The following is a 72089-nucleotide window of genomic DNA, read 5'->3' as shown; positions in this document are numbered from 1 at the left end:
CATGAAAAATAACAAATGAAGTCAGAAAGGGTTGTAAATTGATGATGTGGCTTTGAATGGTGCATTTTGAACACATAAAAACAAGGAGGTTCAAATAAGTTCAAAAAAATTGAAATCCCTTTGTAACACACGAGTTTCCGTATGAAACCCTCATACTTCGAAGGAGATTTTCCGTTTGGTACACGAAGTGCATCCAGTTTTTGCCGTAAGCCTCTCTACTTTCTTGCACATGCTATGTGGGTGAAATGATGATACCATGCCAACTTGGAACCTTTTCAGAGTTCATTTCAAATGCTTTACAATTTCATGATCTTATAGCTGAAAATAATAAGTGAATGCATGAAAAATAACAAATGAAGTGAGAAAGGGTTGTAAATTGATGATGTGGCTTTGAATGGTGCATTTTGAACACAGAAAAACAAGGGGGTTCAAATAAGTTCAAGAAAATTGAAATCCCTTTGTAACACACGAGTTTCCGTATGAAACCGTGATACTTCGAATGAGATTGTCCGTTTTGTACATGAAGTGCATCCAGTTTTTGCGGTAAGCCTCTCTACTTTCTTGCACATGCTATGTGGGTGAAATGATGATACAATGCCAACTTGGAACCTTTTCACAGTTCATTTCAAATGCTTTTCAATTTCATGGTCTTATAGCTGAAAATAATCAGTAAATGCATGAAAAATAACAAATGAAGTCAGAAAGGGTTGTTAATTGACGATGTGGCTTTGAATGTTTCATTTTGAACACAAAAAAACAAGGGGGTTCAAATAAGTTCAAAAAAATTGAAATCCCTTTGTAACAGACGAGTTTCCGTATGAAACCGTGATACTTTGAAGGAGATTGTCCGTTTTGTACAAGAAGTGCATTCAGTTTTTGCCGTAAGCCTCTCTACTTTCTTGCACATGCTATGTGGGTGAAATGATGATACCATGCCAACTTGGAACCTTTTCAGAGTTCATTTCAAATGCTTTTCAATTTCATAGTCTTATAGCTGAAAATAATCAGTAAATGCATGAAAAATAACAAATGAAGTCAGAAAGTGTTGTAAATTGATGATGTGGCTTTGAATGGTGCATTTTGAACACATAAAAACAAGGGGGTTCAAATAAGTTCAAAAAAATTGAAATCCCTTTGTAACAGACGAGTTTCCGTATGAAACCGTGATACTTTGAAGGAGATTGTCCGTTTTGTACAGGAAGTGCATGCAGTTTTTGCCGTAAGCCTCTCTACTTTCTTGCACATGCTATGTGGGTGAAATGATGATACCATGCCAACTTGGAACCTTTTCAGAGTTCATTTCAAATGCTTTTCAATTTCATAGTCTTATAGCTGAAAATAATCAGTAAATGCATGAAAAATAACAAATGAAGTCAGAAAGTGTTGTAAATTGATGATGTGGCTTTGAATGGTGCATTTTGAACACATAAAAACAAGGGGGTTCAAATAAGTTCAAAAAAATTGAAATCCCTTTGTAACAGACGAGTTTCCGTATGAAACCGTGATACTTTGAAGGAGATTGTCCGTTTTGTACACGAAGTGCATTCAGTTTTTGCCGTAAGCCTCTCTACTTTCTTGCACATGCTATGTGGGTGAAATGATGATACCATGCCAACTTGGAACCTTTTCAGAGTTCATTTCAAATGCTTTTCAATTTCTTAGTCTTATAGCTGAAAATAATCAGTAAATGCATGAAAAATAACAAATGAAGTCAGAAAGTGTTGTAAATTGATGATGTGGCTTTGAATGGTGCATTTTGAACACATAAAAACAAGGGGGTTCAAATAAGTTCAAAAAAATTGAAATCCCTTTGTAACACACGAGTTTCCGTATGAAACCGTGATACTTTGAAGGAGATTGTCCGTTTTGTACACGAAGTGCATTCAGTTTTTGCCGTAAGCCTCTCTACTTTCTTGCACATGCTATGTGGGTGAAATGATGATACCATGCCAACTTGGAACCTTTTCAGAGTTCATTTCAAATGCTTTTCAATTTCATGGTCTTATAGCTGAAAATAATCAGTAAATGCATGAAAAATAACAAATGAAGTCAGAAAGGGTTGTAAATTGATGATGTGTCTTTGAATGGTGCATTTTGAACAAAGAAAAAGAAGGGGGTTCAAATAAGTTCAAAAAATTGAAATCCCTTTGTAACAGACGAGTTTCCGTATGAAACCGTGATACTTCGAAGGAGATTGTCTGTTTTGTACACGAAGTGCATCCAGTTTTTGTCGTAAGCCTCTCTACTTTCTTGCACATGCTATGTGGGTGAAATTATGATACCATGCCAACTTGGAACCTTTTCAGAGTTCATTTCAAATGCTTTACAATTTCATGGTCTTATGCTGAAAATAATTAGTAAATGCATGAAAAATAACAAAGGAAGTTAGAAAGGGTTGTAAATTGATAATGTGGCTTTGAACGGTGCATTTTGAACACAGAAAAACAAGGGGGTTCAAATAAGTCCAAAAAAATTGAAATCCCTTTGTAACAGACGAGTTTCCGTATGAAACCTTGATACTTCGAAGGAGATTGTTCGTTTTCTACACGAAGTGCACCTAGGTTTTGCCGTAAGCCTCTCTACTTGCTTTCACATGCTATGTGGGTGAAATGATGATACCATGCCAATTTGGAACCTTTTCAGAGTTCATTTCAAATGCTTTTCAATTTCATTGTCTTATAGGTGAAAATGATCAGTAAATGCATGAAAAATAACAAATGAAGTCAGAAAGGGTTGTAAATTGATGATGTGGCTTTGAATGGTGCATTTTGAACACATAAAAACAAGGAGGTTCAAATAAGTTCAAAAAAATTGAAATCCCTTTGTAACACACGAGTTTCCGTATGAAACCCTCATACTTCGAAGGAGATTTTCCGTTTTGTACACGAAGTGCTTCCAGTTTTTGCCGTAAGCCTCTCTACTTTCTTGCACATGCTATGTGGGTGAAATGATGATACCATGCCAACTTGGAACCTTTTCAGAGTTCATTTCAAATGCTTTACAATTTCATGATCTTATAGCTGAAAATAATAAGTAAATGCATGAAAAATAACAAATGAAGTGAGAAAGGGTTGTAAATTGATGATGTGGCTTTGAATGGTGCATTTTGGACACAGAAAAACAAGGGGGTTCAAATAAGTTCAAAAAAATTGAAATCCCTTTGTAACAGACGAGTTTCATTATGAAACCGTGATACTTCGAATGAGATTGTCCGTTTTGTACATGAAGTGCATCCAGTTTTTGCGGTAAGCCTCTCTACTTTCTTGCACATGCTATGTGGGTGAAATGATGATACAATGCCAACTTGGAACCTTTTCACAGTTCATTTCAAATGCTTTACAATTTCATGGTCTTATAGCTGAAAATAATCAGTAAATGCATGAAAAATAACAAATGAAGTGAGAAAGGGTTGTAAATTGATGATGTGGCTTTGAATGGTGCATTTTGAACACAGAAAAACAAGGGGGTTCAAATAAGTTCAAAAAAATTGAAATCCCTTTGTAAGAGACTAGTTTCCGTATGAAACCCTGATACTTCGAAGGAGATTGTCCGTTTTGTACCCGAAGTGCATCCAGTTTTTGCCGCAAACCTCTCTACTTTCTTGCACATGCTATGTGGGTGATATGATGATACCATGCCAACTTGGAACCTTTTCAGAGTTCATTTCAAATGCTTTACAATTTCATGGTCTTATAGCTGAAAATAATTAGTAAATGCATGAAAAATAACAAATGAAGTTAGAAAGGGTTGTAAATTGATGATGTGGCTTTGAACGGTGCATTTTGAACCCAGAAAAACAAGGGGGTTCAAATAAGTTCAAAAAAATTGAAATCCCTTTGTAACAGACGAGTTTCCGTATGAAACCGTGATACTTCGAAGGAGATTGTTTGTTTTCTACACGAAGTGCATCCAGTTTTTGCCGTAAGCCTCTCTACTTTCTTGCACATGCTATGTGGGTGAAATGATGATACCATGCCAACTTGGAACCTTTTCAGAGTTCATTTCAAATGCTTTACAATTTCATGATCTTATAGCTGAAAATAATCAGTAAATGCATGAAAAATAACAAATGAAGTCAGAAAGGGTTGTAAATTGATGATGTGGCTTTGAATGGTGCATGTTGAACACAGAAAAACAAGGGGGTTCAAATAAGTTCAAAAAAATTGAAATCCCTTTGTAACACACGAGTTTCCGTATGAAACCGTGATACTTCGAATGAGATTGTCCGTTTTGTACATGAAGTGCATCTAGTTTTTGCGGTAAGCCTCTCTACTTTCTTGCACATGCTATGTGGGTGAAATGATGATACAATGCCAACTTGGAACCTTTTCACAGTTCATTTCAAATGCTTTTCAATTTCATGGTCTTATAGCTGAAAATAATCAGTAAATGCATGAAAAATAACAAATGAAGTCAGAAAGGGTTGTTAATTGACGATGTGGCTTTGAATGGTGCATTTTGAACACAGAAAAACAAGGGGGTTCAAATAAGTTCAAAAAAATTGAAATCCCTTTGTAACAGACGAGTTTCCGTATGAAACCGTGATACTTTGAAGGAGATTGTCCGTTTTGTACAGGAAGAGCATCCAGTTTTTGCCGTAAGCCTCTCTACTTTCTTGCACATGCTATGTGGGTGAAATGATGATACCATGCCAACTTGGAACCTTTTCGGAGTTCATTTCAAATGCTTTTCAATTTCATGGTCTAATAGCTGAAAATAATCAGTAAATGCATGAAAAATAACAAATGAAGTCAGAAAGTGTTGTAAATTGATGATGTCGCTTTGAATGGTGCATTTTGAACACAGAAAAACAAGGGGGTTCAAATAAGTTCAAAAAAATTGAAATCCCTTTGTAACAGACGAGTTTCCATATGAAACCCTCATACTTCGAAGGAGATTGTCCGTTTTGTACACGAAGTGCATCCAGTTTTTGCCGTAACCCTCTCTACTTTCTTGCACATGCTATTTGGGTGAAATGATGATACCATGCCAACTTGGAACCTTTTCAGAGTTCATTTCAAAAGCTTTTCAATTTTATGGTCTTATAGCTGAGAATAATTAGTAAATGCATGAAAAATAACAAATTAACTCAGAAAGGGTTGTAAATTGATGATGTGGCTTTGAATGGTGCATTTTGAACACAGAAAAACAAGGGGGTTCAAATAAGTTCAAAAAAATTGAAATCCCTTTGTAAGAGACTAGTTTCCGTATGAAACCGTGATACTTCGAAGGAGATTGTCCGTTTTGTACCCGAAGTGCATCCAGTTTTTGCCGTAAACCTCTCTACTTTCTTGCACATGCTATGTGGGTGATATGATGATACCATGACAACTTGGAACCTTTTCAGAGTTCATTTCAAATGCTTTACAATTTCATGGTCTTATAGCTGAAAATAATCAGTAAATGCATGAAAAATAACAAATGAAGTTAGAAAGGGTTGTAAATTGATGATGTGGCTTCGAACTGTGCATTTCGAACACAGAAAAACAAGGGGCGTTCAAGTAAGTTCGAAAAAATTGAAATCCCTTTGAAGCAGACGAGTTTTCGTATGAAACCCTGATACTTCGAAGGAGATTGTCCGTTTTGTACACGAAGTGCATCCAGTTTTTGCGGTAAGCCTCTCTACTTTCTTTCACATGCTATGTGGGTGAAGTGATGATACCATGCCAACTTGGAATCTTTTCAGAGTTCAGTTCAAATGCTTTTCAATTTCATGGTCTTATAGCTGAAAATGATCAGTAAATGCATGAAAAATAACAAATGAAGTCAGAAAGGGTTGTAAATTGATGATGTGGCTTTGAATGGTGCATTTTGAACACAGAAAAACAAGGGGGTTCAAATAAGTTCAAAAAAATTGAAACACCTTTGTAACACACGAGTTTCCGTATGAAACCATGATACTTCGAAGGAGATTGTTCGTTTTGTACACGAAGTGCATTCAGTTTTGGCCGTAAGCCTCTCTACTTTCTTGCACATGCTATGTGGGTGAAATGATGATACCATGCCAACTTGGAACCTTTTCGGAGTTCATTTCAAATGCTTTTCAAATTCATGGTCTTATAGCTGAAAATAATCAGTAAATGCATGAAAAATAACAAATGAAGTCAGAAAGGGTTGTAAATTGATGATGTGGCTTTGAATGGTACATTTTGAACATAGAAAAACAAGGGGGTTCAAAAAAATTAAAATCCCTTTGTAACACACGAGTTTCCGTATGAAACCTTGATACTTCGAAGGAGATTGTCCGTTTTGTACACGAAGTGCATCCAGTTCTTGCCGTAAGCCTGTCTACTTTTTGCACATGCTATGTGGGTGAAATGATGATACCATGCCAACTTGGAACCTTTTCGGAGTTCATTTCAAATGCTTTACAATTTCATGGTCTTATAGCTGAAAATAATCAGTAAATGCATGAAAAGTAACAAACGAAGTCAGAAAGGGTTGTAAATTGATGATGTGTCTTTGAATGGTACATTTTGAACAAAGAAAAACAAGGGGGTTCAAATAAGTTCGAAAAATTGAAATCCCTTTGTAACAGACGAGTTTCCGTATGAAACCGTGATACTTCGAAGGAGATTGTCTGTTTTGTACACGAAGTGCATCCAGTTTTTGCCGTAAGCCTCTTTACTTTCTTGCACATGCTATGTGGGTGAAATTATGATACCATGCCAACTTGGAACCTTTTCAGAGTTCATTTCAAATGCTTTACAATTTCATGGTCTTATAGCTGAAAATAATTAGTAAATGCATGAAAAATAACAAAGGAAGTTAGAAAGGGTTGTAAATTGATCATGTGGCTTTGAACGGTGCATTTTGAACCCAGAAAAACAAGGGGGTTCAAATAAGTTCAAAAAAATTGAAATCCCTTTGTAAGAGACGAGTTTCCGTATGAAACCATGATACTTCGAAGGAGATTGTTCGTTTTCTACACGAAGTGCATCCAGTTTTTGCCATAAGCCTCTCTACTTTCTTTCACATGCTATGTGGGTGAAATGATGATACCATGCCAACTTGGAACCTTTTCAGAGGTCATTTCAAATGCTTTTCAATTTCATTGTCTTATAGCTGAAAATGATCAGTAAATGCATGAAAAATAACAAATGAAGTCAGAAAGGGTTGTAAATTGATGATGTGGCTTTGAATGGTGCATTTTGAACACATAAAAACAAGGAGGTTCAAATAAGTTCAAAAAAATTGAAATCCATTTGTAACACACGAGTTTCCGTATGAAACCCTCATACTTCGAAGGAGATTTTCCGTTTTGTACACGAAGTGCATCCAGTTTTTGCCGTAAGCCTTTCTACTTTCTTGCACATGCTATGTGGGTGAAATGATGATACCATGCCAACTTGGAACCTTTTCAGAGTTCATTTCAAATGCTTTACGATTTCATGATCTTATAGCTGAAAATAATCAGTAAATGCATGAAAAATAACAAATGAAGTCAGAAAGGGTTGTAAATTGATGATGTGGCTTTGAATGGTACATTTTGAACACAGAAAAACAAGGGGGTTCAAAAAAATTGAAATCCCTTTGTAACACACGAGTTTCCGTATAAAACCATGATACTTCGAAGGAGATTGTCCGTTTTGTACACGAAGTGTATCCAGTTTTTGCCGTAAGCCTCTCTACTTTCTTGCACATGCTATGTGGGTGAAATGATGATACCATGCCAACTTGGAACCTTTTCAGAGTTCATTTCAAATGCTGTACGATTTCATGATCTTATAGCTGAAAATAATCAGTAAATGCATGAAAAATAACAGATGAAGTCAGAAAGGGTTGTAAATTGATGATGTGGCTTTGAATGGTGCATTTTGAACACAGAAAAACAAGGGGGTTCTAAGTTCAAAAAAATTGAAATCCCTTTGTAACACATGAGTTTCCGTATGAAACCGTGATACTTCGAAGGAGATTGTCCGTTTTGTACACGAAGTGCATCCAGTTTTTGCCGTAAGCCTCTCTACTTTCTTGCACATGCTATGTGGGTGAAATGATGATACCATGGCAACTTGGAACCTTTTCAGAGTTCATTTCAAATGCTTTTCAATTTCATGGTCTTATAGCTGAAAATAATCAGTAAATGCACGAAAAATAACAAATGAAGTCAGACAGGATTGTAAATTGATGATGTGGCTTTGAATGGTGCATTTTGAACACAGAAAAACAAGGGGGTTCAAATAAGTTAATTTTTTTTTGAAATCCCTTTGTAAGAGACGAGTTTTCGTATGAAACCCTCATACTTCGAAGGAGATTGTCCGTTTTCTACACGAAGTGCATCCAGTGTTTGCCGTAAGCCTCTCTACTTTGTTTCACATGCTATGTGGGTGAAATGATGATACCATGCCAACTTGGAACCTTTTCAGAGGTCATTTCAAATGCTTTTCAATTTCATTGTCTTATGGCTGAAAATAATCAGTAAATGCATGAAAATAACAAATGAAGTCAGAAAGGGTTGTAAATTGATGATGTGGCTTTGAATGGTGCATTTTGAACACGTAAAAACAAGGAGGTTCAAATAAGTTCAAAAAAATTGAAATCCCTTTGTAACACACGAGTTTCCGTATGAAACCCTGATACTTCGAAGGAGATTTTCCTTTTTGTACACGAAGTGCATCCAGTTTTTGCCGTAAGCCTCTCTACTTTCTTGCACATGCTATGTGGGTGAAATGATGATAGCATGCCAACTTGGAACCTTTTCAGAGTTCATTTCAAATGTTTTTCAATTTCATGGTCTTATAGCTGAAAATAATCAGTAAATGCATGAAAAATAACAAATGAAGTCAGAAACAAAATAAAATAAAATAAATAAGTAATTTGAAACAAAATAATACAAACTTTAATAAAATAGATAAGCAGAAACAAAAAAAACTTTAATAACATAAATAAAATTTGTGAAACTAAAATTATCAAAGTGTTTTCTATTCAAAACATTATAAGCAACTTTTAGTATTATTGAAACTAAAATTATATAAAATTCATGCAACTTAAATTATCAAAGTATTTTCTGTTCAAAATCATTAAAAGCAAAAAGAATTTTCATAAAGAACTTTTTTTGTTAGAAACTTTAATAGCAAAAAAGAATTATCATAAAATAAAATTAATAAGTAATTATAAACAAAATAAAATAAAATAAATAAGTATTTTGTTGTAGGTTGAAACAAAACAAGATGAATAAAGCAAAAAAGAAAACAAAAAAAACTGGGAAAAAATAAAAAATTTGCCACCAATAGGCCACCACGGCGTGAATACGACTAGAAACCCATCCATGGGCCAGGATTCAGGCCCGCAGTAGACCCATAAGGCCCATCAGGCAAAGCAGTAGCAAGTAGGCCCGTAAGCCTGCAGTGGAGAGGAGCTCGAGAGGGGTGCGGCAGCGGGGCTTATAAACCACTGCGCGCCCCTCTCAACTAGCGAGGTGGGACTAAACTTTGGTCGCGACGTGGGCAGCCTTTGGTCCCGCTTGGTGGCACCAACCGGGACTAAAGGGGTGTATTGGTACCGGTTCGTGGCACCAACCGAGACCAAAGGCCGCCGCTTCTCGCCCGCTGGGCTGCTGAAAAGTGACCTTTGGTCCCGGTTGGTGGCACCAACCGGGACTAAAGGGGGCATTGGTACCGGTTGGTGCCACGAACCGGTACCAATGGCTTTGCTATATTAGCCAGCAGTTGTGAAAATTTCGTCAGTTTCTTCGATTCCTCCGACGACGCCGCCAGGCTGCCCGAGCTCGTCGTCGTCGCCCCTGCCCCCGACCACGCCGCCGTTGCCCGACCCGACCACGCCGCGTGCCCTCGCCGTGCCTCTAAAGCGCCCTTCCCCGCCCCGTCGACGCCGTCGCCGCCCTTTGCCCCGTCGATCACCATCGCCCGTGCCCCGACCACGCCGCCGTTGCCCCTGCCCCGACCACGCCGCCGTCGCCGCCCTCTACACCGACGCCGGCGCCGTGCCTCTCCTTGGTCAGGCCGGCGCCGCCCACCTTGTCCTATCCTTTGTTCATATAAATGATGATTTGTTTTTTGCATTTTTATAAAAATGTATATATGTATGTATGTTCTCTGTGCATATAAAAGTTAGATTTTTAATACATTTGGGTACATTTTAGGTTAGTTTTATCTATATATGTTCTCTGATTTAGTACATTTTAGGTTAGTTTCATTTTTAGAAAAGTTTTATATATTTAGGAAAACAAGGAAGAGAAGGAAGAAGGAAGAAGAAGAAAAAGTTTTATATATGCAGAAGTTACATTTTTAGAAAAGTATTATATATTGCTAGGAAGATAACGAAGAAGAAGAAAAAGAATGAGAGGAGAAAAAGGAAAATAAGAAGAGGAAGAAAGGAGAAGAAGAGGAGAGGAAGAAGAGGAGAAATAAATAAGAAGAGGAAAAATAAGAAAAAGAAGAGGAGAAGAAGAAAGGAATAGAGGAGAAAGAAGAAAAAAAAATAGAAAATTATTTTCTATTTTTTTCTTCTTTCTCCTCTATTCCTTTCTTTTTCTCCTTTTTTTCTTCTTTTTTTTCTTCGATTGCTTCTCTTCTATTCCTTTCTTCTTCTCCTCTTTTTATTTCTTCTTTTGTCTTCTTATTTTTTATCGGGTATGTCATTGTCGATATACCCCCTCCCAATCGAACTTCAACACGAGGGGGGGGGTACCGATATACCCCCTCCCCGACAACATTATTTTCCCATGTATATGTATGTCGCATCGTTGTCGATATAACCCCCTCCCGGATAACTTTGACATGAGGGGCGGTCGATATATATACCCACTCTCGACCGTGATAACTTATACCACGGGAACACCCCCCTCGGCCCTCTCGCTCGACCAAAACTCTCGAGGACACCCAAACCCTAGAGAAGAAACGATGTTGGTCTCCTACCCCCTCCCTCCGCGCCCCTACCTGTGACGCCCTCGATTTAATCGTACGCTAACCATACACGTAAATGCGTACGATCAAACCCAAGGACTCACGGGAAGATATCACAACACAACTCTAGACACAAATAAAATAACATCAGCTTCATATTACAAGCCAGGGGCCTTGAGGGCTAGAATACGAAAGCTCGATAAACACACGAGTCAGCGGAAGCAACAAATATCTGAGTACAGACATAAAACATGGGGTGCCTTAGAGAAGGCTAGCACAAAAGATACAACGATCGAACGAGGCGAGGCCTCCTGCCTGGGAACCTCCTAACTACTCCTGATCATCAGCGGCCTCCACGAAGTAGTAGGCACCGTCGGGGTAGCACTCGTCGGCGCCGGGGACCTCCATCTCCTGGGCTCCATCATCTGGTCGCAGCAACGGATCAAGGGGACAAGGGGGGAGCAAAGCAGCGGTGAGTACTCATCCAAAGTACTCGCGAGTCTTACATCAGAACTATTCTAATATATGCATCAGTATCAAAGAAGGGGGTTATTTGTGGACTGACTGCAGCAATGCGAGAATAGAGAGAGAAGGTCTAGTCCTATCGAAGACTAGCATCTTCAGGGTCTTGCAGCAATACACGAGAGTAGAACACGGGTAACACGTTAATAATCATATTGTTGCAGCAATATTAAAGTGAGGTCGCGCCTAAAGATCCTCCCTCGACTCCCTGCGAGGAAGCAATCCCGAGGCAAACTAATTCCAGTTAAGTAACAATTGTAGTTGTAAAAGATCGGGGCACAACTCCAAGTCGTCCTGTAACCGTGGACACGGCTATCCGAATAGTTAATTTTCATCCCTGCAGGGGTGCACCACATGTCCCGTCACGCTCGATAACACTCTGGCCGGACATACTTTTCTGGGTCCTGCCCGGCCTCGGAATATCGACACGTCGCAGCCCCACCTAAGACTAATCAGAGAGGCCAGCCCGCCGGTCTAACTCCTAAGCACAAAGGGTTCGTGGGCCCAGTTCCCCTTCACGCTCCTGCACGTGGCGTGGGCGGCCGACGTCAGTCCTAGCATCCCTTAATCACAAGCGCGATGCATCTCGGGACCACTCGGGCGCGCGCCGCTACAATGCTGGCATCTGAAAAGCTTCGGCTGATACCGCGACGCCGAGTACCCATAATTCTTCCCGCGTAGCCGGTTAGTGCGAAAAGGTCTCCAACCAACCCAGATCAAATACCCAAATCCATTAACATTTTAATTAGGCCAACAACACAGTCTCACAGGTATCCACCCGTCTTACAACTAATCACCAATGATCCTAGTAACATGGTCGAGTAACTGTGTGGTTGTAACATCGGGGGGGGGGGGGATCCGAGGTATCACCCTCGTTGGACTCCGAACGATGTACCCGTCAAGGTGGGCTTGGAGGAATCACCCTCGGGGGTCCCACACTAGAGGGGTTGCACGACAGAGGCATCATCGGGAATGGTGAAAGAGGAATCACCCTCGATAACCACGACCGACTAGCTATACTACAGAGATATCATCAGGAGTACTTAGTGAGGTGTCACCCTCGGTACCCGATAGTATCTCTGTAGCGTCGTACAACGAAGGGGGGGGGGGTGAATGTGTTGTGCCGGGTCTGGCTCGTCGATCAGAGATCGAGATTTGAAAACAAGCGGGGCAACTGAACTACGGGGTCAGAGGGGATGACTGCTCCACCTATACTAAGCAGATTAAAGGTACAGGACTGAAAGTAGCAGTTCATCAAAAATAGGCTATGCATCAGATATAGGAGCTAACTACAACAGTAGCAAAATACTAATGCAAGCAGTAGGAAGAAAGACATAGGCGATATAGGAATGATCAAGGGGGGTTTGCTTGCCTTGCTGCTCTGCGGCAAAGGACTAATCGGCAGGGTCCTAGATGTACCCGGCAGCAGTGTCAGTCTCGGGGTCTACCGGTAAGAAGAGGGGGAAGAAACAATAAATAATAGCACCGATGCAACACAAGGCATGACATGGCAAGATGCAGGCTAGACATGAGCTAACGCGGCAACATCCGTCATAGACGGGTCGGAAGAATATCTGACGATATTTTCTGGGTCTCGGGCTACTACCGGTTATGCTGGAAATGATGGAAAAGTTCCAAGTTTGCTATGCTAGGGACGCGTGACACACGAACGGGCCGTGTATCCGGGTTCGTCTCATTCTGCTGATCAACTTTCATGTTGAAATTATTTTGATCTGACTTATAGATTATTTAATATTAATTTTTAAAGTTTTATTCAATAATTAGGAATTAAAAACAGATTTGAATAATTTTAATAAAATCCCATTATGACATCATCACGATGTCATGCTGACATCAACATTTGACTGGTCAACTAACCTGCGGGTCCCGAACGTCATATGCACAAGTTTTATTTAAGATTAAATATTAATTAATCAGATTAATTTAGTGGGGGACCCACGTGTCATACTCTAATTATTCTAATTAATTAATTTAACTAATATATCTATTTATTTATAATAAAAACATTATTTTTATTTTTATTTTAACTATCGCGTGGGGCCTCCCTGTCATAGACAGCGGGTGCGTTGGCCCCACCAGTAAGTGACCTAAGGCTATTTACTCATTTTTTTACAGATACATAACCGTGCAAATATCGTATTCCTACAAATATCCATGTACGCAAATACATACATCGCATCTCATACATACATACATTCATACGCATCTAATACATCATTTATTTTATTTTCTTTTAACTCAACAACACTCTCATCTCTGTGTTAATAGAGAGACATAGAACACAACTCTCTCCTAACTCAACATAGGAGAACACGTTCTTCAAATCCTCCTACCGGTCACTACCGTCGACGGATCGGGGTCCCGTTTGCCGAAACGGAACCGGGACGGTGAGGGGAACGCGACGGTGGGAGGAGCCCGAGGAGGGGCTCACCAACAGTGATGGGACGGCCCGATGAAGCCGGAGTTCGCGGGAAGCGGAGGTGACGGTGGTGATGGCGCGGTGGTGGTGATGCCGGTGAGGACGGTCGCCGGAGAAGCCTCCCGGAGGTGGCCAACCGGCGCGACGAGGAGGAGGAGTCTCCCTGCCCGGTCCCTCTTGGATCGAGCGGGAGGAAGGACCGACGGGGGGTTGGGGCCGGCCGGCGGGGTGGGGGCGCCGGAGCTTGGCCGGCCGGGGAAGGTGGGGTGGCTCGGTGGGGGTGGTGGTGAGGCTAGGAGGAGCGGGGCCGCGGGGTGGTGGCCGGCTCTAGGGGAGAGGCGAGGTGGCCGGTCGGGGTGGGGATGGGAGGCCGGCGAGGAGGGAGACCGGTGGAGTGGGGAGGGGCTTCGGGTGGAGGAGCCGGTGGAGGGAGGCCGTGGGGGGGGCTCGCCGGCGGGAGGAGGAGGCCGGGGTGGGGAGGTGCTGGCCGGTGGGAGGAGGGAGAGGGGATCTGGGGGGGCTCGGTCTCGGTTGGGACCGAGAGCGAGGGGAGGGAGAGGGATACGAGAGAGAGAGAGATTCGGTGGGGGGTGGGGGGTTACGAGAGAGGTGGGAGGTGGGGCCAGCGGGAGGGGTGCTGGTGGCGGCGTGGGAGGCGAGCGGGAGGGAGGCGAGCGAGGCAGGGGGGTCGCTAGGGTTTCCCTGCGGGGGGGGGGGGGGTGTGGCCTGGCCGGCTGGGCCTCTAGGCCCAGTTGGGCCAGGTGGGTGGGGATGGTTTCTTTTCCTTTTGTTGTTGTTGTTGTTGTTGTTGTTGTTGTTGTTGTTGTTGTTGTTGTTGTTGTTTTGTTTTGTTTTATTTTGCCTTTTCCTTTTCTATTATTTCTTTCTTTCTAATTTCTTTTCTTTCTTTTATAATTTACTATATATACTTTTAATTCTTTCTTTTATATATTTATTTTCATTTACTATCTTTCTTTTATTTATTTGATTTAAAGCTCCACTTTCAAATATATTGGGATTATCAATAATTCTAAAAGTGCCCGATTTGATATTATAATCCGTTAGGGAATTTTTCATAACTCCCCGACGTTTTTATTTCAACAACACAAAATATTTTCTCGTCTGACTTTATTTTAAAGCTTCGAATTTGATACGGTTTCAACCAACACGAGATCATTGATATTACTTGCGATGATGTGGCATCATTAGCGCGGGATCAGTGTCGCTTAATTACAATCATTACTGTAGCAAAGTCGAGGATGTCACATTACCCGACAAACTCTCTCGAGGCCACCCAAATTTACCAAGTTAAAAGAGCGTAGTCGTCGAGGCCAGCCCAAACCCTTGAAGCATTGTGTCGAGGCCACCCCAAACCCTTGAAGCGTTGTCTAGGCCACCCCAAACCCTAGAGAAGCAGCGTCGAGGCCACTAACATGATTCCTTATTGTGATTAGCTAGCTAGTTCTACGTTTGCCACTAATATATATCCATCTGTACCATGTTTGAATAATAATTGACATGTTGTAAATATTTGCGGAAACTATGGATCCCTCCCGAGACGAAGCATCAGAGGCGATGTTGGGGGAGATAATCGCACAAGGAAGTGATGTCATTGCATCGTTTCTCTACGACACCGATGGTCAGGAAGGACCGGGTGAAGAAGAGGGCTATGTTCATGATGGCTCCGGTGATCCATTAATGCCGATACAAGAAGAGGGCTATGTTCATGATGGCTCCGGTGACCCAATGGAGGTACAAGAAGTGGACCGTGATGACGGCCCCGGTGACCGAACCGAGTCTGACCAAGTATATATATATATTAGTTAAGCCCGTGCTGACTAGTTAATTGATGCATTCATTGTTTTCGTATGTACACATATTAATTAACTCTCGTCTTTCTTGTTTTTTCTCTAGCCCTCTGGATCGAGCTCAACTTCGGTAAAGAAACGAGGCCCGAAGAAAAAGTTGCGCTCGGATGAAAGGTTTGAGATCACAGCAATCACGCCCGATGGCAAGCCGATTGAACCCATCCGGACAAGGGTTGCATTTCGTGCTCAGTGCGGGGTTCTTGTTAGGGAGAAGATCCCGATCAGTATCCAGCAATGGTTAAAGCCAAAGAAGGAAGACCCTGAGGTGCCGACGTCTTATGTCTCCGATATGCAGAAAGAAGATCTTTGGACAACGCTTAAGGCAAATTTCACCCTACCACCAGAGGAGGATCCGGAGAAGCCAGTTATAGAGCAATTGATCAAGTCTCATGCTCTTAAGAAGATGGCAGAACTATTCAGGAGGTGGAAGAATGAGCTGAAAACGTTTATCGACAAAGAAGAGACACCAGAATTCACCGGCCGGTTTGAGAAGATCAGAGATCAATGGCCCACATTTGTGGCCCACAAGACATCGGAAAAGAGTAAGAAGATGTCAGCGACAAACAAGAAAAATGCTGCGAAGAAGAAGCATCACCATCGCATGGGGTCAGGTGGTTACCTCAAAGCCCGACCTTTGTGGGAGAAGGCTGAGAATGACCTGATTGCTAAAGGGGTCGAACCAGAGACATTGAGATGGCCAGACCGTTGCCGGACTTGGTTCTTCGGGGTTGGCGGAACCTTGGACCATGTATCAGGGACGTGCGTTTGGACGGAAGAGCAACTGCGAATACCCGTCATGAAGCTTCAGCACTATATCGCCGCAACAAGGAAGGGACGTTTGTTCCAGATAGAGAGAAGGACGAGCTCACAATGGCCCTCGGGAATCCTGAGCACCCTGGACGGACACGAGGCACGCCAGGCTCCCTTCCGTGGAACGCTGGGTTTCCGGACGCAGGGGGTTACAAAACCCAGGAGAGGAGGAAGAAAGTGGAGCATAGCCAACTGCAGGCGCTGCACGAAAGAGTACAAGGGCTAGAGGAACGAGAAGCAGATCGTAGCAAACGACCTGCCGAAGCTTCCCCTGAAGCTACCCCGCCATCTCAGCGGAGAAGCAGCGTGGCTTCCACCGAGCAGACTCAGCAGCTGGAGCCTGTCTTCACAGGCTACCCCGTGGATGCTATCAAAGAGTCTCAACATTGCCACCTTATGACGCGATGGATGGCATTTAAAGTCAAGGCGGCTGTTGGCTTTGTTTTACCTAATGAACCTGACTCAACCTACCACGGCCAGCCGATTCCAGAAGGATATGCTAGGGTGATGGTGGATCCAATAACGGACGGATTTCAGGACCTTGAGCTTGACCACCCTACGGGTGAAGGGGAGATTCGGCTGGGTTCTTCTCTGAAGACTACATGCCTATGGCGGAAGGAGCTCATCAACCTTCCGAACTGGACGCCTCCTCCTCCTCCTCCGGCGAGTCAGGGCACTCCGCCTCCTCCTCCGCCTCCTCAAGCGAGTGATTAGGGCACTCAGCTTCCTTCTCCGGCGCGTGGCGGCACTTCGCCTCCTTCTCCGCCTGCGCCGGCACGCCCGAGCCGCCAGCTGCCTCCTCCTTCTCCGCCTCGTCAACAAGGGCGGAAGAGACCCGCCGCCGCTCCGGCTCCTCCGGCGCGTCGTCCTTCTGCTTCGCCTCGTAAGAAAGGAAAGACAGCCGCAGCCGCTCCGTCTGCTCCGGCGTCTAGCACTACAGCCAGAGGCAGGCAATACAGATACGGTCCTTCTCTGAAGACTCAAGAGAAGTTACCATACGATAGGAGCCAGGAGGAAATCACGAAGATCGTGGAAGCCGAAGTGAAGAACTTCTTTGAAGGGGTGAAAGCAAAAAACATCCACCTCTGGAGGAGAAGATAGACCCGGTAAAAGCAAAGCGTACTCTGGCTGTCCTGAAGAAACCACCAAAGTCTCCGACGAAAGGCAACTATGAGCGCATTATTATAAAGTCATTTATCGAAGCGCAGCGGTCGGGTAGTACTGTCAGTGATCAAAGGTTAGCAGAACGACGAGATGGGAAAAAAGTTGCCCAGCTCGGCGAACAAGCGAACCAATCGTTCCCCCCGCTCAAGGTGTCTAGCGATATCGTCGCTAATCATCCGGGGATCTTGTTGCCCGGTACCAATCCTACAGATTACCTGCCCGAGGATGCACATTTTGATTTATTGGAGGTGGACGAACACAGATACGTGTACGGGAAGCCTCTCGTCAAAGATGAAAGATCTCTAACAACGACGATGCGAAGATTCCATGATTGGTACATGAAAACTTGCAAAGAGTCGGGGGGGGAGTAATATTTTGACGCTGGGAGTTAGAAAGGAGCATGACCTCGTTGGACTTGAACTGTTGATGGTTCCATTTGAGGAGTTCTTCCCTTTTTCAATCTAAAGGCCCTCGATAAATTAATGATCACTTGCTACTGCCTGTAAGTAGTACTACATCTGTCATTAAGTCTCTATATATAGGTCAGCTCTTTCATTGCATGTATTTTTAATTATCCTCACTATATTATATGCAGATTGAAGATCGTCGAATTGAAGAAAAGACAAATCGGTGATATTGGGTTCATTAACACAAATCTCGTAGATGCATTTATGATTAAATCTCAGGCCAAAGATACCGAGGCCAACCTACTACAATCATTTGTATTGAATCAAAACAAAGCTATAATACTCTTCCCTTACGAATTCCAGTGAGTGTTACTGTCTTCTGCATATTCGGTTTCCCTTATTAGTCAAGGTTATAGTAATGTAATTGATGAGTTATGCATGCGTGCGCAGCTTTCACTATATTCTCCTAGATATTAAGCTTGAGCAGGGACTAGTAACCGTCTTAGACTCGAGATGAAAAGATCCCAACGAGTATGCGGACATGACAGAAATTCTAGAGAAGTAAGTTAAATCGATCATTATCGCACCATATCGGCAACTTTGTTCATTTCCTGATATCAAGTAATTGTTTTCTTTGTCTCACAGCGTTTGGAAAAAATTCACCGCAAAAACTCTGGGACTGCCGAAGAAGCTGCAATTTAGACATCCGAAAGTAAGTACTATAGTAGCATGTTCCACGCATCTCCTAGTGATTCAAGCGCTAGTTTCATCAATACCATTTAGCATGCTTGCTAACTATCAGTTTGATTGACCTCTATTTCTTGTAAAGTGGTTGTGGCAGGAACCAGGGAATGATTACTGTGGATACTACATTTGCGAGTCCATCCGCCACGTGACCTGTGAGCGGGGCTACTCTGACAAACAATATGATGTGCGTAAATAATAATATTCACAATTTTATTTTATTACCATCATTTGTGTTCAGTTTCATTTATTCATATATATGTATTGACCCCATTCTTAAAATTAGATATATCGGATGCGGAATGAACTCCTACCAGCAGATCGTATGCGAGGAATTCAAGAGGAATTGGCGGCATTCTTTCTTGACCACGTGATCGCTAAAGACGGAGAATACCATGTGAACCCTAACGAGTTGAATTTTAATTAGGAGATTATATTGCAAGAGATAATTATATTGTATATATGTAGCCAATAGCGTCGGATAGATATACGAGAACTTGTTGTTCGACCAATCTCTCAGAGAAGGAGAGGTGGTCGATATCACTTCTCTTTGTATGCATATGTTCATGACGATCTTCTGTTTCCTTCATTTGCTTACTAGCTAGCGTGTCTAGTCCTCTCTATACGTATAGTATGCAGGGTCGACCAAGCACGGAGATAAGAGAGGACACTTCTCTCTATTCATTAGCTAGCTAACACAATATATGAAACACCTAAATTAACCCCCCAAAACCCCCTAACCCCCCCCCTTTCAAAAAAAACCCGTCACCTGAAATGCTGACGCGTGGATGCCTTTTGGTCCCGTTTGGTGTCACCAACCGGGACTAAAGCCCCCCTGCCCGGGCTCGCCGCACCGACCACGTGGAGGCCCATATGTCTCGGTTCGTGTAAGAACCGGGACTGAAGACCAAGGGCATTAGTAACGACCTTTTAGTCCCGGTTCCGAAACCGGGACAGAAGGCCCAACCGGGACAAAAGGCCTTTTTTCTACTAGTGTCTTCTATAAATTTGTGGCAGAAAACACTAATTTTGGGCTTAATAATTTACAGAAACCACTGACCCATGTGTTTGGCTATTTTAAGCTTGATTATGACAGGTGTGTTAGTGGTTTCTCCAAATGATTAAGCCCAAAATAAGTGTTTTCTGCAAATGGTTAAGCACAAAATAGGGGCCATGTGTCATAATCGAGCTTAAAATGGTCAAACAAATGGGTCAGAGGTTTTTGCAAATGATTAAGCCCAAAATCAGTGTTTTCTGCTACAAAATTGTAGAAGAGTGTTTTCTGCAACCCTATGCTTCAATGGGATGGTTTTTTGCAATTCACTCGATAACGGGCCTCCATGTCTACATGCGTTTTCTTTTTTATTTGCATCACTTCATCAGTGCCTATTAAGGACAGTAAAACCGAACCCTTTCCGAGCTCTCTTAGCGATTAGCGTTTTTCAGTCGTCCGTTTTGGCGATCCCGCATGGGCTACTCCTGGGCCGACTATCCTTGGGCAGCTACTCTGGAGGCAGAATCGAAAGCATGTGGATCATTGCTATGGGTTACCGTCGGATCTTCTACGAACGATCTCAATTTTACTCTGTGTCCACCACATAGCCCCAATCAATCCCCTCTCGACCCCTCCCGACGTTGGCCTAGGGCGAGACCCCACTCCTGTGAGGGCGCGAGATCTCTCTCCCTCACCACGTCGTCTCCCCTCAGATCCACCTCGCCAACACCGCCTGCCCGCTGCGCCACCGCCGCCGCCATGTCACATAACTACGGGGACACGATCCCGCTCCACCCGTCGTCGGCGCAGTCCGACATGGACGAGACCGAGAGCCTCATGTACGACACGCCCTCTGCCACCGCCCTCCCCGCGCGGCCGCCCTCCCCGCGCGGCCGCCCTCCCCGCCGCGCGCCTCCATCCCCATCTCCACCTCGCCTCCCCCTCCGTCCTCCAAGCCGCCCCTCCCCGCCTCCTCCGTCCCAATCTTCATGCCCCAGGGGCCGACCCCCGCCAGCCCGCCCACGTCCGTCTCCGTCGCCATCGCCTCCGACAGCTTCGGGACCCCGCCCAACACGCTCACCGAGCCCGTCTGGGACACCGTCAAGCGCGACCTCGCCCGCATCATCAACAACCTAAAGCTCGTCGTCTTCCCCAACCCCAACCGCGTGGACCCTGGCAAGGCGCTCAGGGACTGGGACCTGTGGGGCCCCTCGTCTTCCTCGGCCTCACATTGTCCTGGTCCGCCTCTGTTAAGAAGGTACCTGCTACCCCTTCCACAACCAGATCTCGTGGTAGCTTTTGCATCAATTTGTGAGATTTAGCTCTTTATTAGTCCATGCTCGACTTCGTGATATCACTAATCCTCTATGAGGTGTAGGTCAGATTGTACATTATAGAATTGTATGGCGCGACTCGTGGTTAATACTTGGTGGCAAGCGTGAAGCGGACAGTAAAACTGAACCATTTCCGAATCATCTCAGGCCATGTGCCTTTTTGTCCTTTGGATCGCATGAGCTGATGGTCCTTGGCCGTCCGAATGCTAATTTACTAGTTGTCTTTAAGGGAAGCTATTCCCAAAGAAAAATCTGAGCATTCTGGTTAATCGGGCCTGGCACCGGGATGCAGCCCATGTAGCATTCTTTTAGGAAACACGATCCAATCATACAACCCTAGGCCCTAGGGCTGCACCAGAGCTCCTTCCCCTCCTAATGTGAGCATGGGTAAACTAGGTGCGCCGCAATCGAGACTCGAGAGAGAGTGCACAACCATCTCCTTGATCCTTCCCAATGGCCTTGCCTCCACGCCGCTACCACCTTATCATCAAAGGGAGAGCAACACAAGAGATGAGAACCGAAGGATGAGGGATGGCGAGTGGAGCTGGAACAAGGCGCCCCGGATCCGGACGTCGGCTGCCCCTCGATTTTGAGATCTCGATCTTTCTCCCTCTCCTGCTTCCTCCTTTTCTCATTCTGTCTTTGATTAGGACGAGGTTACACACCCTGCATGATCGAGCTGGAATTGGGTGTGTCTGTGTGTGTCCACATCAGCGGTGGTCATGTGCAATCAGGCTGTAGGTTTGGAGTGGTCGGATCATAGATGCCATTTTATCCCAGCTCGAATGTGAGGTTTGATTCTTAATGGAGGCAGATGAGCTAGAACGCAGGTACCTTTTCTCAAACCTTCAGAGTTAAAAAAATAATATCTAAGATGACCCCAGAGATCAATGGTTGCTTTAATGTGAGAAGTGGTTGTATGTAAAAATGATCTTAATTCTTTGTGTTCTCAGACATGGTTGTGAAACAGTCCTGAACAATACTACATACTTCAATATCGAGAATATTTGTATGTTGTAAGTGATGTGTTTTTTTACTGTAAGTTTTTGGTCATGTGGGACGTGGCAGATATCTGAACACATTAATTGCGAATTTTTTTGGTTGTTATGAGGGATGAACAATTATATGGAATATCTGAAATTTTGATGGCAAAGTGGCACCAAAGTTACTTGTTTCTGCACCTTTACAAGGAATATCGTGACACAAAAAATCTAACTGGACAAGTTTGCATACTCAAACAACTTTTGTGGAACGAAAATGAAAATCAAGCAAGCGAGGTAATGGAAATTGTAAGAGAAAAAACAGAAATAAAAGGCAGCAAGAGGAACATCAACAAATGCCAAAAGCTAGAGTGACAACAATCAAGTCACGAGATATGATAGTGGCCTTTTTCAAACAAAATTGCATGTAGTGATGTTGTGTTTGCCCCCTCCCCCTGACCCCAGCAGGGGTGCCCACCACAACTCATCGGCTCGCTCCGCAGACTGGGTGTTCTAAGGAGCGATGGCCACCACTCCTCTGCCCCACATCCACGACGCTATGCGTTCCCCTGCGTATGTGAGGTGAAGCAAGCAAGACGACAATGAGTAGCATTCTTCTATCATGTACGTCTTGTTCACTGTAATGGAGGCAGTACCACGTTCGTAGGTTGACGGTATAGTTTCCTTGTATCAGCTCTTAATTTCTTTCTACCCATAAGACTGAATTCAGAAATAATCAAGTGTTGGTCCCTTACTAAATATATGTTTTACATGTTAAAGCTTCATTATCTGAAGCCATGTGGTGCATGGTAATTCATTTTTACATCCCTATACAAAGTACTCAATCAAAAAAATAAAAAATAAAAGAATATGTCTAAGATGTGTGGCCGTCCTTGCATCTCCTATGTTTAGGAGGCTTTCACCTCATCCAAGGATGATGGCACTCCGCGTATATGTGTGTGTTACTTTAGTTCTAATATTGCAGCTGCATGATGCTCATATATCGAGGCTATCATTTCTCATTGAGGCAAAAAAAATGATTTTACGGATTATTTATTTATCCATGTTACTATCTGGAATTTTATCTTTTTATAATATTTTTTCATTGATTTATTTCTTGCTACTTCCACGTGAGCAAGGAGAAGCTATTCCAGTTTCATGGTTCAAAGGACTGATGTTTTCACTTTGTTGTTGCGCAAATGGTCTATCTCTTATAAAGTGAAAGCAAATTTAGGTCCAAGAACCAAGCTTATTTTGTAGCTACACTCAATCAACTCAGCAGACTAGGAGGTATGCCCTTATCACCTGTGTGGATGCAAGGAATTCCATAATGATATTCCCTATTCCACCAGAAGAGTACTTCAAGAAAACGACATTTCCGTTCTTGGAGTTTTGTGCATAACAGAAGTTGCTTGCATTACAATGTTATAAATTTCTGTTGTGTCTATTTTTTGGATGACCTCTTCTCGTGAATGGGGATTGATGCCACAACGATATTCTTCACTATTTGTGTTCTAGAAGCATTCCTCCTATTGTGTAGTAGTGTTATTATTTCAGAGTCTGCCATCTATGTGCTGCATTTTCAATCACCAGTAGTATTTTAACCTTCTACCTTTGTGAAATGAGTTCATGATTGGGGATTTAAGCCACAACGACATTCTTCACTATTTATGTCCTATTGTGTAACAGTGCTATTATTTCATAGTCTTCCATCTATGAGGTGCATCCTCAATCACCAGTACTATTCTTATTCGTGTACCTTTCTGAAATGAGTTATATCATCTCACACGATGTTTATTCGTACCCTTTGTGGTACATGTTGTGCCCGCCCAACACGCTCACCGAGCCCGTCTGGGACACCGTCAAGCGCGACCTCGCCCGCATCGTCAGCAACCTATAGGTCGTCGTCTTCCCCAACCCCAACCGCGAGGACGCTGGCAAGGCGCTCATGGACTGGGACCTGTGGGGCCCCTCGTCTTCCTCGGCCTCACACTGTCCTAGTCCGCCTCTGTTAAGAAGGTACCTGCTACCCCTTCCACAACCAGATCTCGTGGTAGCTTTTGCATCAATTTGTGAGATTTAGCTCTTTATTAGTTCATGCTCGACTTCGTGATATCACTAATCCTCTATGAGGTGTAGGTTAGATTGTACATTATTGAATTGTATGGCGCGATTCGTGGTTAATACTTGGTGGCAAGCGTGAAGCGGACACTAAAACTGAACCATTTCCGAATCATCTCAGGCCATGTGCCTTTTTGTCCGTTGGATCGCATGAGCTGATGGTCCTTGGCTGTCCGAATGCTAATTGACTAGCTGTCTTTAAGGGAAGCTATTCCCAAAGAAAAATCTGAGCATTCTGGTTAATCGGGCCTGGCACCGGGATGCAGCCCATGTAGCATTCTTTTAGGAAACACGATCCAATCGTACAACCCTAGGCCCTAGGGCTGCACCAGAGCTCCTTCCCCTCCTAATGTGAGCATGGGTAAACTAGGTGCGCCGCAATCGAGACTCGAGAGAGAGTGCACAACCATCTCCTTGATCCTTCCCAATGGCCTTGCCTCCACGCCGCTACCACCTTATCATCAAAGGGAGAGCAACACAAGAGATGAGAACCGAAGGATGAGGGATGGCGAGTGGAGCTGGAACAAGGCGCCCCGGATCCGGCCGTCGGCTGCCCCTCGACTTCGAGATCTCGATCTTTCTCCCTCTCCCGCTTCCTCCTTTTCTCATTCCGTCTCTGATTAGGATGAGGTTACGCACCCTGCATGATCGAGCGGGAATTGGGTGTGTCTGTGTGTGTCCACATCAGCGGTGGTTATGTGCAATAAGGCTGCAGGTTTGGAGTGGTCGGATCATAGATGCCATTTTATCCCAGCTCGAATGTGAGGTTTGATTCTTAATGGAGGCAGATGAGCTACAACGCAGGTACCTTTTCTCAAACCTTCAGAGTTAAAAATTATAATATCTAAGATGACCCCACAGATCAATGGTTGCTTTAATGTGAGAAGTGGTTGTATGTAAAATTGATCTTAATTCTTTGTGTTCTGAGACATGGTTGTGAAACAGTCCTGAACAATACTACATACTTCAATATCAAGAATATTTGTATGTTGTAAGTGATGTGTTTTTTTACTGTAGGTTTTTGGTCATGTGGGACGTGGCAGATATCTGAACACATTAATTGCAAAAAAAATTGGTTTTTATGAGGGATGAACAATTATATGGAATATCTGAAATTTTGATGGCAAAGTGGCACCAAAGTTACTTGTTTCTGCACCTTTACGAGGAATATCGTGACACAAAAAATCTAACTGGACAAGTTTGCATACTCAAACAACTTTTGTGGAACGAAAATGAAAATCAAGCAAGCGAGGTAATGGAAATTGTAAGAGAAAAAACAAAAATAAAAGGCAGCAAGAGGAACATCAGCAAATGCCAAAAGCCGCAGTGACAACAATCAAGTCACGAGATATGATAGTGGCCTTTTTCAAAGAAAATTGCATGTAGTGATGTTGTGTTTTCCCCCTCCCCCCTGACCCCAGCAGGGGTGCCCACCACAACTCATCGGCTAGCTCCGCAGACTGGGTGTTCTAAGGAGCGATGGCCACCACTCCTCTGCCCCACATCCACGACGCTATGCGTTCCCCTGCGTATGTGAGGTGAAGCAAGCAAGACGACAATGAGTAGCATTCTTCTATCATGTACGTCTTGTTCACTGTAATGGAGGCAGTACCACGTTCGTAGGTTGACGGTATAGTTTCCTTGTATCAGCTCTTAATTTCTTTCTACCCATAAGACTGAATTCAGAAATAATCAAGTGTTGGTCCCTTACTAAATTTATGTTTTACATGTTAAAGCTTCATTATCTGAAGCCATGCGGTGCATGGTAATTCATTTTTACAAGTTCCCTATACAAAGTACTCAATCGAAAAAATAAAAAATAAAAGAATATGTCTAAGATGTGTGGCCGTCCTTGCATCTCCTATGTTTAGGAGGCTTTCACCTCATCCAAGGATGATGGCACTCCGCGTATATGTGTGTGTTACTTTAGTTGCAGCTGCATGATGCTCATATATCAAGGCTATCATTTCTCGTTGAGGCAAAAAAATGATTTTACGGATTATTTGTTTATCCATGTTACTATGTGGAATTTTATCTTTTTATAATATTTTTTCATTGATTTATTTCTTGCTACTTCCAGGTGAGCAGGAAGAAGGTATTCTAGTTTCATGGTTCAAAGGACTGATGTTTTCACTTTGTTGTTGCGCAAATGGTCTATCTCTTATAAAGTGAAAGCAAATTTAGGTCCAAGAACCAAGCTTATTTTGTAGCTACACTCAATCAACTGAGCAGACTAGGAGGTATGCCCTTATCACCTGTGTGGATGCAAGGAATTCCATAATGATATTCCATATTCCACCAGAAGAGTACTTCAAGAAAACGACATTTCCGTTCTTGGAGTTTTGTGCATAACAAAAGTTGCTTGCATTACAATGTTATAAATTTCTGTTGTGTCTATTTTTCGGATGACCTCTTCTCGTGAATGGGGATTGATGCCACAACGATATTCTTCACTATTTGTGTTCTAGAAGCATTCCTCCTATTGTGTAGTATTGCTATTATTTCAGAGTCCGCCATCTATGTGCTGCATTTTCAATCACCAATAGTATTTTAACCTTCTACCTTTCTGAAATGAGTTCATGGGATTTATGCCACAACGACATTCTTCACTATTTATGTCCTATTGTGTAACAGTGCTATTATTTCATTGTCTTCCATCTATGAGGTGCATCCTCAATCACCAGTACTATTCTTATCCGTGTACCTTTCTGAAATGAGTTATATCATCTCACACGATGTTTATTCGTACCCTTTGTGGTACATGTTGTGCCTTCTTCGTCTGGCAATACAATCCTAGTATCTATGCTTATCCATGAGGTTGCCTTTTCATCTTCAAATTTGCATAGATTTTCCTTCGCTACAATTCTATTGTCTTGTGGTGAGAAGCTCTTGGGTATTTGCTTTGTTCGTAACTTAGTGTTTGTAATCGGTTCCAGCTCATGTTGATGACGATTGCCTGAATTAATTTGTTGTAGATACAATTGGCAAGTCCTAGGGAAGGAGAAAGGGTTATCGACCATCTGCTGCATCCACACTATGCTTGATTATGGGTCTATTACAAATATGGATAATTTTCAAAGAATCGATATGTGAATTCGAAGTTATGTAGTTAGGCTTACGGTCTTCCTTTTAGATTAGGCTTTTGTGTATATATTTACTACACACGCGGATGGAAAAAAAGCACCATAGTAGAGATCATAATGTAGTTTTCCGTAGTTACCTCGGATCGGTTCATGTACTTTATGCTGTTGTTGATACATGGCATGTTAGACTAGGGTATTATTACTTAGTGTTTCTATATGTAATGTACTATCCAAAATTTGATGTATGATGTCAGATCTTAACGTTATTTCTCCAGTTTTGTGCATTAATTAGTATCATTGTGTAGTGCCATACTTTATAACTTGTTTGTACAATTTAAATTTTAATCAAAAAATCAAACCTGTCTTTCAACACTTTATTTATGCACAATATTTATGAAAAATACTATTATTCTATCGCAAAAATGGACGGGCGCGGCAACACGCGCCATCAACGATCTAGTTTATGTACAGGTTGCATCACTAGGTTGGCCCCCCTACTTTGGCTAGGCCCTGGGCTGTCGCCCCTGCTGCCCTGGCCCAGGCCCGGCCCTGGTCCTACGACTAGCAACGACCGAACACATTCCTCTCTGCTTTCTTTCTCCCTCATTGCAAGGCCATGCCTGGTGGTTGCGAGGGCACCCTCCGGCAAGCTCCAAGGGGGACAAGGGTACCGTGATGCCGAGGTCATGCCCACATGCAGCTCTTGGATGCTTGCAAGGCCGAGTGCGTGTTTCCCTCCGTGTTGCAAGCCAAGGGATGCGGATTGTTGTGAGCCGCATCGATGAGCAGGGGGTGATGTTGCATGTGCACGTCGATGTTCCTACCAGCAACGACGGCGCATGCTGACATCAGCGACGGAGAATGCTACGTGCAGCCACACGGGTTGTTGCGACGACATTGGCACCTACAAGATGTTGCGATTAGCTGTTGGCGATGCTACAACCATGCATGTTGGAGCAGCGTCTGGCATCGCCAGCATCGGTGAATGGTACAACCACGCACGGCAGGAGCTAAAACCATGTGTGCCAAAGTTGTGACCCGTCGTCGATGATGCTACAATTTCGTCGACGATGAGGTCGCAAGCATTAGCATGCGAAGTTGCACCCAGGTGCGGTGAATGCTAGGACTGGCGATGGTGTATGTTGGGATCGGCAATGGTGTTTGCTGCAAGAAACCATACATGTCCTGTGTTGCAGCGTGCGACAGTGTATACTGGGGCCAGCAGCGGTGTGCGCTTCAACGATGAGTGGCGAGGCTGCGACCTGCGGCAAACGGGAGTCCGCTAGAGAGAGAGCGTCCGTGGTGATCCGTGATAGCGCGGATGGTGGTGCAGCAAGCCATGGCAATAGCGCTATGGGCCTCGAGGCGACGGGGGTTGCCCGGGGCATGCTTGCTACTATAGAAGTTAATCATGTTGTTTCTTTAGGATTAGGAAAGAAAGCCAAACCGAGTCCTAGTAGTATTAGGATTCCTAGTCCTAGTCTATTGTCATAGTCCCTTGTGGACGTGTATAAAAGACACCCTAGGGATGTTGATTGTAACACCAGAAAAACGAAAAGCAATACAAAGCAAAGGCTCAACACGGGCCTTTAGCCATCAAATCCATCGATCAGTTTTATTCGTGTCGCTAGTTACGCAAGTTCCGTCAAGTAGCCGGTCGAAGCAAGAATCGCGTAGGCACGCCTGTACAGCTGCATACGCACGTTCAAAAGCCAACAATTGGTATCTAGAGCCTCGACGATCTACGATCTACGATGACGGACAGCGACGTTGAGTCGGTCAAGTCTGGCAAGGGCGGTGCCAAGGCGAACAAGAACGGCGACAAGGTGAAGAAGGGCGTCAAGTCAGCAACCAGTGGTGGAGGAACGAGCGGCGCCAACGTCCAGGCGCATCGCAACATCCCCATCCAGTACCCGATGCTCACCGACGCCAACTATAGCGTGTGGGCGGTGAAGATGAAAATTATTCTCCGAACCCTTCGAGTGTGGCAGGCAATCACGGACGACGACGTCGATGACGAGTCCGACGAAGGTGCCATGGCCGCCATAGCCCAGTCCTTGCTGGATTCCGTGCTAATGACATTGGTGGAGTTTGAGATGGCAAGAGAGGCGTGGAACGCACTCAAGGAGATGAGGATCGGAGAAGATCGCGTCACCAAGGCTCGGGCACAAGTGCTGAAGCGCCAATTTCACAAGTTGCACATGGAGGAAACTGAATCGATGAACGACTATGCCACGCGTCTTACTACTTTGGTGGGAGAGATCCGCGCGCTTGGTGCAAAGCTCAATGAGACCGAGATTGTGGAGAAATTTTTCAGTTCGGTGACTGATAAATTCACGTACATCATCGGCACGCTCGAGTAGCTTTACGACATCGATGACATGACCATAACGGAGGCAATCAAACGCTTGTGGACATGGGAAGAGAATGCTCGTGGCTGTCGGAAAGGCAAAGGAGGAGGTAGCGACCAACTCATGTACTCGCGCGCAGATTGGGAGACCTCAAGTAGCAAAGGAAGGCGTGATGGTGGCGAAGGCTCAAGCAACGTGAAGCGCGACGGACAAACCGGAAAAGGCAAAGGAAAAGGCAAGCCACAAGGTCGTGGTAAGGCGGACCAATCTAAAGGGCGGAAGCCACAGAACTTGGATTTATCCGAGGTTAAGTGCTATAACTGCAACGAGATGGGTCACTTTGCAAAGGATTGTCCGAAGCCTAACAAGCGGGAGATCAAGGCAAATTTGGCAAAGCAGGAAGACGAAGGTCCAGGTCTTCTGATGGCCGAAGTTTGTGATCTCGCTGAAACGGTGGTTGTGAAACCAACCCGGAAGGTGCTATCTCATGAGAAGAATGTGACACCTAAGTTATCCGGGGATCACAATGTGTCGTGGTATCTCAACACGGGTGCCAGTAACCACATGACGGGATGCAAGGAGAAATTTCTCGAGCTGGAATATGATGTTCAAGGCTCGGTCAAGTTCGGTGATGGTTCAGCTGTGGAGATTTGCGGGCAAGGATCTGTCCTCTTCGAGGGTCTCACACGCGAACATCGCATACTTACCGGAGTGTACTACATCCCACGGCTTCGCAACAACATTATCTCTATTGGGAAGCTTGACGAGAATGGATGCAAGGTGAATATTGAGAACGGAGTGATGACGATCTTCGACAACCTCCGAAACGTGCTAGATCGTGTTAATCGCACACGGAATAGGCTCTATATCCTCAACCTTGATCAATCTCAACCGGAGTGTTGGCTCGCCAAGAGTGATGATGATTCGTGGTTATGGCATGCTAGATTTGGACACGTTAACTTCTACGCCTTGAAGAAGATGTCAAAGATGGAGATGGTATCCGGGATGCCATTTATCGACCATGTTGATCGAGTATGTGACGGGTGCTTGGTTGGAAAACAGCACCGCAGGCCGTTCCCTGCTCAGTCTACCTATCGTGCAAGTGATGCACTCGAGCTGCTCCATGGTGATCTATGTGGCCCTATCACCCCATCAACTCACGCGGGAAAGAAGTATTTCTTCCTCGTGGTAGACGACTACTCGAGATATATGTGGGTCGTTCTCCTACGATCTAAAGATGAGGCATTTGAAGCGTTCAAGAAGCTGAAGGCTGCAACGGAGATGGAACACAAGTTGAAGGTTCACGCTCTACGGACAGATCGCGGCGGAGAATTTACGTCGAACGAATTCAACGATTACTGCGAGAAGATTGGCATAAAAAGGTTCCTCATGGCACCTTACACGCCGCAGCAGAACGAGGTCGTTGAAAGGCGCAATCGAACCCTCGTTGACATGGCAAGGAGTTTACTCAAGAGCAAGAACCTGCCGGGGACTTTTTGGGGAGAAGCTGTTTCGACGGCGGTCTATCTTCTCAACCGGGCTCCAACGAAGGCGGTGGTCGGCAAGACTCCATATGAAGCAATTTACGGACGTAAGCCGAATGTGTCTCATCTACGGACATTCGGGTGTGTGGCACATGTGAAGACGGCGGAGCCGCATCTCTCAAAGCTTGCCGATCGTAGCACCAAGATGGTGTTCATCGGATACGAGAGGAGTTCCGGCACCAAAGCATACCGCTTCTACGATCCACAAACCAAGCGTCTATGGATTTCACGCCACGTCGTGTTTGAAGAAAACCAAGTGTGGAATTGGAGCGCCGCAGCCGACAATGCTCCAAACAGTAACATATTCACGGTTGAATTTCCAACTCATGATGATGCAGGGGAGGATGTCCAAGTGGTTGATAAGACGCCCAACCAAGGTGACCACAATGGTAGTGATCATCATGGTGCCGACACCGACGACGACGTGCATAGGTCGCAAGGAGATAGCGACAACGAAGCGCACGACACGGGTGGAGATCTCGACGACAACATCGACAACGAGGCGCATAGTGACGATGACAATCAAGATGATGATCATGATCACGACGACTACGCCGACGACGCGGATGTCGATGACACGCCCGAGACTCAGCCATCTTCCTCAAGTGCATCAACATCGACACAATTTGTGCCACCTCCTTCGCAAGCCACAACGGATTCCTCAGGGCCTTATCGCTACAAGACCCTCAAGAAAGTCTACAAGTACACAAAGCCAGTTACGCTCGAATACTCCGGACTATGTCTTTTCGGAGTTGAGGAGCCGGCGAACTTCGTAGAGGCGAGCAAAAGTCCTAGTTGGACGCACGCCATGGATGAGGAGATGAAGGTAATTGAGAGCAATGGCACGTGGACCTTGGTAACCCATCCTCCAAACCAAAAGGCGATAGGTTTGAAGTGGGTTTACAAGTTAAAGAAGGATGCACAAGGTGCCATTGTGAAGTACAAGGCAAGACTCGTTGCAAAGGGCTACGTACAACGTCAAGGAGTTGACTATGATGAGGTGTTTGCACCGGTTGCTTGAATCGAGACGGTGAGAGTGCTCCTAGATTTGGCAGCACAAGAGGATTGGAAGGTTCATCATATGGATGTTAAATCCGCTTTCCTCAACGGCGATCTCACAGAAGAAGTGTACGTGTAACAACCCCTCGGCTACGAGAAGAAAGGTGAAGAAGGGAAAGTTTACAAGCTCAAGAAGGCACTTTACGGGTTGAAGCAAGCGCCAAGAGCTTGGAACTCAAAGTTAGACCGGAGTTTGGTCTCGCTCGGGTTCAAGAGATGTCCCCTCGAGCACGCACTCTATACAAAGAACTCCAAAGGCTCAAACCTGCTAGTTGGAGTTTATGTCGACGATCTGATTATCACCGGAGATAGCATACAAGAAATTGAACGCTTCAAGGCGCAAATGAAGAACAAGTTTAGCATGAGCGATCTGGGATTACTCAACTATTACTTGGGCATCGAAGTGAAGCAAAGCTCCGGAGAGATTTCCCTATGTCAATCGGCTTATGCGATCAAGTTATTGGAAAAGTGTGGCATGTCAGATTGCTACGAGACACAAGTTCCAATGGACCAACGTCACAAGTTGAGCAAGCGTAGCTCAAATCCGCCGGTGGACACCACAATGTATCGAAGCGTTGTGGGCAGCCTAAGATATTTGGTGCATACCCGACCTGACTTGGCTTATTCAGTCGGGATCGTGAGTCGTTTCATGGAGAATCCGACAACCGAGCACATGAGCGCGGTCAATCAAATCTTGCGCTATGTGAAAGGCACCATTAATCTTGGTTGCACGTACAGAAAGGGAAAGGAAGGATTGATCCTTCGTGGATATTCAGATAGTGACATGGCAGGTGATGTTGATGACCGAAAGAGCACAACGGGCATGGTTTTCTACCTTGGCCCGAATCCGATTAGCTGGAATTCTCAGAAGCAAAAGGTGGTGGCACTGTCTTCATGCGAGGCAGAATACATAGCGGCAAGCACGACGGCTTGTCAAGCAGCGTGGCTGAGAAGACTCCTATCTATTCTTGCAAAGCGGGAGGTGCAGAAGGTGTCACTGAAGATCGATAACCAAGCTGCAATCTCGTTGTGCAAAAATCCGGTTCATCACGAAAGGAGCAAGCACATAGATACCTGGTTCCACCATATCCGGGAGTGCATTGAAGAAGGGTTGATCGAGGTTCAACATGTGAACACGAAAGACCAACTTGCCGATATTTTCACCAAGTCCCTCGGTCGACAGAAGTTCATCGAGATGAGGAGGAAAGTGGGAATGCAAGAAGTGAAGTCAAGCAACAAGATTAAGGAGGTGAATGTAGAAGTTAATCATGTTGTTTCTTTAGGATTAGGAAAGAAAGCCAAACCGAGTCCTAGTAGTATTAGGATTCCTAGTCCTAGTCTATTTCCATAGTCCCTTGTGGACGTGTATAAAAGACACCCTAGGGATGTTGATTGTAACACCAGAAAAACGAAAAGCAATACAAAGCAAAGGCTCGACACAGGCCTTTAGCCATCAAATCCATCGATCAGTTTTATTCGTGTCGCTAGTTACGCAAGTTCCGTCAAGTAGCCGGCCGAAGCAAGAATCGCATAGGCACGCCTGTACAGCTGCATACGCATGTTCAAAAGCCAACAGCTACAAGCGTGCGTGCAGGAGAATGAAGGGGCTAGTGTTGTTGCTGCGAGAGGAATGAAGCTGCACGAGGTAGGGGTGCGGGGCAATTTTTTCCCTGTTGCGAGGCGGTGCTGGACGAGAGAAGACAACCAAATCAACGCTAGAGAAGATCGTGGACGCAGGTGCCCATGGATCCCATGGCCCACCTGCCAGACGCTGCGCTGGTCGGGGGGCACCTAGCAGCGCCCATTTAGTGCCTTTTTGCTTCAGATATTTCTAAAACATTCGTCGTCAACCCCGCCATGCCTATCAGATGCACTCGGGTAGACCTCCAGGAGGTGCTGCAGCCGGTTTCCATCCTTGTGGTGCAGTTCCCCTCCAGCTATCCGGGGATGCCTCTTTCCCTACGGTCCCTGCGAAGGTGAGACTTTCACAAATTTGTTGCATCATTTGATGGAAAGCTGGTCGGTTGGATCGGCAAATTACTGTCCAAAGATGATCGGCTTGCTTTAGCCCGCTGCGTCCTTACTGCCATCCCGGTTTACATGATTTCGATTCATCCATTCCCCAAATGGCTGCTGCAATGGATCGATAGGCGTACAAGGGCCTGGGTTTGGCGGGGCACGGACACGTGCAACGGTGGCCACTGCCGGGTAAACTGGTTGCAGGTCCGTAAGCCACTGCACCTAGGAGGATTGGGTCTACATAACATACAGTTGTTTGGGTTGGCACTACGGCTACGTTGGCTCTAGTCTCACTAGGACAATCCTACAAGGATGTGCTATGGGCTGCCGATACCCTGTTCTGACGGAGAATTCTCCATGTTTGCTTCAGCAACCAAGGTCACCATTAGAGATGGCAAAACGATGTTTTTTTTTGGTTTGACTCCTGGTTAGATGGCACGACACCGAGAGACCTGGCACCAGGCCTATTCGCGGCGTCAGCCAGGAAAAGGAGGACTGTTGCTGGGGCGATGGCGAACATGGCATGGCTTTCGGGCCTCGCCGTCGGTTTTAGAGATGAGATGCTTGAAGAGCTGATCGAGCTGTCCACGAGGCTGCAGCACATTGTTCTCAGGGAAGGCATCAAAGACGACATCGTTTGGAAGCTCTCGACCGATGGAAAATACTTGGCAAGGTCAGCGTATCAAATGATGTTCTCAGCGCACGTCGCCACATCGTACCTAAGTCTGATTTGGCGAGTACGAGCACCTTTGAAGTGCAAATTCTTCGTCCGGACGACAATGCAAAACCGTGTGTTGACTGTTGACGTTCTCATGCTAAGAGGATGGGATAATGACTATTTCTGCCCCTGTGTAGAAGGAATTTGGAGACCGTCAGCCATCTGCTCAGGGAGTGCCCGTGGTCCAAGAATCTTTGGGAGCTAGTCTCTTCCAGTCGTTTCGGCTGATGGTTTGGAACGACAATGCTTCATTGCCCAAATTGCTGGATGAGCTCTCCTGCAGGATGCCGAAACACACAAGACCTGCACCAAAGTCCGCGGCCATGTTGACCTGCTGGACTATATGGCGGGAACGCAACAAGAGGATCTTTGAGAAGAAAGAAAGGACGGTCGCGACTATGATGGTGTTGCTCAGAGACAAAGCCTCCATTTGGAAGTTGGTTGGGTACCCGATCACTTATGACCCGGGCTGACTAGGTGCAATTCAATAGGGACGGTCGCGGCTATGATGGTGTTGCTCAGAGACGAAGCCTCCATTTGGAAGTTCGTTGGGTGCCCGATCACTTTTGACCCGGGCTGACTAGGTGCAATTCAATAGGGCCGGTTGGAGCAAAGCTTAAACCGGGTAGCTTCCCTTGGCTAGCTCGTTGCAGGCTTAGCTGAGGGGCGACTGTCTCTATTCTCTTCTTCCTTCCTTCACCGTGTAATTCTGTTGTTGCCTATGTCATCCCTTCTGCAATAGAATCTTAGCAGCTCACCTGTTAATTTTTTAAAAAAGGATTTCTAAAACATAGGAATATGAAAAACACAGAAATTGAGTGGCATGCCATGTTTAGGATTAATGTGGATGTTTGATTGCAAGGATCCTTCATATGAGGTTGGATTGTATGAAAAATTCCTATGGATTGCAATCCTATGAATCAAACAGACTATGTAGGAAAAAAAATCCTAAGGATTATAATTCTTCAAAAATCCTTTAGGAATCCTTTTAAAATAAAAGGGGCCCTTATCTATACGTCTCTCCCTAGTCAAGAAGTTTGTTGCATCAAAGATTACTTGGAGCATCCACACAATTTTTTGGGCAATTTCGTTTAGGATTCCACGAGACATGAGGTTCACCCCTGCCTTCTACTATTCCAAACAGGTTCCCCCAATTTCTTGCCAAGAAAATTTTCTTGCCAAGCTGATGGCTCGTTGGATGGTTTACATATTTCAAAACATTTTCATTGAGACTCTACAAACCACTGAGCATGTTCATTTATTATTTCCTAGTAAAAATCCCTATTTTCCTCCCAAAGGAACAACAAACATGGTACCTTCTGGAGAATATTTTTTGCTTTGTAGTGATTTTTTTTCAGTGGCAAGAAAGGGGCTCCTCGCATTGACATACTTGGTTGAAACATTCACTCTAGGTTCTTGATGCTCGAGGGGTTCAAAGACAAACATAAATACAAACTGAGTGATGAAAAAAATCACTAGTGGATAATTAAGCTAGATATACAATGTGGCACTCACTCCTTCCTTCCATGCTTCTTTTATGCATTCTTGCTAGCGGCGGCAATGGATCTTGCTGCTTTCAGGTTCAGAAACACTGCCCTGTAATTGTAGATCCAAACCGGCAGGATGAGTACATCAAGCATTACTGATAATCTTCTATTTAAAACGTTTAAAAGAATGAACAAACAAGGAGGTTAATTAAGGCCATACCAGCATGATGCAACGGAGCTGCCGAAAAGAACTCGGAGCTGGAGTGGCATGTACTCGTAGTTGATCCAGCTAACTATTGGCCAGAACTGCATGCAGCCACAGAAAGGTATATACACGCGTTAGATATTGCTCTCATGTATTCGGTATTCTAAAGCTTTTCGACGAGCAGAAAAAAGATAAGCAGACCAGAAATATCCACTACAAGCAAGACACAAATTAGGTGATGGATAGTAATACCTTCCAAGCTGTCAATTGGATGTTTGCAAAGTCCTTCTTGACCTTGCTCTTTACTTGCCCAAATGGCCTCCCTGAAAATTTTAAAAATTACTTTCCCATGTTGCCATTACTCGCTTAAAAAGGAAGTTTATCAGAGAATGGATGAATAGACACGTGCAGTCCGATGAATGCACAACACTTGGCCAGGGAAGTGCCTACAATCCTAAATAGCAAGAAATGCATTTTCTTTTCCTCGGCAAAATTCAAAACAGTATCCTACAGCCCCAGGAACCTCACAATTGAGATCCGCACTAGCATTTTTATTTTTGTTTTGGAAAATAAGGGACAGATTAAGTTTTAGTCGTTTTGTAGAAATGAAATGATATCTGTACATATACATGAAAAGAGCTGCCAGCAAGATTTCTCTTAATATCTGTACTTTCTTTTGTTGTGAATATCTTGATATCTGTACATATACAGGAGTTTGATTTGGAAAATAAAATATGCATTCAACTTAGAATACCTTCAACTATCAGACCATAGTACATCATGAACATCATATTGTTCCATGGTGATACAGTTAGCTGCTCCACTATGACCTGCATATATAGTGCAAGAATAGCAGCTAATTAATTGAGCTGCAAGAAAATGATGCATGGTCCATGAGTAAATGCCAAGATCCAAGATAGTTGCATGCATGCCTTCTTGGCTGTAGTCTCTTTTCCTTTCTTCTGTCCCTTGAAAATCTTGTCCATAAGCTTGTGGAAAAAATGACCGAATGGTCCTGCGTATGCAAATCCATAGAACTGTTTGTTTGCCAATCACATGGTCATAATACAAGTTAGATACTAGTTACGACAGCGTATATGATATCAAAAGAAGAGTAGAATGAATGGATTGCTTAAGCTCTTTGGTGCATGCAGTACTGAACTAAAAAGACAGACACTAAGCATAAGGTCAAGCCCTTCATCTAACCATTAGTTTCTGCCCGATTCAAAACACGTCACTCGCATTCATATAATAAGAATGATAATATTATCTTCCACTCTAGAAAATCAGTAGATAAACTCATAAAACTGCAGATTTTGTGCAAAAATATGATCTTTTGTATAATGTACAAAGAAAAACATGAAAGTAGGATCAGTATACACAAATTTGTCTTTTTGTACAGTTAAAAAAATATCATAATTCTAATGTATATTGTACATCTACGGAAATTTACAAAATTATCTGAAAACTCACAATATAGTATAATTATTGTGGATTGCCGTTTTCTGAACTTAAACATAATACTAGTTGTTACTAGGTACTATTACTACCTAATTAGATTTGTGGAAATTAATAAGACAAGGTTACTGCGTTGGTTAACCTTGATTCATCAAATAGACGGCGGCAGTACTAACACCAGTAGTATTCTTACTTGGCGGGGTAGGTGGCCGGTGGGGATGGATCAAGAGATGTGACGTATGGATCGGCAAATTACAAAACAAGCAAGGGAATTGAGAAGGCAGTGGCAAGCTAGGTACCATTATGAGGAGGAGCCTCCTGAGCTGGAGCTTCTTGACGCCGGAGATCTTCTGGGCGACGGCGTCGCTGCAGCCGGCCAGCACCCCGGAGGTGATGGCCTTGGTGCGGAGAGGGTGCTTGGCGAGCTGCCTCATGTACGCCTGCCCCGCCATGGCCGCCACCTCAGACATGCCGCGCGGAGAGGCGGATCTGATCTTTTTCGCGGTGCTTTTTCCGCGAACGAATCAGTTGCTCCTCCCGATCTTTCTTCCTCCTCTGCTTCTCAAGCGGGCACCCCGCGCGTGCAGCGTGCAGCGTGCTGATTTATTATCGATCAACTCGGCCTGGTCAGTCAGGTCGCAGCAGGGTGGTTGGTTGGTGGGCGAGTAGGTCGTGCGAGTTAAGTGCTCGGAAATTGGTACGGTGGCTCGCTCGCTACGAGCGAAGAAATCGAAAGGAAACGGGCACGAAGCCGGCGGTTGAATAATCGACGGCCTGCAGCCAATCGGGCATCGGTTTAGCATATTCTTCTAATTTAACCTCTAGTTAGTCAAACTTGGTGACCACGTTTTATATAGGACTATGAACGTCCTTTTTCCGGTCTAGGGAAAACCCTAGAGGTGATGATGAACTTGGATGCTGCTTCCTTAGTAATAAAAAGTATAAATAATGCATTAGAACATCTATCCAATAGCCGTTCAACCGTCGCCTGCGTTAAAAACATTTTGCAGCATTAAAATAATGACTTTTAGAGCGCGGAGAGCGCTAGCTTCAGCGAACGTCGTAAAAAATTGTACGCGCGAACAGCTCCAGCAGACGCTGCAAAAAAAAAATGATTCACGCCCAGCACAAACAACATATACCACTTTAAACAAAAACAATAATAAGATCAAACACATAAAAAATAATAAATAATTCAATTATTGTCAAATAGTTTATCTTCCAATACAATAATAGTTCGACATTACAACATCAAGCGTACAACATCAAACATACAAATCATCATTCGTTTTATCGGTCATTCCATTTCCACCACTCCTCGATTAGGCTGGCCATAGTGGGAGTAACTTAGGTAGTATCATGTTCTTGAGACTAGCAAACATGCTGATGTGACACACAATTAAAGATGAGAGGGAGGGTTGGAGTAATATCATATGCATGATACTACTATATGATACTCTCCACTATGACCAGCCTTAGATCCTTCTGAAGATCATTATGCGTTTGGTCACGTCGAATGGCATGATAAGAGGCAACAAATCGGACCACCCTCGCAGCACTCCGATACACTCGCACGCAATGTCTCAAGAGCTCATACTGAGAGTAGTCTAAATCTTGGCCACGCTCATTCTCGATGATCATGTTATGCATGATCACACAAGCGTGCATGATGTACCAAATGATCTTTTGATCCCCAAATCTAGCCGGTCTTCTGAGAATAGCAAATTGGGCTTGTAAAATCCCAAAATCTCTCTCCACATATTTCCGAGCCGCCCCCTCTGCATTATAGAAATCTATATTTTTCTTACTTTTCGGTTTTTTCAACGGTTTCACAAATGTTTGCCACTTCGGGTAGATGCCATCCGCAAGATAGTAGCCATAGTTGTATGTATGTGCATTTGCTACAAACTCCATCAGTGGCAGTTCACCATTTGCAATATTATTCATGAGTGGTGACCGATTAACAACGTTGATGTCATTCAAAGATCCACGCATTTCCAAAAAAGCATGCCAAATCCAAGTCTCTTGATCGGCCACCGCTTGAAGAATTATGGTGGAACCCTTTTTCTAGTCATGGAATTGCCCATGCCAATGCCTTTGGACAGTTCTTCCAACTCCAATGCATGCAATCTATTGAGCCAAGCATACCTGGGAACCGGGAGCTTTGTTCATGTACAATAGCCTTGCGATGTCTTCAACATTGGGAGATCTGAAATACTCCGGGCCAAACACTTGCACAATTCCGACTACGATGCGCTTGACACACGTGATGGCCTGCCTCTCACCCATGGCCAAGTGGTCATCAACTAGATCAGCCGGAATACCGTATGCCAACATACGCAAAGCGGTTGTCATCTTTTGAAAGGTGTTATGCCCGAGTTTTCCGGCGGCATTCCTCCTTGGCTGAAAAACTGATCATGTCTCGTCAGTTTCTCTGCAATGCGCCTGAACAACTCGATGCTCATCTTAAACCGTCGCCTGAAGTAGGACTCGAGGTACTCCCTCCATTTTTATTTACAAGGCCACTATCAAAATTACAGTTTGCAGAAATACAAGGCCACTAACACTAATCGATGCAATATTAATGGTGTTTGCCTCATAGTATTAACAAAGAAGGACATTAATTATCCCTTGCATGCATGCAAGAGTGAGCTCATTGGCTTGATGTGCATGAGAGATAAAAATACACATTAATTTACACGGCAGACAAGGAGACAAATTGTCTTGCAGCATTGACTTAGAAGACATTAACTTTTGCCTTGGTACCGTAAAATGGGTTTGTGACCTTGTATACAAAAATAGAGGGAGTATGTGAGATTCTCCACAAAACAGTGCCTCATCAATCTGTTGTGAGCATCAATTTCATCCCTCCAAAAATTTTCCCGACCCATAACCACTGTGCTTTTGCTTTTTATTGATGTGCATAGATGGGATCATTGCAAGGTCCTCCTCCTCTTCAATATCAAATTCTTCTGCGGAAGAATCATATGACGAACTCCTCTACAATATTAAATTTAAAATAGTCTAAAAAACTACAAAAAATGCACAAAATTCATGTAAAAAAGGTGAAGCTGAAGCAATACATACCTTGCAAGCGTTTTGTCGAACACCTTGTGGGCGCCAAGCGGCAGTGGGCGGCCGGACGCTGTTCGTCGAAGGAATGGCTCGCGCGAGGGGCAACGACGGGTAGAGGGAGATGGAGGAAGCAGCAGCGGCACGGGATAGGCCGGGGAAGCGCCGTCGGGTCGCCGGAGCAAGTGGCGTGGCACGGGCGGCAGCACCAGCGCCTGGATCTAGTGGTGGGTGGAAGTCGCACGTGAGTTGTTGCTGTCCAGCGCGCGGGAGCGGACGCTCTAAATAAGTGGTGTGTGATGCTGTTTCGCCCTATGCGGTGAACCATTTATGTCGTGCACGCGTTTTTTGCGCCTCAGATCGAGAGATTGGAGTGGATGCACGCACAAAAAAATGTCTTTTTTCATCGCGACACTTATATAGCGCGACTGTTGGAGATGCTCTTAGAACCATCACTGTTATGGTGTCATAAGAAAACCATCACTTTTTTATCCGGTGATGGGTCACCTACTAGTGGTAGGGGCATGGACCTGACATCCCACATAGGGCCACACATGTGTTTTAAAAGTCAAAGGACCCCAAACCCATTCGGATGTGTAAATCATGGAATCCACCCCGATGCATTAAGTCACTTGGATGTCTTCCCTCCAGTCAGTACGACATAGACACTCGGATAGAGATGGCGTTAGGGTGTCGTGGGAGCTTCAACAGCCGAGGGACATAATATCACACATGAAGTGTAGTTAGTACTGTCGTTACCTATAATTGCAGCTATAATGGTGTCCGTTACTAGTAATTGTCATAGTTACATTCATTTACCGCCCTTGAAATGGCTCACTAATGAGTCGTTGCGCACTCTATATAAGCATACCTTAAGATCCAGGAAAAAACAAAGGACATAAGTTATTCTAACATGCATGAAAACGCCATAAACAGATTCCTTGCATTTTTCTGATAATTTTTCATATATAAATTATCTTCATTGGAGTTATAGATTATTTTCTATGAATTCTAGAATTTTAGGTATTTTTTGGAAATAATAAATGATTACTGTTTTATTTTAAAACCAGAAATACTTACTGCGTGAGCCTGCCGTCACGATGACCTTAGCAGGTCAATCGGGTTGTCCAGGGTCAAACTTGACACGTGGGTCCCACATGTCAGTGTCTCGAGGTTAAACATGATTTGTTAACTTACTAACTAAACTAATTGTCACTGGGGCCCATCTGTCATTAGCTGTGAGGGGTGGCTAGGGTGGGATTAAGCGCTAACTATGGCGCCATGCTAGTGTTAGGGAACGTGGTACGGGAAACAAAAAATTTCCTACGCACACGCAATACTTATCATGGTGATGTCCATCTACGAGAGGGGATTTCCGATATACATACCCTCGTAGATCGCACAACAGGAAGCGTTAAGAAATGTGGATGATGTAGTGGAACGTCCTCACGTCCCTCGATCCGCCCCGCGAACCGTCTCGCGATCCGTCCCACGATCCGCTCCGATCTAGTGCCGAACGGACGACACCTTCGCGTTCAGCACACGTACAGCTCGACGATGATCTCGGCCTTCTTGCTCCAGCAAGAGAGACAGAGAGGTAGATGAGTTCTCCAGCAGCGTGACGGCGCTCCGGAGGTTGGTGATAATCTATCTCAGGTGGGCTCTGCCCGAGCTCCGCAGAAATACGATCTAGAGGAAAAACTGCGTGGTATAGGGTCGAGCACCACGTGGCAAAGTTGTGTCTCAAAAACCCTCAATACCTCTAGTATATATAGGAGGGAGGGAGGGGAGGAGGCAGCCTCAAACCCTTAAGGTTCGGCCGAAATTGGAGGTGGAGGAGTCCTACTCCAATCCTACTTGGAGTAGGATTCCACCTTCCCACTTGGAAACTCTTTCCACCTTGTGTTTTTTCCTTCTCAAACCTTCTGGGCCTTAGTGGGAACTTATTCCAGCCCACTAGGGGCTGGTTTATCTCTTCCCATAGCCCATGAGACCCCTTGGGGCGTGACACCCCTCCCGATGGTCCCCGACACCCCTCCCGGCACTCCCGGTACACTATCGATGAGCCCAAAACTTTTCCGGTGACCAAAACAGGACTTCCTATATATCAATCTTTACCTCCGGACCATTCCGGAGCTCCTCGTGACGTCCTGGATCTCATCCGGGACTCCGAACAACTTTCGGTTACCAACACCTATAACTCAAATACGCTTAAAACATCATCGAACCTTAAGTGTGCAGACCCTGCGGGTTCGAGAACTATGTAGACATGACCCGAGAGACTCCTCGGTCAATATCCAATAGCGGGACCTGGATGCCCATATTGAATCCTACATATACTCCGAAGATCTTATCGGTTGAACCTCAGTGCCAAGGATTCATATAATCCCGTATGTCATTCCCTTTGTCCTTCGGTATGTTACTTGCCCGAGATTTGATCGTCGGTATCCGCATACCTATTTCAATCTCGTTACCAGCAAGTCTCTTTACTCGTTCCATAATACAAGATCCCGTGACTTACACTAAGTCTTATTGCTTGCAAGGCTTGTGTGTGATGTTGTATTACCGAGTGGGCCCCGAGATACCTCTCCGTCACACGGAGTGACAAATCCCAGTCTTGATCCATACTAACTCAATGCACACCTTCGGAGATACCTGTAGAGCACCTTTATAGTCACCCAGTTACGTTGTGACATTTGATACACACAAGGTATTCCTCCGGTGCCAGTGAGTTATATGATATCATGGTCATAGGAACAAATACTTGACACACAGAAAACAATAGCAATAAAACGACACGATCAATATGCTACGTTCATAGTTTGGGTCTTGTCCATCACATGATTATCCTAATGATGTGATCCCGTTATCAAGTGACAACACTTGCCTATGTCCAGGAAACCTTGACCATCTTTGATCAACGAACTAGTCAAATAGAGGCTCACTAGGGACAGTGTGTTGTCTATGTATCCACACATGTATTTGAGTTTCCAATCAATACAATTCTAGCATGGATAATAAACGATTATTATGAACAAGGAAATATAATAATAACTAATTTATTATTGCCTCTAGGGCATATTTCCAACAGTCTCCCACTTGCACTAGAGTCAATAATCTAGTTCACATCACCATGTGATTTCAACGAGTCCAACACCCATATAGTTCTGGGGTCTGATCACGTCTTGCTCGTGAGAGAGGTTTTAGTCAACGGTTCTGAAACTTTCAGATCCATGTGTTCTTTACAAATCTTTATGTCATCTTATAGATGTTGCTACTACGTGCTATTCGGAAATACTCCAAATATCTACTCTACTATACGAATCCGTTTTACTACTCATAGTTATTCGGATTAGTGTCAAAGCTTGCATCAACGTAACCCTTTACGACGAACTCTTCAACCACCTCCATAATCGAGAAAAATTCCTTAGTCTATTAGTTACTCAGGATAACTTTGACCGTTGTTCAGTGATTCAATCCTGGATCACTCTCTGTACCTCTTAACAGACTTGTGGCAAGGCACACATCAGGTGCGGTACATAGCATGGCATACTGTAGAGTCTATGGCTAAGGCATAGGGGACGACCTTCGTCCTTTCTCTTTCTTCTGCCGTGGTCAGGTTTTGAGTCTTACTCAAATTCACACCTTACAACACAACCAAGAACTCCTTCTTTGCTGATCTATTTTGAACTCCTTCAAAAACTTGTCAAGGCATGCATCTTGTTGAAACTTCTATTAAGCGTTTCGATCTATCTCCATAGATCTTGATGCTCAACGTTCAAGTAGCACAATCCAGGTATTCCTTTGAAAAACTCCTTTCAAACAACCTTTTATGCTTTACAGAAATTCTACATTACTACTGATCCATAATATATCAACCACATATACTTATCGGAAATTCTATAGTGCTCCCACTCACTTCTTTGGAAATACAAGTTTCTCACAAACCTTGTATAAACCCAAAAGCTTCGATCAACTCATCAAAGCATATATTCCAACACCGAGATGCTTGCACCAGTCCATAGAAGGATCGCTAGAGCTTGCATACTTATTAGCATCTTTAGGATCGACAAAACTTTCCGGTTGTATCACATACAACCTTTCCCTCGAGAAAAACAATGTTTTGACATCCTATGTGCAATATTCATAAATAATGCAGCAACTGCTAACATAATTCCAACAGACCTTTAGCATCGCTATGAGTGAGAAAGTCTCATCATACTCAACTCTTTGAATTTGTCGGAAAACATCCTTGCGACAAGTCGAGATTTTCTTAATGGTGACGTTTCACCATCATCGTCTGTCTTCCTTATAAAGATCCATCTTTACTTAATAGTCCTACGACCATCAAGTAGTTCTTCCAAAGTCTATACTTTGTTATCACAAATGGATTCTCTCTCGGTACTTCATGGCCTCTAGCCATTTGTCGGAATCCGGGCCCACCATTGCTTCTCCATAACTCGTAGGTTCATTGTTGTTCAACAACATGACCTCTAAGACAGGGTTACCGTACCACTCTGTAGTAGTACGCGACCTTGTCGACCTACGAGGTCTGTAGTAACTTGATCCAATGCTTAATGATCACTATCATCAGCTTCCACTTCAATTGGTGTAGGCGCCACAGGAACAACTTCTCGTGCCCTGCTACACACTAGTTGAAGTGATGGTTCAATAACCTCATCAAGTTTTACCACCCTCCCACTCAATTCTTTCGAGAGAAACCTTTCCTCGAGAAAGGACCCGTTTTCTAGAAACAAACACTTTGCTTCTGGATCTGAGATAGGAGATGCACCCAACTGTTTTGGATATCCTATGAAGATGCATTTATCCGCTTCGGGTTCGAGCTTATCAGACTGAAACTTTTTCACATAAGCGTCGCAGCCCCAAACTTTCAAGAAACGACAGCTTAGATTTCTCTAAACCTCAGTCTATACTGTGTCATCTCAACGGAATTACGCAGTGCCCTATTTAAAGTGAATGCGGTTGTCTCTAATGCATAACCCATAAATGATAGTGGTAACTCCATAAGAGACATCATAGTATGCACCATATCAAATAGGTCGCGGCTATGACGTTCGGACACACCATCACACTATGGTGTTCCTGGTGGCATGAATTGTGAAACAACTTCCACATTGTCTTAACTGTGTACCAAAACTCGCAACTCAGATATTCATCTCTACGATCATATCGTAGACAGTTTATCCTCTTGTTACGACGAACTTCACTCTGAAACAGAATTGAAATTTTCAATATTTCAGACTTGTGATTCATTAAGTAAACACTCATGTATCTACTCAAATCGTCATTGAAGTAAGAACATAATGATATCCACTGCGTGCCTCATCACTCATTGGACGACATACATCAAAATGTATTACTTCCAACAAGTTACTATCTTGTTTCATCTCAATGAAAAGAAGGACTTGCTCATGTGGTATGATTTGCATGTCACAAGTGATTCAAAATCAAGTGAGTATAAAGATCCATCAGCATGGAGCCTCTTCATGCAATTTATACCAACATGACTCAAGCGGTAGTGCCACAAGTAAGTGGTAGTATCATCATTACCTTGTATCTTTTGGCACCAATATCATGAACATGTGTAACACTACGATCGAGATTCAATAAACCATTGAAGGTGATTATTCAATCAAATAGAGTAACCATTATTATCTTTAAATGAATAATCGTATTGCAATAAACACGATCCAATCATGTTCATGCTTAACGCAAGCACCAAATAACAATTATTTAGGTTTAACACCAATCCCGATGGTAGAGGGAGCGTGCGACGTTTGATCATATCAACCTTGGAAACACTTCCAACACGTATCGTCACCTCGCCTTTAGCATGTCTCCGTTTATTACGTAGCTTTCACTTCGAGTTACTAATTACTTAGCAACCGAAATAGTATCCAATAGCCTCGTGCTACTAGGAGTACTAGTAAAGTACATATCAATATCATGTATATCAAATATACTTCTGTCGACTTAGCCAGCTTTCTTATCTACCAAGCATCTAGGGTAGCTCCGCCTTAGTGACCGTTCCCCTCACAATAGAAGCACTTAGTCTCGGGTTTGGGTTCAATCTTGGGTTTCATTAGAGCAGCAACTGGTTTGTCGTTTCATGAAGTATCCCTTTTAGCCCTTGCCTTTCTTCAAACTTAGTGGTTTTACTAACCATCAACAATTGATGCTCCTTCTTGATTTCTACTTTCACAGTGTCAAACATTGCGAATCACTCAAGGATCATCATATCTATCCTTGATTTGTTTATAGTTCATCACGAAGCTCTAGCAGCTTAGTTGCAGTGACTTTGGAGAACCATCACTATCTCATCTAGAAGATTAACTCCCACTTGATTCAAGCGATTGTTGTACTCAGACAATCTCATAACATGCTCAACAATTTGAGATTTTCTCCTTTACTTTGTAGGCAGAGAATCTTGTCGGAGGTCTTATACCTCTCAACAAGGGCACGAGCATGAAATATCAATTTCATCTCTTTGAACATCTCCTATGTTCTGCGATGTTTTCAAAACGTCTTCGGCGCCTTGCTTCTAAGCCATTAAGTATTGCGCACTGAACTATCATGTAGTCATCAAAGACGTTTATGTTTAGATGTTCGCAACATCCACAGACGACGCCCGAGGTGCAGCACACCGAGTGGTGCATTAAGGACATAAGACTTCTGCGTAGCAATGAGGACAATCCTCAGTTTTATGTCCGCAAAGTTGCTACTATCAACTTTCAACTAAATTTTCTCTAGGAACATATAAAAATAGTAGAGCTATAGCGCAAGCTACATCGTAATTCGCAAAGACCATTAGACTATGTTCATGATAATTAGTTCAATTAATCATATTACTTAAGAACTCCCACTCAAAAAGTACATCTCTCCAGTCATTTGAGTGGTACATGATCCAAATCCACTATCTCAAGTCCGATCATCACGTGAGTCGAGAATAGTTTTATTGGTAAGCATCTCTATGCTAATCATATCAACTATACGATTCATGCTCGACCTTTCGGTCTCTCGTGTTCCGAGGCCATGTCTGCACATGCTAGGCTCGTCAAGTTTAACCCGAGTGTTCCGCGTGTGCAACTGTTTTGCACCCGTTGTATGTGAACGTTGAGTCTATCACACCCGATCATCACGTGGTGTCTCGAAACGACGAACTGTCGCAACGGTGCACAATCGGGGAGAACACAATTTGAGCTTGAAATTTAGTGAGAGATCACCTCATAATGCTACCGTCTTTCTAAGCAAAACAAGGTGCATGAAGGATTAACATCACATGCAATTCATAAGTGACATGATATGGCCATCATCAAGTGCTCCTTAATCTCCATCACCAAAGCACCGACATGATCTTCTTGTCACCGGCGCCACACCATGATCCCCATCACATGATCTCCATCATCGTGCCGCCATCGAGGTTGTCGTGTAAGCTATGCTATTACTAATAAAGCTACGTCCTAGCAATATAGTAAACGCATCTGCAAACACAAACGTTAGTTTAAAGACAACCCTATGGCTTCTGCCGGTTGTCGTAGCATCGACGTGCAAGTCGATATTAACTATTACAACATGATCATCTCATACATCCAATATATCACATCACGTCGTTGGCCATATCACATCACAAGCATACCCTGCAAAACAAGTTAGACGTCCTCTAATTGTTGTTGCATGTTTTACGTGGTTGCCATGGGTATCTAGTAGGATCGCATCTTACTTACGCAAACACCACAACGGAGATGTATGAATTGCTATTTAACTCCTCTCCAAGGACCTCCTGGGTCAAATCCGATTCAACTAAAGTTGGAGAAACCGACACTCGCCAGTCATCTTTAAGCAACGAGGTTTCTCATAGCGATGAAACCAATCTCTCATAAGCGTACGAGTAATGTCGGTCCGAGCCACTTCGATCCAACAATACCGCGGAATCAAGAAAAGACTAAGGAGGGCAGCAAATCACACATCACCTCCCACAAAAACTTTTGTGTTCTACTCGAGATAACATCTACGCATGAACCTAGCTCTGATACCACTGTTGGGGAACGTGGTACGGGAAACAAAAAATTTCCTACGCACACGCAATACCTATCATGGTGATGTCCATCTACGAGAGGGGATTTCCGATCTATGTACCCTCGTAGATCGCATAGCAGGAAGCGTTAAGAAACACAGTTGATGTAGTGGAACGTCCTCACGTCCCTCGATTCGCCCCGCGAACCATCCCGCGATCCGTCCCACGATCCGCTCCGATCTAGTGCCGAACGGACGGCACCTCCGTGTTCAGCACACGTACAGCTCGACGATGATCTCGGCCTTCTTGATCCAGGAAGAGATACGGAGAGGTAGATGAGTTCTCCGGCAGCGTGACGGCGCTCCACAGGTTGGTGATGATCTATCTCAGTAGGGCTTTGCCCGAGCTGCGCAGAAATACGATCTAGAGGAAAAACTGCGTGGTATAGGGTCGAGCAGCACGTGGCAAAGTTGTGTCTCAAAAACCCTCAATACCTCTAGTATATATAGGAGGGAGGGAGGGAGGAGGCAGCCTCAAACCCTCAAGGTTCGGCTGAAATTGGAGGTGGAGGAGTCCTACTCCAATCCTACTTGGAGTAGGATTCCACCTTCCCACTTGGAAACTCTTTCCACCTTTTGTTTTTTCCTTCTCAAACCTTCTGGGCCTTAGTGGGAACTTATTCTAGCCCACTAGGGGCTGGTTTATCTCTTCCCATAGCCCATGAGACCCCTTGGGACATGACACCCCTCCCGATGGTCGCCGGCACCCCTCCCGTCACTCTCGATACACTACCGATGAGCCCAAAACTTTTCCGGTGACCAAAACAGGACTTCCTATATATCAATCTTTACGTCCGGACCATTCTGGAGCTCCTCGTGACATCCTGGATCTCATACGGGACTCCGAACAACTTTCGGTTACCAACACCTATAACTGAAATACGCTTAAAACATCATCGAACCTTAAGTGTGCAGACCCTGCGGGTTCGAGAACTATGTAGACATGACCCGAGAGACTCCCCGGTCAATATCCAATAGCGGGACCTGAATGCCCATATTGGATCCTACATATTCTCCGAAGATCTTATCGGTTGAACCTCAGTGCCAAGGATTCATATAATCCCGTATGTCATTCCTTTTGTCCTTCAGTATGTTACTTGCCCGAGATTCGATCATCGGTATCCGCATACCTATTTCAATCTTGTTACCAGCAAGTCTCTTTACTCATTCCGTAATACAAGATCCCATGACTTACACTAAGTCGCATTGCTTGCAAGGCTTGTGTGTGATGTTGTATTACCGAGTGGGCCCCGAGATACCTCTCCGTCACACGGAGTGACAAATCCCAGTCTTGATCCATACTAACTCAATGCACACCTTTAGAGATACCTGTAGAGCACCTTTATAGTCACCCAGTTACGTTGTGACGTTTGACACACACAAGGTATTCCTCCGATGCCAGTGAGTTATATGATATCATGGTCATAGGAACAAATACTTGACACGCAGAAAACAATAGCAATAAAACAACACGATCAATATGCTACGTTCATAGTTTGGGTCTTGTCCATCACATGATTCTCCTAATGATGTGATCCCGTTATCAAGTGACAACACTTGCCTATGGCCAGGAAACCTTGACCATCTTTGATCAATGAACTAGTCAACTAGAGGCTCACTAGGGACAGTGTGTTGTCTATGTATCCACACATGTATTTGAGTTTCGAATCAATACAATTCTAGCATGGATAATAAACGATTATTATGAACAAGGAAATATAATAATAACTAATTTATTATTGCCTCTAGGGCATATTTCCAACAGCCAGCATCGCCGGTGGCGACCATCCGACACGGCGGTGGCATGTCGGAAACGCTGCTCCGGCAGCGGTTGGACGTGCAGCTAGGCTCTACGGGGAGCTGGCGATGTGCCACATCTATTGGTGGCTGTGGCTGACACAGGGGGTGTCCCATGCGTTGGCGGCCGGAGCTCGGTGGTCGCGGAAATCGGTGCTACAGCGGGTGGGGGAGCAAGGCAACGCGCGCTACGGCCTCACACCAGCGCGATGAGTGGAGTGACATGCTCAAAAGCGGGCGGCAGCGGCTGAAACCACAATGGCAACATGGCCGGCGTCGAGGAGCTCTCGGCTCCGATGGGGAGGAGCACTAGGGATCATGAGCAACGGCGAGAAGAGGGGGAGAGGAGGACGGCTCATGGGGAGGCTGCAGATCTGAACAACAGGCTCGGGAACAACCTACAGGTGGTGAATAAACGACGGCATCCAGCGACCGGAGATGGAGAAGACGACGGCGATGGCGACGGTAGGGGGCCTCCGCCCTCGATTCTTTCGATGAGGAGAAGGGAAAGATCATGACAGGGCTTTTGGACAACACGAGACGGCGAAAGGGGTGCAGTGGCTGCGGCTGTAGAGATGCCGAGCTCGCGGGCTCTTCAGCCATGGCGAGGAGAAGGTGATGCGGAACGGAGGGGAGGAAAAGGAGGGGTCCTCCAAATCGGGGCGGCAACGAGGATGTAAATCCCGTCATCGTGCTGGCTTGGGGAGGGCCAGGAACGCATGAGGCATGGCGTCGTGGCCGTGCTCGTCGTGTCTCCCTTCGTCTCTGCCTACTCCCAGAGGTAGGAGACGACTCGCACAGGCTGGGTGGGCCGACTTGCTCCTCGGCGTGAGGTAAGATTCTTACCTTTCTTTTTTATTTTGCTTTTGTTTTCTAACAAATTCACTTTGTTTTATTTTTTGGGCAAAAATCATAAATCCAAAAACCCTGAAATAATTTATAGGTTATACTCTGAATGTTCCAAAGTCCCATAAAAACTTTCAGCATTTTTGAAGGAACTAAAATATTTATAATTTATTATTTGCCCTTTTCAGCAACTTTGATGGTTTATTTAAAATTCCAAAAAGGTTGATAAAAATTAGATCACCTCTGGTATGTTGTTTCCAACATTTATGAGAGAGGGTGAACATTTTTAAAAGCCACTTTGGTTTATTGAAAACAATTTTGGTTGAACCAATTTGAATTTTATTTGGTGCTAGGGTTTGGTCATCCCCATTTCAAGTTAAATTGAATTTAACATGATACAATATGATGACGCAAGTGATTGCAAGCAATTATTCTAGGGTTGTGACAACATAGCTCATACACCCGCACAATCGGTTTCACGAAAATTGAAACCTAATTCCTAGAAATTACATAGATTGTAGAGGAGAGGGCAATATTAAATGATCGCAACCAAAGAATTTCTACCTGCAAATTACATATGAGCGTGGAAAAGCCGCATCGGACACGAACACGAACGAACAAAACAATCTCGCCCGCCAAATCGCTCGATTTGCGTAGATTTTACTTTTTTCTGGTAAATTCCAGATAATAAAGGTCAATGTGCGTCCAGAAACGAATTAAATCATCCCCAAAACGCATTTGCACACAGAAATCACATGCGGACCGCAAAACTATGTAGCAGTTCTCTTGAAAAGCATTGGAGTGCCGACCGTGCAAGAATATAGTACACACACATTCGACATGTAGTCCGAAAGTGTTAGGCGAATAAACCGGTTGTATATACATAGGGTAGCACTATTTCTGCACTATTAAAGGGGGATCTGCCGTCTGTCATGATGGTTCGACCACGACAAATCCTCCGTCGCTAGTGACGGGGATACGTACCTAAGGTAGGGTCACAGGCCTGACCTAAATTTCCCACCCAAGGGCACCTCATTATTAGGCCAAGGGCTGGACAGAAGACTCCATCTGGACGAATATGGTACCTAAAAGCCACTTGGCACAAAGACACTCGGACTAAATTTACATCCACTCGACAACTCAAATGCACTCGGAAGAATTCCAGTCGGTACTGAAGATCGATGCTACTTCTCAAACAATAGCGCCAGAAATTGACACGTTGACGGAGACTTGCTTGCGTTGGTTTTTCTCTTGAAGAGGAAAGGGTGATGCAACACACGAGCAGTAAGTATTTCCCTCAGTTTGAGAACCAAGGTATCAATCCAGTAGGAGAATCTCATCAAGTCCAGAGTACCTGCACAAACACAAAAGAGCTTGCACCCAACGCTGAAAAGGGGTTGTCAATACCTTCAAGATTGTTTGCAAAGTGAGATCTGAAGGCGGAAAGTGCAACGAAGTAAAAAGTGTAAGGCTGAAAATATGGTGTGGAGTAGACCCTGGGGGCCATAGTGTTCACTAGAGGCTTCTCTCAAAATAGCAAATATTACGGTGGGTGAACAAATTAATGTCGAGCAATTGATAGAACCGCGCAAAGTCATGACGATATCTAAGGCAATGATCATACATATAGGCATCACGTCCGAGACAAGTAGACCGATACTTTCTGCATCTACTACTATTACTCCACACATCGACCGCTATCCAGCATGCATCTAGTGTATTGAGTTCATGACGAACAGAGTAATGCCTTAAACAAGATGACATGATGTAGAGGGACAATCTCAAACAATGATGAAAACCCCATCTTTTTACCCTTGATGGCAACAACACGATACGTGCCTCGCTACCCCTTCTATCACTGGGTGAGGTCACCGCACGGTATGAACCCAAAACCAAGCACTTCTCTCATTGTAAGAATCATAGATCTAGTTGGCCAGACAAAACCCACAACTCAAAGAGAATTACAAGGATATGAAATCATGCATAAGAGAGACCAGAAGAAACTCAAATAAGATTCATAGATAATCTGATCATAAATCCACAATTCATCGGATCTCGACAAACACACCGCAAAAGAAGATTACATCAGATAGATCTCCATGAAGATCATGGAGAACTTTGTATTGAAGATCCAAGAGAGAGAAGAAGCCATCTAGTTACTAGCTATGGACCCGTAGGTCTATGGTGAACTACTCACGCATCATCGAAGAGGTCATGATGTTGATGAAGAAGCCCTCCGTGTCCGAATCCCCCCTCCGGCAGGGCACTAGAACGTGCCCCAGATGGGATCTTGCGGAGACAGAAGCTTGCGGCGACGGAAAAGTACTTTCGATGATCTCCTGATTTTTTGTGGAATTTTTGGGATATATAGGCGCAAACCCTAGGGCAAAGGAGGTCCAGGGGGCCCACAAGCCTGTGGGCCGCGACCTCCCCCCTGACCGCGGGGTGAGGGCTTATGGGGCCCCTGGGCCCCCTGCCTTGGCTCTCAAGTCTCCTGATCTTCTTCTGTTACGTAAAAAATCTTTTCGGGGATTTTATTCCGTTTGGACTCCGTTTGAAAATCTCCTCTGAAAGGGGTCAAAAACATGGAATAAACAGGAACTGGCAGTTGGCACTGAGTTAATAAGTTTTTCCCAAAAAACATATAAAAGGCATGCAAAACATCCAAAGTTTGACAAGATAATAGCATGAAACCATCAAAAATTATAGATACGTTGGATACGTATCAAGCATCCCCAAGCTTAACTCGTGCTCGTCCTCGAGTAGGGAAGTGATAAAGAATGAATTTTTGATGTGGAATGCTACCTAGCATAGTTGTCCTTTGCAACTTCTTTCACGTGACATGAATGTTCAGATCCGTAAGATTCAAAAGAATAGTTTGCTCCAAGGAAAGTTATCCCTACAAAATCATATAGTGTGGCTACGCTCCATCATCCTCACACAAATAATGTAAATCATGCACAACCCCGGTATTGGCCAAGTAATTGTTTTCGCACTCTTACTTTCTTAAAGTTTTTATAACTATCACGCAATACATGAGCGCGAGCCATGGATATAGCACTATAGGTGGAATAGAGTGTGGTGGTGGTTGTGAGACAAAAAGGAGGAGATGGTCACATTGACTCGGCGTATCAAAAGGCTATGGAGATGCCCATTAATAGATATAAATGTGAATGAGTAGGGATTGCCATACAAGAGATGCACTAGAGCTATAAGTATGCGAAAGCTCAAAAGGAAAACTAGTGGGTGTGCATCCAACTTTCTTGCTCACGAAGACCTAGGGCAATTTTGAGGAAGCCCATCATTGGAATATACAAGACAAATTATATAATGAAGATTCCCACTAGCATATGGTAGTGACAAAGCAAGAAGCTCTCAATCATGAAGAACATGGTGCTATTATGAAGCACAAGTGTGGAAAAAGATAGTAGCATTGTCCCTTCTCTCCTTTTCTCTTTTTTTTATTATTTTATTTGGGCTCTCAGGCCTCTTTTTTTATTTTTTTATTTGGGCACTTTAGCCTCTTTTTTTTCCTCACATGGGACAATGCTCTAATAATGATGATCATCACACTTTTATTTACTCACAGCTCAAAGCTTAGAAATGACTCTATAGGAAATTCCTTCGACAGTGTACCGGGATGTGCAACGATCTAGCATGGCGTATGACGTTGAAACATCTCGCTAGCTATCTTACGATCATGCAATGACAATATGAGAGTGACGACACAAGTCATGAGACGGAACGGTGGGAGTTGCTTGGCAATATATCTCAGAATGGCTATGAAAATGCCATAGTAGGTAGGTATGGTGGCTGTTTTGAGGAAGGCATATGGTGGGTTTGTGTACTGGCGAGAATTGCGCAGCACTAGAGAGGCTAGCAATGGTGGAAGGTGAAAGTGCATCTATACCATGGACTCACATTAGTCATGAAGAAATCACATACTTGTTGCGGAAGTTTTTATTAGTAATCGAAACAAAGTGCTAAACGCATACTCCTAGCGGAAGGGTTGGTAGGTGTTAACCATCGCGCGATCCCGGCCTCAACACAAAGGATGACAACCAATAGATCAATTATGCTCTGACTTCCTAATATAGCAGTTCACCATACGCGCATGCTACGGGAATCACTAACTTCAACACAAGTATTTCTAGATTCACAACACCTTACTAATATAACTCTTAATATTACCGATCCACGTCTCAAAACTAATTGAGAGGAATCAAGACTTCTCTTTCTACTCAATGCACATGAAGATGGAGGTTTTTGTATCCTCTTTGGGTACCTATCACCTTTGGGACTACTTTCATAGCATAAGCCAACTACCAAGTCACGCACCGCCGTGCTCTAAAATATATAAGTGAAGCACATAGAGCAAAAGTATCTAGCTCAAAAGATATAAGTGAAGCACTATGAGCATTCTAGCAAAAATCACGATCAGTGCATGTATCTCTCTCTCAAAAAGGTGTGCAACAAGGATGATTGTGTCACAACAAAAAGAAAATACTCCTAAGATACAAGACGCTCCAAGCAAAACACATATCATGTGGTGAATACAAATATAGCTCCAAGTAATGTTACCGATGGATTGAAGACGAAAGAGGGGATGCCTTGCCGGGGCATCCCCAAGCTTAGGCTTTTTGGTGTCCTTGAATTTGGCTTGGGATGCCTTGGGCATACCCAAGCTTGAGCTCTTTCCACTCCTTATCTCTTTGTCCATGAGAACATCACCCAAAACTTGAAAACTTCACAACACAAAACTTAAACAGAAACTCATGATAACATTAGCACAAGAAACACAAACTACCACTTCTTTTGGTACTGTAGCAAACTTGAATTCTATCTATATTGGTGTTGGGCTACTGTATTCCCACTTTTACATGGCTAGTACCCCCGATACTAACCATACTTTCATCAAAACAAGCAACCAACTCAACAAAAACAGAATCTGTCAAAAACAGACCAGTCTGTAGCAATCTGTATACTTCGTATACTTCTGGTACCTCAAAAAATCTGAAAACTTACGACGGCCTGGGCAAAAGGCATATGAACGAGCAGCAGAAAGAATCAACTAAAAAGCTCTTTCTGAATAAAAATGAAAAATCATCTCGTGAGCGAACATTTTCTGTCTTTTTCCAGCAAGATCAAATAACCATTACCAAGACTAGTCATAAAGGTTTTGCTTGGCTCAAACACAAAAAGAAACACAAAAAAACACAATGACAACAGAATTGTGATGGTGTGGACGCAACAAAACAGAAAGAAAAAGATAAATTCATTGGGTTGCCTCCCAACAAGCGCTATTGTTTAACGCCCTTAGCTAGGCATAAAAGCGATAGAATCACGTATCGTCGTCTTTGGTGCTCAAACCATAAGTGGCCCTCATCATGGATTCATAAGGCAATATTATTTTATTTCTAGGAAAGTGCTCCATGCCCTTCTTTAAAGGAAATTGAAATCTAATATTCCCTTCCTTCATATCGATGATAGCACCGATAGTCCTTAAGAAAGGTCTACCAAGAATAATAGGGCATGTAGGATTGCAATCAATGTCAAGCACAATGAAATCCACGGGTACATAGTTCCTATTTGCAATAATAAGAACATCATTGATCCTTCCCAAGGGTTTCTTGACAGTAGAATCAGCAAGATGCAAATTAAGAGAACACTCTTCAATCTCATTGAAACCCAGAACATCACATAAATACTTTGGAATCGCAGAAACACTAGCACCCAAATCAGAGAAAGCATTTCATTCATAGTTTTTGATTTTGATTTTGATGGTAGGTTCCCACTCATCATGAAGCTTTCTAGGGATAGAGACTTCCAATTCAAGTTTCTCTTCAAGAGATTTTATCATAGCTTCGACGATATGATCGGTAAAGGCCTTGTTTTGGCTATAAGCGTGTGGAGAGTTTAACATGGATTGCATCAAAGAAATGCATTCAATCAAGGAGCAACTATCATAATTGAATTACTTGAAATACACGGTAGTAATTTCATCACTACTCAAAGTTTTAACATCTTCTACTCCACTTTCAATGCTTTTAGCATCAAGATAGATGGACTTCGAATCATTGGGGTACTTTTCAACCAAAGTGGATTCATATACAACCCCATAATCATTAGGTTTGACACAAGAAAACAAAGATTCAATGGGAGTCATACCAAGCACTTTAAGATCTTCGTGATTCTCATCACGAGAACACGCCTTTTTAAGCCATTCATGTCTAGCACGAATTTGGGCGGTTCTTTCTTGGCTCTCAATCATGGAAACATGCATAGCTTTCAAAGTTTCATCCATGTTGATTTTTGGAGGAGCACATCTAACTTTCAAAGCATCAACATCACTAGACATTCTATCAACGGTTTTAGGAGAATCGCCAATTTTGAGTAGTTTTTCCTCTATGGACGCATTGAAAATCTTTTGAGAGTTGATGAAATCTTTGATATTACTCTCTAGATCAGAGGGTAATCTATTGTAATTTCCATGAGTATTGTTGTAGGAGTTGCCAAAGTTATTAGAGGAGTTACTAGGAAAAGGCCTAGGAACATAGTTTCCTCTAAAAGCATTGTTGTTGCCAAAGTTATTCCTACCAACAAAATTAACGTCCAAGCTAGCGTTGCTACTCTCAATCAAAGAAGACAAGGGCATATCATTAGGATCCAAAGGAGCACTTCTACTAGCAACCAAATTCATTAACTCATCCATCTTAGCACTCAACGAGTTAATTTCTTCTATAGCGTGTACCTTCTTACTAGTAGGTGACCTTTCAGTGTGCCACTGAGAGTAGTTTGTCATGATATTGTCTAGGAGCTTTGTGGCTTCCCCAAACGTGATTTCCATGAACATTCCACCTGAGGCGGAGTCCAAGATATTTCCAGAAGCGAAATTCAAGCCAGCATAAAAGATTTGTATAATCATCCAAAGACTCAAGCCATGAGCGGGACAATTTCTAATCATTAATTTCATTCTCTCCCAAGATTGTGCAACATGTTCATGGTCAAGTTTCTTGAAATTCATGATATCATTACGGAGAGATATAATCTTAGCCGGCGGAAAATACTTGGATATATAAGTATCTTTGCACTTATCCCAAGAATCGATACTATTTTTGGGCAAAGAAGAAAACCAAGTTTTTGCGTGATCTCGCAACGAGAAAGCAAAAAGCTTAAATTGAATCACGTCATTATCCACATCTCTCTTCTTTTGCATATTGCAAAGCTCAATGAAGGTATTGAGATGGGATGCGACATCTTCACTAGGAAGGCCACAGAAGTGCTCTTTCATAACAAGATTCAGCAAAGCGACATTGATTTCGTATGACTCCGCACTAGTGGCAGGAGAAATCGGAGTACTAATAAAATCATTATTATTAGTATTCGAGAAGTCACAAACTTTGGTGTTTTCAGTCATGGTGACTTCAGCAAGCAAGCAAGCACACACGCGAACAAAGAGCAAGCGAGGAAAAAGGGCGAACGAAAAGGAAAATTAGTGAAGTGGGGGAGAGGAAAATGAGAGGCAACTGGCAAACAAAGTAAATGCAAGAGATGAGTTTGCGACACCTACTTGGATGAGTTCTTGACTTGATCCTCCCCGGCAACGGTGCCAGAAATTCTTCTGCTACTTCTCAAACAACAGCGCCAGAAATTGACACGTTGACGGAGACTTGCTTGCGTTGGTTTTTCCCTTGAAGAGGAAAGGGTGATGTAGCACAGGAGCAGTAAGTATTTCCCTCAGTTTGAGAACCAAGGTATCAATCCAGTAGGAGAATCTCGTCAAGTCCATAGTACCTGCACAAACACAAAAGAGCTTGCACCCAACGCTGAAAATGGGTTGTCAATCCCTTCAAGATTGTTTGCAAAGTGAGATCTGAAGGCGGAAAGTGCAACGAAGTAAAAAGTGTAAGGTTGAAAATATGGTGTGGAGTAGACCCTAGGGGCCATAGTGTTCACTAGAGGCATCTCTCAAAATAGCTAGTATTATGGTGGGTGAACAAATTACCGTCGAGCAATTGATAGAACCGCGCAAAGTCATGACGATATCTAAGGCAATGATCATACATATAGGCATCACGTCCGAGACAAGTAGACCGATACTTTCTGCATCTACTACTATTACTCCACACATCGACCTCTATCTAGCATGCATCTAGTGTATTGAGTTCATGATGAACAGAGTAACGCCTAAAGCAAGATGACATGATGTAGAGGGATAATCTCAAACCAATGATGAAAACCCCATCTTTTTACCCTTGATGGAAACAACACGATACATGCCTCGCTACCCCTTCTGTCACTGGGTGAGGTCACCGCACGGTATGAACCCAAAACCAAGCACTTCTCCCATTGCAAGAATCATAGATCTAGTTGGCCAGACAAAACCCACAACTCGAAGAGAATTACAAGGATATGAAATCATGCATAAGAGAGATCAGAAGAAACTCAAATAAGATTCATAGATAATCTGATCATAAATCCACAATTCATCGGATCTCGACAAACACACTGCAAAAGAAGATTACATCGGATAGATCTCCATGAAGATCATGGAGAACTTTGTATTGAAGATCCAAGAGAGAGAAGAAGCCATCTAGTTACTAGCTATGCACCCGTAGGTCTATGGTGAACTACTCACGCATCATCGGAGAGGTCATGGTGTTTATGAAGAAGCCCTCCGTGTCCGAATCCCCCCTCCGGCAGGGCACCAGAACGTGCCCCAGATGGGATCTTGCGGAGACAGAAGCTTGCGGCGGCAGAAAAGTACTTTCGATGATGTCCTAATTTTGTGTGGAATTTTTGGGGATATATAGGCGCAAACCCTAGGGCAAAGGAGGTCCAGGGGGCCCACAAGCCTGTGGTCCGCCGCCTCCCCCCTAGCCGCGGGGTGAGGGCTTGTGGGGCCCCTGGCCCCCCTGCCTTGGCTCTCAAGTCTCGTAATCTTCTTCCGTTACGGGAAAAAATCTTTTCGGGGATTTTATTACGTTTGGACTCTGTTTCAAAATCTCCTCTGAAAGGGGTCAAAAACATGGAAAAAATAGGAATTGGCACTTGGCACTGAGTTAATAAGTTAGTCCCAAAAAATATATAGAAGGCATGCAAAACATCCAAAGTTTGACAAGATAATAGCATGAAACCATCAAAAATTATAGATACGTTGGAGATGTATCAATCGACAGTTACCCACGACGGCTAACAGACACACATTCAACCAATGGTCTTTAGTAGCGTTTATTACCCACTTACGTTATCAGTAACATATATCTTTAGCCCATATTGATCGAGCCCTTAGATGCTGAAGTATTGATGAGAGGTGGCGCACTCTATATAAGCCACCCCTCCCGTCTGGCACAAGGGTTCGCACCCCCATGTACTACACAAAACCACCCTGCAAGAGCTCCTCAGCACCTGAGACGTAGGGCTATTACCTCCAAGAGAGGGGCCTGAACTCATAAATCATGCGTACAATCTTGCCGTAGCTAGGAATCTGCCCTCTCCATTCGTACCCTACATCTCTACTGTCAGGTTTATTCCCACGACAGTTGGCGCCCACCGTAGGGCAGGCGTCTAAGCGACTTCCGACAAGTTTGCATTTTTCACTCTTCATCATGTCTTCCGGCAACAGTTTGTTCATGGGCAGTGAGATCCATTTTGGCGCCCTCATCTTCGTCGCCGACGACTCAGCATGGCTCCCAGGAGCTCCACTCGACGTCGAGACGCTTCCAGTCCATGGAGGGACGCACTTCCGTGCAAACTCTTTCGGTGTTCTCCTTCTCCAGCCGTCGACCCCGTTGTCGGCTCTTCACTCCGTTGTACGTCACCGCAAGCGATCCGGTCGCTCTCGACTCCAGCGGTGGGTGAAGCACACGGTGGCTCGTCATGCGTTGTCTCCGTCGACCCCTTAGGTTGCAGCCATCGAGCCCGTTGTACCTCTTCAAAGCCCGATCCACTCGGCATCAGTCCAGTATGACGTTCCTTCCGAGTGGGAGAGCTGCAACCCAACAACAGAAGTCTTCATGGCAGGATCTGCGGAGAGCCCACCCGGGTTCGGTCGGGGCGAGCACGAGGTCGGCGAACCGCCGTCTAGACGTAGTCGACGCCATCATCAAACTTCCAGTCATCATCAACGACAACTCTTCTCAGGCGACCATCGCGCCAATACTGAGGTATACCGTACTCTGGTACTTAATGTCGCAGCCGCAGCCAAAATAACAGAGTCGATCCAGCCTTCAAATTCAGAGGCACGCAGATGTTTAGAACATATTGCACTTTGCTTCAAGTAGCACAACGACAGAATTCGTCTGTTTCACAGTTGATCAATAGATTGCATAGCAATTCGCCAAGGGCGGAGACAATCCGGTCAGTATACAGTCCAGGTTCACCACAACATCACAGAGACGGAGGTTACCAAGAGTATCAGCACAGATACTAGGGTCGGAATCAGCTTCCCCCTCGTCATCACCGTGACGACCGCCGTCGAGTGCATTCTCCTCCGAGGAGCGGCTGGTATGTGCCCCGGCACTATGATGACCGGCGCTCGTTCGGTGATGAGCGGAACCCCGAATTTGATGCAAGAGATGTGCTTGCGCAGAGAAGGATTGACAATGGCAGAGCCTACCGGGAAGGTCTTTACAGAGATCAACCGAGTGGAAGTGGAACCACATTCTCTGGTACCGAGTGTTTCAGTAGAGCAATCCGCTCTGCTGATATCCCTCCTAACTTCAGGTTGGCGATTGTAGTCACTAAGTTCACAGGCTAGTCCAAGCCCGAGACTTGGTTAGATGATTACCGAGATGCAGTATAGATTGGCGGAGACAAAGACAATGTTGCAATGAAGCATTTGCCCCTGATGCTAGATGGCTTGGCCAGTAAATGGTTGAATCAATTGGCTCCTTCAAGTATATACTGTTGGGCAGATCTGGCCCGAGTGTTCATCAAGACCTTCGAGGGCACGTGCAAGCGTCCTGTTGGCCTTTTTGAGCTACAACACTGCATACAGAAGCCGAGTGAGTCTTTGCGCGATTACATACAGCGCTGGACCACCCTTCACCAGACGGTTGAGAATGTTACCGAGCACCAAGCAGTCTACCCCTTCAAGGCAGGTGTCATGTATCGAGAGCTGTATCTAAAGTTTGGTCGCTCAGGCGACATGTGAATGAGAAAAATGATGGAGATAGCGACCCGTTATGCAAACGGAGAAGAAGAAGAAGACCGCCTCCGTAGAGGCAAGGGTAAAGCGTTCGACAACACTGATGCTAATTCCAATCAGAAATAGAAGCGGAAGGTTGAAACTGCAACCCCAGCAGAAGCGGCCGCTCTGGCGGCAGGAAAATTTAAGGGAAAAGCCAAAGCACCATTCCCCCCAAAGAAATCCAAGATGCATTCATATGTTTTGGATCAGCTGTGTGTTTTTCACACGAAGAAAGATGATGAAGGCAACCTGATATTGCCAAAGCATTCCACCCGACAGTATCGATTGTTGCTCCAAGAGTTCAAGGGTCAGTCGAGTGGAAAAGATCCTAAAGAAAGAGAGGATAATGAGGACAAGGAAGATTTACCCAAGGTCAATTTAACCCTGATGATTTTTGCTGACGTATAGAGCAAAAGTCGATTGAAAGTCATTAACAGGGAGGTCAACATGGCAGTACCAACCACCCCAACGTACCTGAAATGGTTGCAGACTCCCATTACGTTTGATCAGTCAGACCATCCAGCTGTTGCTCCGATTCTAGGTCGCCAGGCTCTGGTAGTCGACCCAGTTGTCGAAGGTGTTCGGCTTCGCAAAGTGTTGATGGATGGAGGGAGTGAGCTCAATATCTTATGTGCAGAAACTCTCAAGGGGACGGGCATTCCGATGTCCCGACTCAGCGAGAGTTTCATGTCCTTTCATGGAGTTATCCCTCGGAAGAAGGCCAAGTCACTCGGTCAGATCGGATTGGATGTTGTTTTTGGTTTCGACCGAAATTTTCGCAAAGAGAAGCTAACATTTGAGGTGGTGGACTTCTAGAGTGCATATCATGCTATTCTGGGGCGTCCTGCTTATGCACGTTTCATGGCCACACCATGTTATGTGTACCTGAAGATGAAAATGCCAGGCCCTAAAGGTGTATCACTGTTTCCGGCAATCGGCATAGGGTCGAAGAGTGTTTGCACCAAGGATCGAAGATTGCAGATCAGCAGATGGCCGTGGTAGAATTGGAAGAGTACCGGAGGACCGTCGACCCAGCTGACCTAATGCGCTAAGAAGCCAGCTTCTGAGTCCGCTTTTCAGTCGGCAGGAGAGGTCAAGCCAGTGAACGTTCATCTAACTGATCCCAATGCGGCTCCAACCAACATATCAACGACACTCGACAGCAAATAGGAAGCCGAGCTCACCCAGTTCCTCCGTGAGAACTGGGACATCTTCGCATGGAAGCCTACTGACATGCCGTGTGTACCCAGGGAGTTGGCTGAGCACCATTTGGGAGTGGATCCGAAGGCGAAGCCAGTCAGAGAGCGCATGCGACGATCTACGTCAGAGAAGAGGAAGGCAATCGGCAAGGAGGTAGCGAAGCTCTTGGAAGCCAAATTCATTCGGGAGATTTACCACTCCGATTGGCTCTCGAATGTTGTCATGGTTCCCAAGAAGGATAATTCATTTCGCATGTGTATCGACTTCAAAAACGTTAATAAGGTCTGTCCAAAGGACCACTTTCCGCTCCCCTGCATTGATCAGATTGTTGATTCAACTGCGGGATGCGAGCGTTTGTGTAAGTGCATCTAGTGCCCCTTAGTGATTTTGGTGGTTTGAAGACTTATAGGTTAAGTATCTAATGTGTTTTTAAGTGTACACAGGATCTATAAGTCATTGAGGAGTTTGAGATATTTGAAGAATATCGACCCCTAAAAATATATGTCTTCAGTTGAAGAAATTGGTCTGAAGCTGAAGAAATGAATCGCGAAGAAATTGCGATGAAATTGATATTCCTCATGAAGATATTGATATTGAGAAGATCGGTGGTTCCTGAAGAAAATCGTCCTGAAGAAATTGAAGCATGAAGATTTACGTTTTCTGTTTTACTTTCTTCGCATTTGATGAATAGGAACACCGTACTGTTAAAGGGGGTCAAAGTAACGCTATGGAATGAATTTCCTCATGATGCTCAACCCAAGCCAAATCCTACCAAAAGCCTCAAGTGAGGAATATGAGTGACATGAGGACTCTCACAGTTGAGAGTCCCGACCGTTTCGATAAGCCACGACAAGTCACTGACCTTATCCACTCCAACGGTCATATTATTTAAGGGCATTAATGTCAAATCATGTCGGGATGCTCCCAGGCTATAAATAGCCGCCCCCACAACCACTAGCTGGTCGGCTGCTCCGTTAGAAACTGACACTTGTCATAAGAGCAACCCAAATTCCTCAGAGCTTTCGAGAGTAAATCATCAGTGAGGAAATACACCACCCACCGAAACCACAAACCAAACCTAGTGATTGAGCATCACTGAAGAAGTTGTTCCTGTGTGGGACTGAAGCCTTTTACCTTTGAGGACTGTGCATCCTCCAGACGGTTAGGCGTCATGGTCTAGAGCAATCCAACAGTCAATTGTGGATCGCCGGGTGACCGAGTTTGTGAGGGTTTGGAAGTCTGCCCTGAAGACTTACCACGAGTGTTGGGCGAGGACTGTGTGTCCTTAGCTCAAGGAGAGTACGGTAGGGACTGTGTGTCCCGGGACTGGGTGTCCTTTGGTTTCAATACCAAGCCGCTCCAAACCAGATGTACAACTGTCACAGCAGTTGGAACTGGGTCATCAACAACAGTCTTCACCAAGAATCGGGTTCTAATTCCTCAACTCTTTACATTCTCTGTATTATGTGTTGATGACTTTCACTGTAACTGTTTGAAGAATTTGTTGAAGACTTTCTCTGAATTTCCCCAACCCCAAATTCTTCACTTAAGTTAATCATCATCTGTATTCTACGTGCCTGCTTGCTGTGCAATCTGTTTTTATAATCTTCACTCTGTAATACTGCTATTGTGAACGATTGCACAACTGATCCTTAACTGTTTCCTCTGTAAGTTAGTCATCAGTGAGGAATTTCCTCAAAAGGAATTTCCTCAGTGATGAAATTCTAAAAATCTACTATTCACCCCCCCTCTAGTCGATATAACGCACTTTCAGTTTGTCTTTTTTGGATGCTTACTCTAGTTACCATCAGATCCGTCTATTTGGTTCAGAAGAAATAAAAACAGCCTTCATCACCCCTTTCGGGTGTTACTGTTACATCACTATGCCTTTCGGTCTCAAGAATGCTGGTGCAACCTTCATGCGCATGATCCAGAAGTGTCTTCTCAACCAGATTGGTCGAAATATTGAAGCGTACATGGATGATATTGTTGTCAAGACGCGCAAAGGTTTTGACCTGCTGACTGACTTGGCAGAAACATTTGCCAATTTAAGAAAATATGACATCAAGCTCAACCTAGTTAAGTGCACTTTTGGTGTTCCTGGGGGAAAGTTACCCGGTTTTCTCGTTTCTGAATGAGGGATCGACGTTAACCCTGAGAAGATTGGCGCCATCGTCAGAATGCAGAGCCCTGTGCGAGTGCATGATGTGCAGAAACTTACAGGATGTCCGGCAGCATTGAGTCGGTTTATATCTCGTCTCGATGAGAAGGCACTGCCTTTGTACCTATTGATGAAGAAGTCGGATGTATTCGAGTGGAATGATGAAGCAGAAACAACGATTGTAGAGCTCAAAGCTCTTCTTTCCACCCAACCGGTGCTTGCTACTCCACACAGTAAAGAACCACTTCTCCTATACATCACAACCACCAATCAAGTTGTCAGTACAATCCTGACAGTCGAGAGATAAGAAGAGGGCAAAGCCTACAAGGTTCAACATCGAGTCTATTATATTTCAGAAGTGTTGATGATACGTCCATTTTGCATCATGCTCTCATATTGATATTTATTGCATTATGGGCTGTTATTACACATTATGGTACAATACTTATGCCATTTCTCTCTTATTTTATAAGGTTTACATGAAGAGGGAGAATGTAGGCAGCTGGAATTCTGGGCTGGAAATGGAGCAAGTTTGAGATACCTATTCTGCACAACTCCAAAAGCCATGAAAATCAGCGAGGAATTATTTCGGAATATATAAAAATACTGAGCGGAAGAAATACTGGAGGGGAGACACTAGGAGGCCCCAAGCCTGCCAGGCGCGCCCTACCCCCCTTGCCGCACCTAGGTGGCTTGTGGGCCCCCTGTTGTCCCTCTGGCTCCCATCTTTTGCTATATGTAGTCATGTGAATTTGGTATTCGTTCGATATTTTGATGCGTTGTATGTTGTATTTCCTCTAGTGGTGCTATGTGAACGTTGACTACATGACACTTCACCATTATTTGTGCCTAGAGGAATGCATTGGGAAGTAATAAGTAGATGATGGGTTGCTAGAGTGACATAAGCTTAAACCCTAGTTTATGCGTTGCTTCGTAAGGGGCTGATTTGGATCCACTAGTTTCATGCTATGGTTAGATTTTGTCTTAATTCTTCTTTCGTAGTTGCGGATGCTTGCAAGAGGGGTTAATCATAAGTGGCATGTTTATCCAAGTAAGGACAGAACCGAAGCACCGGTCCACCCACATATCAAATTATCAAAGTAGCGAACGCGGATCATATTAACATGATGAAAACTAGCTTGACAGAATTCCCATGTGTCCTCGGGAGCGCTTTAGCTTATATAAGAGTTCGTCCAGGCTTGTACCTTGCTACAAAAGGGATTGGGCCATCTTACTGCACCTTTGTTACTATTGTTACTTGTTACGCGTTACGAATTATCTTATCACACAACTATCTGTTACCAATAATTTCAGTGCTTGCAGAGAATACCTTGCTGAAAACCACTTGTCATTTCCTTCTGCTCCTCGTTGGGTTCGACACTCTTACTTATCGAAAGGACTACGATAGATCCCCTACACTTTTGGTTCATCAAGACCCTTTTCTGGCGCCGTTGTCGGGGAGTGAAGCGCCTTTGGTAAGGAAACATTTATATAGTGTGTTGAAATTTATTGTCACTTGTCACTATGGAAACTAATACTTTGAGGAGCTTGTTCGGGGTATCTTCACCTCGACCCCAAATTCTTCACTTGAGTTAATCATCATCTGTATTCTGCGTGCCTGCTTGCTGTGCAACCTGTTTTTATAATCTTCACTCTGTAATACTGCTGTTGTGAACGATTGCACAACTGATCCTTAACTGTTTCCGCTGTAAGTTAGTCATCAGTGAGAAATTTCCTCAAAAGGAATTTCCTCAGTGATGAAATTCTAAAAATCTACTATTCACCCCCCTCTAGTCGATATAACGCACTTTCAATTGGTATCAGAGCAAGGTACTCCCTTGTTCTGTGTGATTTTGGTTTAACCACCTGGAGTTTTAGTTATGTCGACTGCAGGCATGTTTAAGGTGACTGCAGCATGTCCTACCTACGAGGGAAAGAATTTTCCCTTCTGGAAGAACAAAATGCAAATGCATCTACAAGCTATAGACAATGATCTCTGGTATATTGTGGAAAATGGTGTTCCCATCATTTCTGCTAGTGTCACTGCAGCTGATGTGAAGAAATTCAAGCAACTCGATTCTCAAGTGAAGAACATCATTTGTGGTCATCTGAGCCCTGGCCAGTTTGGAAGAGTAAGTGCCTTAGGCTCTGCAACACTGATCTGGGAAAGACTGTGCAAGGTAAATGAAGGAGTATCAACCCAACGTGACTCTCGTGTTGATATTCTTCGCAATCTCTTCAATCGCTTCAAGAGACATGAAAATGAAAGCTGCCAAGACACCTTTGATCGCCTCACTGACATATCAAATGAACTGCAAGCACTGGGAGCTCGAGACATCACTGATCACGAAGTTGTGAAGAAACTGCTGAGATCTTTGGATTCTTCATTTTACACTTTAGTTCTGATGATCCAAGAAAGACCAGACTACAAGATGCTGGATCCTGCTGATATCCTTGAAAGGCTAAATACTCATGAATTCCAGCTAGAAGAAAAGAGAGATCTATATGGACAAAGCTATTCCAGACCACGCGCACTGAAGGCAAGAGCAATTTCCTCATCTGAAGAAGAAGACACAGATGACAGCAGTTGTGACCCTGAAGAATTTGGTCAGGAACTTGCAATGCTTGTGAGGAAATTCCAGAGATTTACACGACGAGGCCAGTTCGGTAAATCATCAAGAAGAGACATGAGGAAATCAGAATCTGCATCTGAGGACTACAAGAAACGGACCTGTCACAAGTGCAAGAAATCAGGCCATTACATTGCTGATTGTCCTCGCTGGGGAAAGGAATCAAAGAAGAAGAAATACAAGGATGACAGTTCTGATGACTCAAAGAAGAAGAAATCTTCAAAATCCTCATCCTCAAAGTCCACCTCACACAAGAAGACTAGCTTCAGAAAGGATCGGGCACTTATTGGCAAGGAAATGGATTCTGAGGAAGAATCAGAAGAATGTGATGATGAAGAAGGCTCTGGAGAAGATTCAGAATCCGGACAGGCTAGTCTTGCACTAGCAACCAATTTCGTCAGCAAGTCAATCTTCAATCTTGAAGAAAATGAGTGCACCATCCATACTGATGACTATGCTGATGACTTCGCTCCAACCTATTGCTTCATGGCAAAAGGTTCAAAGGTATCACATAATGCCTCCTCATCTGATTCAAGTGACTGTGAACATGATGATTACAAAAAACCCAGTTACAGTAAACTTGCCATCATTGCCACTAAACAACAAACTGCTCTGGAAAAGCTTCAAAAACTGCTAGACAAAAGTGATGATCTGTTGAATGATGAAATGAATCTTAATCAAATCCTCGCTGATGACATGAAAAATCTTCAGTCTAGATTTGATATTCTTCAGGATCGTTATGATACACTCCTCACTGATCATGAGAAGCTTTCCTACGAATTTCTTCAAAGGAAGCTTGATCTTGAGAAGCTGAGGATGTCTTATGATGATCTTCGTATGGAAAATGATTCATTACTAGCTCAACAGATCAGCGCTAGTCAAGTTGAATTTATTCCTCCATGTCTTAAATGCATTGATCGTGAAACTGCTAATTCTTCACCAGAATATTCAAATGCTACCACTGCTACAAATACTTCAACTGCACCTGTTGTGTCTATTTCCTCACTTGAGGAAAACACAAATGTCACTGGTGAAAATGCAGGGTTGAAGGAATTGTACGTGACACGCATGTACAAAAGCCTCAAAGGACATCAAATCCTTTGTGATGTGCTCAAAAAGCAGATCTTGAACAGGAACCCGAGGAAAGAAGGAATTGCCTTTGAGAGGAAATTGAATGCTGATGGATCTTACTGGAAACCTGAGCAGTATCCCAAAACCTCATGGGTTGCTGCTACTGGGCCTCCTTTTGATCCATCTAATCTAACTGGCTTCTCATGTGAATTATCCTACTCCTCGGATGAGTCATTTGATTCCAACTATAAACTGTTCAAAGATCAATCTGGTGAAGTATTTGCTCGATATGTTGGAACTAACTGCAGGAATGGCCCTCCTCTGAGGAAAATCTGGGTTCCCAAAAGTTGTCTTGAAAATCTTCAAGTAAATGTCCTCATGACATCACCTCTGAAGAATCTGAACCCCAGATCAAATTCCTCAGGAGGACCAAAGTCTTCAAGAGGATCAAAATCCTCAACTGGTCAAAACTATGCTCATACCCGTGCTTATGCGTCTAACATGCAGGGAAACTACAAGGAATATGATTATGAGCTCTATTCTTCAAGTCATTATGTTCATAAATCCTCAAACCAGTTCTCTGCATACTCATATGAGTACTTTAACCCCCCTACTGTTAAGAGAAGTGCATTAGCTTCAATGCCACCTTTCTCATATGGTGCTCGCAGGATGATGAACGCTTTGCCACCCCTTCAGATGTGGGTGGTGAAGAAATCAAACTAATCACTTCTGCAGGTCAGGTCTCCAGATGAATATCATCATCTGAAGAATTTGCTGGAGACCTGAGGAAATGCTTGATAGGACGCAAGCTAATGATTGATGAAATAGAAATATTTCACACGTCCTTACATTTCTGTTATGATGAAATTAGTATCATATTCTTCAAATTTGAAGCATATGAGATGGTAAGCTGTACTAATTCATCTGCAGGATGACAAACCCAAAAATACTGAGTGGGTTCTCGATAGTGGCTGCACACATCACATGACTGGTGATAAAAGCCTACTGATGAATATGCCACTAACTCCATCACCTCTGAAGCAAATCACATATGCTGATAAAGGTAAAAGCAAGGTATTGGGACTTGGCAAAGTAGCTATTTCCAAGGATAGGCATATGGACAAAGTGATGCTTGTTGAATCCCTTGGTTTTAACCTCATGTCAGTCTCAATGCTTTGTGATCTTGATATGATTGTAATCTTTGGTAGATATAGATGTGTAGTCATCATGGAATCTGACAGATCCAAAGTCTTCGAAGGTGTAAGAAGAGGGGATTTGTACATTGTTGACTTCTCTACAGGTCCTCAACCAGCCACTTGCTTACTAGCAAAAACCTCAGAAGGATGGCTGTGGCATAAAAGACTAGGTCATGCAGGCATGATGAATTTGCACACACTTGCAAAGAAGAAGCATGTTATTGGCATCGAATCAGTCAAATTCCTCAAGGATCATCTCTGCGGTGCTTGTGAATCTGGGAAAATGACCAGATCCAAGCATCCCTCCAAAACCATCATGACCACTACACGTCCATTTGAATTGCTTCATATGGATTTATTTGGACCTACACACTATGCAACACTAACCAATGCAGCATCTCTATATGGCTTTGTCATAGTTGATGATTATTCCAGATACACTTGGGTGCATATCATAGTGTATAAAACTGAAGTGCAGGAAATCTTCAAACGATTTTATTCAAGGGCATCAACGAACTTCGGCATCAAGATCAAACATATCAGGAGTGATAATGGAACCGAGTTCAAAAACACTGGTCTTGATGATTATCTTGATGAACTTGGTATTACTCACGAATTGTCTGCTCCTTATACTCCTCAGCAGAATGGTGTCGTCGAA

At 44.0% G+C, this 72089-nt stretch overlaps 1 protein-coding gene and 1 pseudogene across 1 annotated transcript; one reads left to right on the top strand and one right to left on the bottom strand.

The window, feature by feature from the left end:
* Positions 1-20204: 20204 nt before the first annotated feature.
* On the top strand, positions 20205-21129 carry LOC123396308 (annotated as a pseudogene).
* A 15096-nt stretch (positions 21130-36225) lies between these two features.
* Positions 36226-38859, bottom strand: LOC123396004 (peroxisomal membrane protein PMP22). The gene is made up of 6 exons (XM_045091030.1): positions 38473-38859; positions 37648-37752; positions 37470-37545; positions 36968-37038; positions 36731-36816; positions 36226-36619 (listed from the first exon to the last, which is right to left on the bottom strand). Exons 1-6 carry the CDS (start codon positions 38641-38643, stop codon positions 36559-36561), a joined length of 570 nt encoding a protein of 189 aa, XP_044946965.1. The 5' UTR covers positions 38644-38859; the 3' UTR covers positions 36226-36558.
* Positions 38860-72089: the final 33230 nt, after the last annotated feature.

Source organism: Hordeum vulgare, chromosome 5H (assembly GCF_904849725.1).
Source record: "Hordeum vulgare subsp. vulgare chromosome 5H, MorexV3_pseudomolecules_assembly, whole genome shotgun sequence".
NCBI lineage: Eukaryota > Viridiplantae > Streptophyta > Magnoliopsida > Poales > Poaceae > Hordeum > Hordeum vulgare.
The sequence above is the reverse complement of the archived record's forward strand: the minus strand, read 5'-3'. Positions and strand labels throughout refer to the sequence as shown.

Bases quoted from the DNA above. Each gene is read 5' to 3' on its own strand.
- LOC123396004 (XM_045091030.1), bottom strand. From the start codon at position 38,643: ATGTCTGAGGTGGCGGCCATGGCGGGGCAGGCGTACATGAGGCAGCTC. The intron at 37,546-37,647 runs GCATGCATGCAA...CTATATATGCAG, and splicing joins AAGAGACTACAGCCAAGAAG to GTCATAGTGGAGCAGCTAAC. The intron at 37,039-37,469 runs GTATTCTAAGTT...TAAAATTTTCAG, and splicing joins CTATGGTCTGATAGTTGAAG to GGAGGCCATTTGGGCAAGTA.